General features: G+C 48.3%; 6 protein-coding genes across 9 annotated transcripts; 1 reads left to right on the forward strand and 5 right to left on the reverse strand.

Moving 5' to 3' along the window:
• Positions 1-5,581: 5,581 nt before the first annotated feature.
• On the reverse strand, positions 5,582-6,650 carry LOC112886061 (VQ motif-containing protein 4-like). Its single transcript, XM_025951818.1, has one exon. It carries the CDS (start codon positions 6,458-6,460, stop codon positions 5,726-5,728), a length of 735 nt encoding a protein of 244 aa, XP_025807603.1. The 5' UTR covers positions 6,461-6,650; the 3' UTR covers positions 5,582-5,725.
• A 4,481-nt stretch (positions 6,651-11,131) lies between these two features.
• Positions 11,132-18,284, reverse strand: LOC112885703 (homeobox protein HOX1A-like). Of its 3 annotated transcripts, none has more exons than XM_025951299.1 (9): positions 18,189-18,284; positions 15,622-16,200; positions 14,744-14,909; positions 14,513-14,636; positions 14,320-14,432; positions 13,527-14,138; positions 12,405-12,629; positions 12,208-12,297; positions 11,132-12,116 (listed from the first exon to the last, which is right to left on the reverse strand). In XM_025951299.1, the coding sequence occupies exons 2-9, from the start codon at positions 16,080-16,082 to the stop codon at positions 11,745-11,747; spliced, it is 2,163 nt and encodes a 720-aa protein (XP_025807084.1). In that variant the 5' UTR covers positions 16,083-16,200; positions 18,189-18,284; the 3' UTR covers positions 11,132-11,744. The 3 variants fall into 3 exon arrangements, with proteins under 3 accessions (XP_025807084.1, XP_025807086.1, XP_025807085.1); XM_025951300.1 differs by lacking the exon at positions 18,189-18,284 and adding an exon at positions 16,427-17,859 and having other exon boundaries at positions 11,745-12,116; XM_025951301.1 differs by lacking the exon at positions 18,189-18,284 and having other exon boundaries at positions 14,744-14,916; positions 15,622-15,861.
• Positions 18,285-19,229: 945 nt separating this feature from the next.
• On the reverse strand, positions 19,230-19,649 carry LOC112885242. Its single transcript, XM_025950889.1, has one exon. It carries the CDS (start codon positions 19,647-19,649, stop codon positions 19,230-19,232), a length of 420 nt encoding a protein of 139 aa, XP_025806674.1.
• A 5,068-nt stretch (positions 19,650-24,717) lies between these two features.
• Positions 24,718-33,378, reverse strand: LOC112884894 (alpha,alpha-trehalose-phosphate synthase [UDP-forming] 1-like). 2 transcript variants are annotated; one of them, XM_025950517.1, is made up of 18 exons: positions 33,101-33,378; positions 32,425-32,961; positions 32,215-32,312; positions 31,715-32,103; positions 30,921-31,035; positions 30,634-30,735; positions 29,574-29,724; positions 28,411-28,499; positions 28,104-28,152; positions 27,867-27,967; positions 27,597-27,784; positions 27,363-27,480; positions 26,777-26,956; positions 26,560-26,682; positions 26,398-26,485; positions 26,184-26,314; positions 25,992-26,090; positions 24,920-25,333 (listed from the first exon to the last, which is right to left on the reverse strand). In XM_025950517.1, exons 2-18 carry the CDS (start codon positions 32,915-32,917, stop codon positions 24,920-24,922), a joined length of 2,928 nt encoding a protein of 975 aa, XP_025806302.1. In that variant the 5' UTR covers positions 32,918-32,961; positions 33,101-33,378. The 2 variants fall into 2 exon arrangements, with proteins under 2 accessions (XP_025806303.1, XP_025806302.1); XM_025950518.1 differs by lacking the exon at positions 33,101-33,378 and having other exon boundaries at positions 24,718-25,333; positions 32,425-32,917.
• Positions 33,379-53,119: 19,741 nt separating this feature from the next.
• On the forward strand, positions 53,120-54,988 carry LOC112885243 (GDSL esterase/lipase At5g45670-like). Its single transcript, XM_025950890.1, has 3 exons — positions 53,120-53,366; positions 53,509-53,633; positions 53,763-54,988. The coding sequence occupies exons 1-3, from the start codon at positions 53,120-53,122 to the stop codon at positions 54,483-54,485; spliced, it is 1,095 nt and encodes a 364-aa protein (XP_025806675.1). The 3' UTR covers positions 54,486-54,988.
• Positions 54,989-55,246: 258 nt separating this feature from the next.
• Positions 55,247-59,771, reverse strand: LOC112885244. Its single transcript, XM_025950891.1, has 3 exons — positions 59,740-59,771; positions 59,226-59,646; positions 55,247-58,226 (listed from the first exon to the last, which is right to left on the reverse strand). Exons 1-3 carry the CDS (start codon positions 59,769-59,771, stop codon positions 55,440-55,442), a joined length of 3,240 nt encoding a protein of 1,079 aa, XP_025806676.1. The 3' UTR covers positions 55,247-55,439.
• Between the last annotated feature and the right edge of the window lie 9,454 nt (positions 59,772-69,225).

Consider the following 69,225-nt stretch of genomic DNA (forward strand, 5'->3'; position numbering starts at 1 on the left):
GTATAAACGTTGTCCAACCAATGATGCTGGCCCCAGTTGTGCTGAAGCTGGCCCTACAGGTGATGCTACAGATGGAAGACCTCCGGTTGCATCAACAAGTGGGAGACGTCGCCGATCGAGTGCTAGTACGTCATCAGGCATCATTTAGTTGTAATTTTATTTAAACGTTGTTTGCTCATATGTAATATTTGCTGCGTTGAGATTCTATCAGACCTAGATACGTATTTGTATTATTTGCCGCATTGACTGAAGACACAATATTTGGATTCATGTATTTGTAATATTTGTAATGTTCATTATCATATTATTTTATTTTAAATGGCTTCATGTATTGTACTATCGTAATATTTAGATTCTACGTTGCAAACGTTATCGTTTAACTATCTTCGTACGAGTTTTAGATACCGTAATCTTCTTTGGAAAATTGAATTAAAATTTTATGTGCATACATAAGAGTATGGCGAATGAATCTTATATTTGAAAAAATTCTGAATTTCAAATAGTTTCTGAAACAAATAATCTAAGAAAAAATATAACAAAAATGGGCCAGGAGCATAAGATTATAGGTTTTACAACTTTATAGGTTTTAGAACTTTGACTATATATTAGATATTAAATAATATCACATTAGAGAATAACAATAGATTTTAATTAGAAAAGGGTTATAATTAGGTTTAGTTAACATTTCAAATTTGAAAAATTCAAGACAAAAGAAGTTAAATTTACATCAAATTTGAGTTTGAAACTTTGCACAAAGGTACCTAGAGTTTATAGAATAGTCATACCAAACTTCATAAACAACGAAGCATGAAATTCTAAAGTTATGCATAAACTTTTCTTAATCTTAGTTTTAAAATAGGAGTAAAAGTATTTTGTTTCAAACTAAACTCCATTAACAAAAGTTATAGAGTTTGAAATCTACTTTCTAACAAAACTAGTTTTGCTATTTTTGGATTTTTCTGTGAATTGTTACGAATTTTGGAAGCCAGAAAACACATACACATGAAATAACAATGTACCAGGACCAGGTGGCATCCCGCCCAGTGGCCGGGCGGGAGGCATCCCGCCCAGTGGCCGGGCGGGAGGCCTCCTTCAGGGACCACTTCGCGAATGAAAAAAGTTTTCTTATTCGCGAAGAGGTCCCTGGAAATTTTTTTTGAGCATCCCGCCCTATGGTTGGGCGGGATGCTCCTTTCCGCCCTCCCAGCGGGCGGGAGGCACCCATTTCCCTAAATTTCTCCAACTGGCACCCCTTTTTCGAATTTTGTTTTTTTTTATCCCCTTTTTTAAAAAAATCCCCCCTCCCTCGGCGGTTGGTGGATCACTGGTCCCTCAGGCGGCCGTGGCGGGCCGCGTTTTGTAGTGGGCCTTGTAGGCGGCGGACGACGAGGCGCATGCACGCGCGGAACCGCGGGGGCGCTGGAATGAATGGTGGGCTGGCCCGTGCGCGGGGACGTGCCAGCCCACCTATACGAAGCGATAAAGGTGTTGCCACGGCAGCCGACTGGGCTGCGATACCGGGCCTACTATCTGTGCTGGAGCGCCGGGGCAGGCCTCGTGGGCCGCTATGCTGGGCCAGGTGGCCCGATTGACACAATGTGCGCATTTCCTTCTCCAGCATGGGTGGGTTTGGGCTGGTTTGGTTAAGGACACGGCTCTGCATTTGTGCATGTGCATGCCAAACCAAGTTATTCAGTCTACTCATCACTTGATCCAGGCTCTAAAGTGTTCAGTCTTCAGGCCGGTTTGTTCAGTCTTCACTTCAGTGTACACAGCTCTGAATTTGCATGTGTATGCCAAATCAGTCCTCTATCCTTTTTCCATTACATGATCCCATCTCTGAAGTCTGAACCCAGACGAAGCACCTCAGTCCAGCACTCCAGCTAGCTAATCATGTGAGCGGAATCCGCGTGGATTTGGAGGCACAGGCACCAGTCCGTATTCCGTATCCCAGTGCGCATCCAAAAACAAGGAAGCTTCACCTGAAGCTGCTGCCGCCGAACAGGTGTCGCCAGTTCCACACCGCGAGCGCACCAGCCAATCGCTCTAGCTCGTGCTAATCTGATCCGATCCTTAATGCGCGCCAAAGTTAGGGCACGATTCCATTCTTAAAAGGCGCGTAATCCAAGGGAAGGGCCCAAGCTAACCGACATTGTAGACTTCCAGTGCTGCTCCGCGACCGGCCGGCCGGACAGCTCGCAGTAGGAGACGACCAGTGCGGTGGCCGGGAGGACCCCCTAGACTAGTCCCCTACAACAGTTGCCACCTTCCCTGCAACTTCGTCTGGAATTGGAGGCGACGCCAAGAGACAGTAGTCATCGGTAGTATAGTCAGTAGAGTGCAGATAAACTGGTGAGCAACTGCATGCCGGCTGGCAATTTCCAACTGAAGAAGAACCGGTCTGCACTCGACAAACTACGACAGCACTCTTTCCCAATAGACAAATCCTACTCTCCATAGTGTAGGAGAGGAAGCTGAGAGATCAACCACCGGTTTCTTTCTATATTAAACCAGTCTTGGAGTTGGAGTTCAGACTTTCAGAACGCGAGCTGTGTTCTCTCTTCTGATGGAGACGGCCGTGCTGCCTGCCAGTTTGATACGCGAGAACCGTTCACCGTTGCGAACGTACTGACCCCTCACGGTCTAAACTAAAACATAGCGTAGCAGCGTGGTCTTGCAATGCACGCCCCTGATCTCGAAAGGCAAAGCGACGCACGCGTCTACGGCTTTTTCAATCCTGCTGGCCCGATAGGGAACTTGCATAGTTACCCTAAAAAATTTTACCACGGTTGGAGACCATTGGGCGATTCAACATAGTAATCGCCTGCCGATATATTTTCTGCGGCAAAAACGCCGCGACAAGATGAGACCAAATAAATTGCCTGCGTTCTCCGGGCGCGCCGCTGTCGAAACAAGAAGGGCTAGCTAGCTGGTAGTACATTTTTATACGCGGAGTTTGATATAATCTTTGCCATCTTCAGTTGACTCTGATTATTTCAATACCGACGCACGTCTGGTGGGTCTGAACTTTGAAACAATCTCTCCGCGGCTGTGCTCAGTTGACTCTGAATCTTACCAATTGAATAATTCAGACAAGTACATCGCACCTGACGCACATCACCGAACTCTTCAGCCCTACGACCGTATCAACAAAACCACATGACCACGCCCGGTACGCGAGCGGAAAGGTTCCGTAGCTTCAGCTTGACCTTGCAGCATGGTGATGGTGTAACCTGGCGCCTGGTATTTCGCCGATCGGGCGGCAGGCAATGCATTCGTTTTTGGTACGGGAATAATACATGCCAGCAGAGCAGCAAGTTGCTGGTGAACCCTGCTGGCTAAGCTAGCCCAAAGTCAATGGCACCACCACACCAAGCAGCCTTCAAGGCCACTGCCTCGGCGTCGCCAGTATCCAAGCTCCAGCATTGTACATGTCACGATCAGGTCATAATTGTAACGGTTGCCTACCGGCCTTATCTTTGGTTCTGACGTTGGTCCATGGCGCGCGTGCAGCTTTTGCTGACCTTTCGGTTCGCTGCAAGGAACGTTCAGAGAGTCTCGGCTAACCAAGCACGCACAAGGAGAAAAAAACGTACGCTCCTCCGATCCTTTGGATCCACTCGCCCAACTTGACTGATCGAGACGACGTATTGTATGGTCGATCGTCGAGGTCGCTGTCGAAGAAGAAGCCAGCCATTTTCCTGACAAATTCAGTCTCGGGCGAGCGACGGCACACACTACATGCGCTCTCGTGTTCGTCTACTTTTTCCGCGCGATTCCTGGTGACAGGGAGAGTGCGTGGCTGTGAGGCCGCGGAAGTGTACGCGGAACGGAACAGATTGCACAGGCAGTTGTTTCTTCATACAAAAAAGGAGTCAAGACGGATGGTGGACGACGGACGTGGGCGTAACTTTCTTTGCTCCTACGAAATCAGCGCGGGTTTTGATTGAGTTGATGGCAAGACATCTCACCTAGCTTAGCCTTTAAACTCAGCTTAGTGGCAGCTTCGTCCTGCTGAACGACCGGCTCACGAAAGAAACAGTCGCGCTGGCACGTTTCCAACAGCGTGTGGGGGTGTTGGAGTCCCTCTTCGCCACCAATTCATCAGTAGGTCTGTGTGTGTTTCTTCGTATGAATGTAAAGGCAACCTAGCCGCGCCCTTCGGTAGACGACACCGCACGGCGATCAGGCAGCTGCCTAGAGTGCCAGTGTACACGCAAGTCAACAGGATCGGAGCGTCTGCAAAAGATTATCGCAGAAGCTTCCACCGCTTGCAGTTTACCACGTTGACTAAACCGGCACGGACGTGAAGTTGGAAGGCAAAGTTTCTCGTCTCTTCCCTGTGAAAACGACGCCCATTAGGAAGGAATAACCCGAAGTTCTGAAACTGGGAGACGAGCGAGGTAGCGGCGGCGCCGGTCGGGATGACCGTGAAGGAGCTAGGCCGATGAAGCACGCCGGCAATCTTTCAAAAAAAAAAGAAGAAGAAGCACGCCGGCGGCGGAGGCCGGTCCACCAGCTACCGCAGGTCCACGTCCAGAGAGATCGCAGACTGCATGGGGGCTGGGACCCCATGGCAGGGAGGGCTCCGCTCCGCTCGCGGTCACGGGTCGCTGGAAAGAGACGTGGGGCGAGAACGAGGTGCGAGAGGGAGAGCGTGGTGGACTGGATGGACGTATTCCTGCCACTCCCCTCTCCTCCGTGGCGTCCATTCTACTCCGGACAGCTTGTCTGAACGGTCCACCCGGTGGGCCCCGCGGCCGTCCGTCTCGGAGGAACTGTCGCCGTCTCTTTTCTCCCTGTTTCCTTGACGCTCTCCATCTCACTTCCCTTTGGTATTATTGTGCGCGGCAACTACATAACAATTACTCTACTGGTGGAGCAGAAATTCAGAGCTCTGCATCTCAACAAATAAAAATAAATAATGAAAAAGGAAAATAATTGATAGTAAAAAAAAGGAAATTGAGAGCTACACTATCTATGTGAGAGTGAAGCTGCAGCCATTGAGAGTACACACCGCGCCGGGCGACCGCTCCAGTAAAGCGTGCGTGCCAGGTGGTTGGAGTGGCGGGCATGGGCCGCGAGCCGCCGGCGCACCACACCTCCCAAGGCCAGATGGTCAACCGGAACGTCCAACCACTGTTGGCTGATGCTGCTGGGTGGAAATGCGATTTCCGGCCGCAGATTAATGCCTTGTTGACTGACCAATTCTTTCTCACTCTCTCTTTTTCTAATGAGGAAAATACTGTTCATTGTTCAGTGAAGACATGAACACGGATTTTGCAGATTGTTCCTTGTCTTTTCCGGCTCTGTTTTGATTATCAATTTCAGAATCTTCGTCCCTGTCAGAGTCAGACTGCTAGATGAGGGATGCATCTAAAAACCGCAATAATTCCATGGAATTCCATAGAGAATTGGCCTTGTGCTCTGTACTCTAACTAGTGACGCGGGATCAGGCATGCGTCGTTTCTCCTCTGGGGAAAAAGAAGGATCTTTTCGCAAATAACTGAAGGAGACGAGAGCGTCAATGGCCGAGGAACAGAGTAAATTAGGCACGAGCAGAAACAGCGGAGCACCAGGATGAGAAGCTCAAGAGTGTGATGATTCTTTCCGTTTCTTCGCGATCGGTTCAGGACTATGAGCAAAAATTACATCATGCAAGGAGTAGTTAAACAACAAGTATCTCACGCGGGTACTAGGAATTCTCCGGCAGCGCGGTGCCCGGTCACTGCGACGACGGCGCCGCGGCGGCGGCGGCGGAGGGCGCCATCCTGGGGGACGTGACGGGGAACAGCGGCAGCAGCCGGGGCCGCTCGGCGCCCCTCGGGGACGGGTGCAGGAAGAAGCCCTTCCGCGCGATGGCCGCGCGCTCGGCGGCATCCTCCTCCTCGCCCGGCGACGCGGACGCCGGCGACCGGTTGAAGGGGTCCGACACCAGCGGCGTGACGGGGCTCCCGAGCGCCAGGGACGGGAAGTCGAGCACGCTGGGCGACAGCACCTCGGGGCCCGCCTTCCGCGGCGACGCCCCCGCGGCCGCGGCGGCCGCCATCGCCAGCGGCGCGATCATCTTGAGGTTGTTCTTGCCGATCCGGCGCTCGTAGAGCTTGAAGGCCGGCTTCTTGGGCCCTCCGGCGAGGCCGCTGGCGCCTCCGTGGTTGTGGTGGTGGTGGTGGTGGCTCTTGGCGGGCTTGTTCTGGGCCGACGACGGCGTGTCGGAGCCGGTGAGCCTCTGCACGACCTGCTTGAAGTTGGCGGTGTCGGCCTGCACGAAGGTGGTCGGGAACGGCGTGGTGTCGATGATGCGCGGCACGGGCCTGGGCGACGGCGGCACGGGCTGGGACTGCGGCTGGCGCGGCGACGGGGAGGCGGCGGAGGACGGGGAGGAGGAGGAGGTGGACGAGGACGGTGAGTTGGGGCCCCGCGCCATGGGGAGGAGTTGCTTCGCCGCAGCAACTTCCATACGCGGTGGGGGTCTCGTGCGCGCGCGCGCGCGCTGGGCGTTGGTTCCACCACGGGGAGGGAGGGAGGAGAGGGAGGGGGGGTCTGTGGGGAGGCGAGAGGGAGTGGGAATAAGAAGAGGAGGGGAGGTTAGAGGTGATGTATAGTTGGCGTGGGCCTGGGTGGATGCTGCTCTTGTTTCTCTCTTTCTCTCTCTAGGAAGCAGGCCCTTGTCTTCTCTCTCTCTCTCCACAGATTTTATTTATTTTCTTGCTGGCTTTCAGTTTCAGTTTCTCTCCCATGACCCAGTGCCTTTTTATGCACTCTATTTTTTTTTAGACCAGCTTTTCCGCACTATTCTATGTGCAGTTTCCTCTGTTTTTTTGGGTGCGGATGGATGGTGGTTTCGCAGTTTTCTGTCTGTAGATGCAGTTTTCCAGTTGACAGGGTACACCCTCCTCTACTCTATCTGGCATCTATCAGTATCGCTCCTGTTCTTTGGTACAAAGAAAGTAATGGTACCCTTGTTTGGCAGGATTTCTCTTCCAGGGTAGCTTCTCAGAACAATGACTGAAACAAACAGTGACCGTGTCAAATCTAACTCCTTGAAATTCAGAGCTACTTCTGACATTAGAAAGCGTCTCTTCTTTCTCGTGGACAATACCAATAAACCGGAAAGATTGAGAGGGAGAAGGAAAAAAAAAGGCAAGCGTGTTCCAGTAACAAGGACAAGGCTGGAACAGTGGCATCCACAGAAAGATGCCCCTGCCGAGAAAAGCAAAGAAAATGCGGCAGGCATTGACTTGGACAACCTAGCCTTGACCCCGTGCAGCCGCTGTCCCATCGCTGCCGGTGGGCCGCGGATGCTTCCTCCCCTGCCTCGTCGCCGTCGTCGCCCCTCGTACTTGCCCTCGCTGGCCTCCGCCGTATCCCCGGCGCCGCCTGACCGCGCCAGCCACTCCGCACTGGCCGCCGGTACCGTCCGCCGCCGTCCGCCGTACCAGGAGCAGTAAAAAAAGAGAGAGAGGAAATCTAGCTGCGCTCCGGTCAAAAGAACTCGCGGCACTAGCGCTCGTAGCCCGTAGGTGCATGAACGAGCGTTAGAAAGTGAGAGGCGGTGAGAAAGGCGGCCGGCCTGCCGGCGTGGTGGTGCGGGCTTTTCTGCGGCGGCGTCACGGGACTTCTGTGAAAAGGCAGGCGGGCGTGGCGCGCCGGCAGGCCCGGTGGCCTCCGCCGAGCCAATGCCTTTCGAGCTTCCGCTTGAACGGAACGGAGCGGAGCCGGGTCGTCGATAGTAGTTGGTAAAAACTTGAATTGCGCCGCTCCTCTTTGACCTGTCGCTCCACCCGAGCGCTCACTCGTGACTCTAACTTTAGCCTGTAATCTCAAGCGAAAAGGGCAGGTGGATTAAAAAAAAAACCTTGAGGATTCACAGCTTCGCACGGCACTGCAGCCTCATCTATCAGCACAGCAGTGCCGGATTTTATCCAGGTGAATTCACGGCAGGTTTTACTGCACCGTGGCAAGCCGGCACAGGGTTAGATCGAGGACCGTGGGGCAGTAAGTTCAGTTCAGAGCCGGTCAGCCACACCCTGTCTGCTCGCCCTCGTCTCTGGAAGGAGAATCCTATCCTAGTGAGTCCGACGCGAAGCTGGTAACGGCCGTATTGATGGGCATCCCAGGACAGGACACAGGCACACAGCCCTCCCCGAATTAAGCCACGGTCTTTAATTTCCGTATTAGTGCGCTAGGGAGGACAGCCCCGTACCATCGTACAGCACTCCGTAACAACAGCGTGAATACCAAGTACGTACACGTAATAGAGTGCTGTGCTAGTGCTACAACGTTCGAGCGGCGACAGTGACACTGCTCACTCTCAAGTCTTGACGCATAGAATCTTCTTCTGTTGGCAGTGTAAAATACTGAACAAGTCTTGACGCATCCACGACCAGCACGGAAAAGGGAGAGACCAGTGAACAAAACGGGAACGGCGATGCTATGCCTATGCTTGGGCGAATTCCCGGCGCACGATGGAAAGACGAGCCCGGAAAGCGGGGGCATCCTGTTCTCCCAGCCTCAGCGGTCGCGAGAGCCGCGCAAGCAGAACGGGCGCCTGCTCGGCCGGCAGGTTCAACGCACCTGGGCGCCGGTCCGTGCCGGGGCGCCCGTGGTCTGGCCTCTGGTCTGGGCAGTGTCTCCGCGCAGAAAAGGGCGCACGCCAATCGCGTGGCGGCCCGAAAGAAGGGAAGAAAGGAGGGCGGGGCGAAAATGATGGTGCTCGCCACGACCGGCATAAACTAGTAGTGTGTCCGGTTGAGAGGCGCGTCCGGCGTGTGGTCGTGTCGGCCGCTCGTCCCCGATGGGGTCGGTGTTCGCTTGCTTACCCGAGATCGAGCCGGTCAACCACCCCCCTCGTAGATGCGCATGAAAATTGGAATTCCATGGAACGCACGGCGATCTACCCGGCTAGCGCCGCGCCCGGACGCCCTGCCCCACCCGGGGCAGCCGGACGGCTTCGTGCGGCCACGTCACGGGGCACCCAGCGGAGCGGCCGGCCAGGTGACGCGCGCCCAGCCCAGCCTACTAGCGGCTCAGCGCCCGGCGGTGGCGGTGCGCGGGCCGCGGGAGAGATCGCCGAATCCCAGGCGGGGCCCGGGGTGTTCCGTTCCATCCGCTCCCGCTCCAGCGTGCGGTCGCCACCGGCACCGGACCGGGGGGCCCTCGCGCTCGCTTTCGCGGGGTTAATCATTGCCGCGGCGCGATGAGTCCCTGGGTCAAACGCTGCGTCGCACCGCGTCGCCGCTGCCTCCGGCGAGTGTGGTATGCGTGGTGGTGGTGGCTCCGACTCCGAGCCCAGCCGCGCGGATCGCTGGGTCCGTCCACTCGCACCGGTCTGCCGTTCGCGGCCAGCGAGTGGTCACGCGCGTGGCCGGTCCGGGAGGGTTTCCTTCTCCAGGCGAAGACGCGACGCGGGCCTCTCTCCTCTCGTGCGCTAGCTAGAGCTGCTAGCACCGGTTTCCTACTGGCAGTCTGGCACTGCTGCAGTGGCATTACGGCCACGGACAGTCTTGAGGTCAAACAGCAGCAGGCGCTCTCACCAAATTTGGTTCCTGCTTTCATGTGTGGCGGGTCCCAGCCGCCGGCTACGATTCTCTCACCAAACAGCATCAGGCGCTCTCACCAAATTTGGTTCCTGCTTTCAAGCAGCTCCAGCTTCCAGAAGATGTGGTAAATTGAAGGCAGGCAATACTCCTAATATGAGCCTCTTTTAGGCCGGAAAGAAAGCTAATCGTGGAACCAAATCCAACTATCCCCACATCTAACCTTGACCATGATGGTGTGCTCCTGTATTTATCTGGACCACCCCTGCTGTCCAAGCCCAGCTCACCAGTCACTCCCCGCGCCTCGCTCTGACAGCAGCTGCGCAGTGTCGGTTAGATAGCCTACCTGGCCGGCTTTCGTCAACTCCCAGTAGCTGGCGCTAGCTCCCAACCCGAGAGCCCACATCTAGCTCGTGCTCATAGCTAGACTAGCATTTGGTACCGGTAATTCCTCCTCCTTTCTTTCTTTTTTTTGAAAAGACCAGTAATTCATCCACTCCGATCGCTGAAAGTTTTTCCACGGCACTTCAGTTCTTTGGGACGGGAGCACTAACGTTGAGCGAAGTGGCACCCAAACCAGTTCAGGGATGGAACGCGTCGGAATCTGCGGACTGTATCTGCTGTGATTTTCCTTCGCTTTCCCGGGTCCTCCGGTGCAGCCCGCACGTCACGCTCGCAGCCGTGGATCTGTTGACTCGCTTGGATTCGTTCCCATTCCCGGGGCGGACCACGCGCAGGCGCAGCCGCGGAGGAAGGACCGCCAGGACCGGTCCGATGCTCCTCCGATGCGCGCGCGATCGAGCCCTCTCGGTGATGGCTACGGGCTCGTCTCCTAGCCGCGCCCCTACGACCCTGATCTCGCAACGCCCAACCGCCGCTGCTCATGGGACCGCGACACTGGCACACTGCATCTCGTCGTGGCATCGGGCATGGAGCGGAAGGGATCCGATGCCCTTGCTCAGTAAAAGCGACGCGCTACACGCGGTGCCCGTTGCTGGACGGGTCGACTGGTCTGGTGATCCGCGCGGCAGCCCGTAGTAACTGAGCAGCGAGCGCGTCCGGCCGTCGTCGTCTGAGGCTGTGTGCACGGCACGGCTCGGGTGCTTGAAGGAACTTCAGGGCATTGATGGACGCGCGCCGGCACGCGTGAAGGGCTGCCCGACCGGCGTTAAAGATGCAGAAATCCGGTGTCGAGTGGAGACGGGATTTCGTTGAGATGGGGGTGTTCCTTCCGTTGCAAAATTGACCGGGCCTTGGGATGGATGGCTTGTGGGGTTTGTCGAATAGGACTCGGCACCGTCCATGGACGAAACAACAGTAGGCCACCGAAGGAGAAAGCATCGTTACGGCATGAGGCCAGGAAAAGGTTTAGGTTACTGGCTGCATGTATTACTAGGCACCGATCAGCTGGAACAGGCGATACACGATCACCTGGCTCATCATTCAACGGAAGAAGACGTTGTAGCTGACATAGCTTGCGCTGCAAGTGAAAATCGATTGCAAATAAAAGGGGCAAGTGGAAAAGCACGACAAAGAAAGGGTAACATCCTACTACTCGAGAACGAAATACATCAAGGGCTGGGACACCGACGTTACCGGAAATTTGTTTAGCATGAAAAACGAAACGATCTTGTTCTATCAGGAGAGCCAAACAGGTACAACCCCAGGGCTCCAACAACAAAACAGAGCAAAGTCCTCAGTTCACATTACACCAAGGTTTGGTACTACATCCTATCAAAAAAAAAAAAGGTTTGGTACTACACGGCCCGTCTTACAAGTTACAAGAACATCAACAGCGATGACAGCAGCACATCTTCTCCATCCTATCATAGCAGCACCCTGCTATTGCTACGGAGCCTTGGGTTTTGCAACTGAACCCTTGCTGCAATGACAAATCAGTACAAATAAATCTGAAGGATAGCGAATCCCTAGCGAGAGCCCCAGAAATCAGAGGAAGCGCTAATTGGCTGAAGAACAGGAACCAATAGCCCCCCGAAAAAACTGAATGCTGTGCTTGTTAGTTGACTGGCATGATCTAATGAGAGCTAGCTGACATGCAATCGTCTATGTTTTTTAGGATGGCCACCAATGTAGAGCCATACAAGGCCAAAGTTCCAAGGCATATAGTGCTGCAGCAAAATCACGAGCTGACTTGGAAATTTCAGCAGCAGTTCATATTCTGGCTGTTGACTTTGGCTAGAAATTTCATCTGCCTTTTTTCTTCTTCATCATTTCCCGCTGTATTGCCTTTTGCCTTGCCTTGTCTGCAAGGTCGAGCCCTGGAACCTGATCCTCAGCAGAATCAACTTTTGACCCACTCACATCACCTCCGGAGGCACTCTTGCAACGATTCTTTCTTGATCCAACTTTTGGAGAGCCTACTTTTCCAAAGATGGTAGCATTTTTGTTTTTGCATACACTAGGTTTTTCCGTCTCCGTCTCCTCAGGTTCGTCAAGTTGCTTGCTAGCTGCCACTGGGCTATTTGTATTCTCAGGGCTATGATTATCTGGACAGATGCCTTTCCTGGAAGAAGCTGCCTTTGTGAAATGACGCCTACTTTCAAACCATCTGCTAACCTGTCACCAGAATGCACAGCGAGGGTTAAACCCAATGCTAAGATATCCATGACAAGCATACAATTAGAAAACTATGACGATGAGGAATAACCTGCTGGAATGTTAGCCCTAGTTCTTCTGCCAGGCTTTCTTTAAGAGAACGACTAGGGTATGGGTCTGTCTTAAAATGTTCATGTAGCTTCTGCAAGCAAAATGATGCGCATCAACTTAGTCGATGAAATAAAACACTGTAAAATGGTAAGCTCTGTTCAACTGATTCTGGCGAATCATGAACAAATTTCACTGTACCTGATTGATTACTGGACCAAAATGTCCTTTCCTAGTTGCACTGTTGCTGCCATTAGACGTAAGATCTCCATGTTTCTCATCAACTGAACCTTGAAGAGAATCAGGATGCAAGCTTTTTACTGCAGGAGAATCAGCTTCACTCTCTTCATTCCCTTTTGTTGGTGTGCTTTTCCCAGACCATTCTTCATCATCACTAGAATCAGACGGTGCTTCACCATAAGCCTCCTTTTGAGTCCAGCAAGAATAGGAATGTCATGATCAGAAAGCATAGGTCATATGCAAGCATGCACACAAGAGAGCATGTAACCTCTAATAGAAAAAGAAAAAGAAAAAGAAGAAGAGAGCATGTAGACCAACAATTTATAATCTCAAGCAACATTACCATAGTACATACAGTTGCTCAATGGTTACTGAGTTTAGTTGCACAAATCAGCATCAAGATTGAATGCAGCAGTACATGAGGACATATCGTGTGTTACAAGCTCTTATGGCGCTACCGTGTTACTAATCACGGGGTTGAATGCAAACTTCATAAAAAAATATGGATGGATAGAGCATGAAAATATCTACCATCATGCAAAGTTTGAGATTGAACAAAAACTTGTGCAAAGAGAAACAAAAAAGAGAAATCATCCCTTAAAACAGTTGCGGGTGCAACTGTTCAGGAGCATCTGCAACCCGCAACTATTCAGGTACTGATTTCTCTTTTTTTGTTTCTCCTTGCACAAGTTCTTGTTCAACCTCAAACATTGCATGATGACAGATACTAGTGCTCTATTCATCTATATCTTTTGATGATTGTTTCATGCAAACGGTTTCGGTGCTACTGTGTTTGGTAGCATGGTAGCACCATAAGCTGTGGTAACATAGCATGTGTTCTCTGGTAGCACATCTTGTACCATTTTATCAATTACTAAAATATGCACAGATGTCTAAGCTAAGATCAGATCCAATAATGATGTTTGTCTCCACGACTACTTAGTTTATAATTGAACTTTCAAATTTGTCTAGTTCCAGCAAGAAAGTAAAGCATTTGACTGGATGAAAAAGAAAACACTACATGTGTTATTCAAGGCTTAAAAACATCAAAAAATCAGGCACACATATAGGTTGAGGGCATACATCATACAGTTTTTTGTAGTCCAACCGGTCAGTCTGCCGTCTCCCTGAAACTGGTAAAACCACACTCTGGTCCATTTCGGTCTCCATAGGGTCATCATTGGAATTTTCTGTGTTAGCCTGAGGAGTGCTTCTTTCCATATCATCCACCTTAACATCAGGTAATGGAGGTGATGAAACTTCATCATGTCCACCAGATTTTGCAATCTCCTCGCAGAAATCATCAGAGTCAGATGTGAAGTCCGACTCATCTGAAGTTGATTTATTCTTTTGGATATCTTTATCTGAATCATTATCTGAATCAGGACCTGCTGGATCATAGTCATCATCCTCTGAATCCTCAGAAGGTAATCCCAGGTCATCGACCTTCTTTTTGTCAGTTGTCAAAGGTCCTGAACCATCAGAATTGGAAGAGGTCAAAAAATTTGAGTCGTCAGAGTCTGATCCTCCATCCTCTTCCTCTTCCTCTTCAGAAGATCCTTCTTCCTTGCTAGCCACATGCTCTTCAGACATATTGGGGTCAAAGTCATTGTCATCTGAATCATCTGATGGAAGATCAAATGCGTCATCTTGCTTAGAGCCATTTGCCAAAGCAGCAGCCTCTGGAAAGACTTTCTGCAAAAAGTAAATGTAGTACTAAGGTCAATTGTTATTTAAACTCACTGGAGGTCACGGCAGTAAATTGTTACTAATAAGTGCTGTGCTCATGAATTGTTATTTAAACCCGCTTGCTTCCTTCTTAAATGCAATGCAGTGCTCCTGCTTTATTAAAAAAAACTAATAAGGGGTATATTACCTCCCAAGAGTCGTCAATGGAGAGATCACTTCCCTGAAGTTCATTTATTATGTCTATACAGTCTATCTTGCAATCACATGCAGGGCAGAGCCAACCTTCATCTCCCTCGGGGACTACAAAGGGATGATGCTCATGAATGAATGCAGAAACAAGAATTACTTTAGATACTATGAAAGAGGAAAATGAATATTACTATCTTCAGTACGCAAAGGAGGATTTAAACAGTTCTGGTGGAACCCTCTGTCACAAGCTCCATCGCATAGAATGATATCATTACCCAATGTAACATCCTTTGAACCACAAGTAGCACAAAAAATCTGCGATATATGAAACGTTGTCACTGATTAAAATACTGTGCATAACAGAACACCATTATCAAAGAATATAGACACATCGATGGAATCAAAATAACATGATACCATACATCTTCACAAGATATCTCTCCTTCCGAATCAAATAAAGACTCATCAATCTTCCCCTTAGAGAGGAGAGAATCAAGATTCTGGAAGACTTCCCGTATTCTCAGCTTGCATCGCAAAATTTCCGCCTTGGCTCGTTCAAGCTCCTTCTCAGGTCTTATCTTATCCAAACTGCATGCTTGTTCATAAGCAACAGTTAGTTTATATTGTAATTGGAACTGCAATGAACTCAAAATCTATTGAAGAATCATAGCAGAAGCAACATCCCAAGATGGTTTCTGTTAAATGCCAAGTTCAAAGAAGCAAAAATAACAACTCCTGTGCATCTGATCAACAACTAAGCCAAATAGGCCATATAAAATTAAGTGAACCAAACACACATCATGGCTGGAAGCGAGAAGAGGCAGAAATGATATATATATAAATATGAAGGGAACATAGCCAGTGAAGGGAGGAAGATATCAGAAATGGTGGAACCATAAATTTCACTAATGATGAATCATGTGTGAATTGTGATACAAAAGCCCAATCCTTAAGGCAGGAAGATATCAGAACATGGAAATTCAGGCACAAAATGATGGGAAGCTAAGGAATGCTATGCATCCGACTAGTGTATTTTGCAAACTAAACTGTCATTGTAGTGAAACCTATTTGTTAGTTCTGGTGCACGTAACACTATTGTGGTTGGTTAACAAGTAAACTTTAAGATTTTGGCCAGCCCATAATACACAGCCTAACTATATTTGGTACCTCTGGCTACTCACAGGGAGTGAAGAATCAATACTTCAAGTAAAAACCTTTGAAACATTAAAAAGAATTAAAGAATCAAAATTCATAACACACAAGCAACTCAAATTCAAAATAACAATTTAGAGTGACAAACCTTTGATTTTTCCAGCCTTCACTAGCATAAGCTTCAATCAGGCTTTGTTCATAGTTCATTCGATTCAAAATGTATCTAACACGTTTACGAATTTGTGAAAACTCATCTGTCGAACTTTTGTTTGACTTTGAGGGTCTGCCCCTTTTTCTTCTTTTTGCTGCTGGTTGTACTGGAGTCTGTGCATGTTCAGTAGGTGTTGTCTTTGAACTTGAAGTGGAGCGAAGCATCCTGACATTATTACCAGATGACCTCAAAGTATATGTTTGACCTGTTAGTCCCTGGGAGCCTTTTTTGCCTCTGTTTGCTGCCCTTTTATAATTTTTCCTTATACCCATGGTATTTTGCACTGTTTGAGATGTATACATAACTTGATGCTCAACGGCCTCAGGGTTTTGACTAGAGCTCACACCATTTTTAATCTCACCATTGCCCTCAACAGGACAAGGAGTATTTTTGTCCATGGTATGTTCACCAAAATTTCATCAATTTACAGTAAACAAATAAAGCAGCATCAGAAAACCATCTTCCTGTCGACCACAATGAAATATAGCTGAGCCAGATTCACCAGCACCTGGCAACCTACAGCAAATAAATAAAGACGAAGAATGAATACATGGACTCAAGAGTTAAGCATCCTATTGAAGTATAAAGTCTTACAAACCCCTGGTTTGAACCAGGTTTGATTTCTTCCCCATGATTCGAAATTAGACTGAGTCGATGATCATTTTAGTTGAAAATAAACAAGCACAGCGGTCACTAGTAAGTGATTAGCTGCAAAAAACAGTCCTCAGGGAACGCACTCAACTGTTCTTGAGGCCACACGTGTGCCTCCTAGCTCCCTTTACCAATGTTTGCTTCATGCGTCGATCTTTCAACAGAGTCACCCATTTCTTCTATTAAAACTGAAAGTGGCAGCATTGCTTTGATTTCTCTAGCCACCTTATTATGTTGCACTGTACATTACTAGGTATTTAAAGCATTCAACTAGTACAAGATCATAACTCGCCTTGTACTTTTTTGTTTGTTATTTGACTTATGCATGGGCATTAAGAACATGCCACAAACCTCCACTAAAATTATACTCATATAATTAGTCTCTCAAGTATCCATGGTGGCCTATGGACAAAGCCTCAAAGGAACTACGTGATAATTAAAACAAGAGCTGCATCTTGAAAGCTACAGCAAACACTAAAAGAACTACATCCTAGAATCCTATAAGAACAAACAAGAAAGAACCCTTTTCAAAACTTAAATGAAAAACAAAAAAGAATTCAGCTGGTACTTTCTTATTAGAAACAAGAACCTCTTAGGATCTCTAGAGGAATTATATAGTACTTTCATGAGAACCGCTGTAATGTCAACAAGGATTGTCAACAAGGAATTATATAGCACTTTCATGAGAATAATGCATTGGCAACTTCTATATTGTAAACTTAAATGAGGAATGAAAATAAAAGGCAAGAAAAAGCAAGGTGCACTCAAGCCAATGCCACGTCTTGCTCCACGACAAGTCGACAACACAGAAAAAGATGTGTTAACGTCTCGATGACCTGGGCCAAGAAACAGGCAGCTCGCAGCCCATCTCTTGCTTCCACGTGTCATGGACCATGCACTTCTCAATCTCTCCCTCTGAACGTGCCATGCAATGCTGGGTGCCCGCCATTTTTATTGCAGGCGACTTTGGCATAGCATTTCCAGGGTGCATCTAATATGAAAGGGGAAAAAAACAGAGCGACCACTGTATATCCATTCTACACACGATCTTGATCTCCTATGCATACTGAGTTATCTTCAGCATGGAAATTGTAGTAACAATTTGGACATCTCATCGTAGCAGTAACAATTTGGACATGATAGGACTTGTTCTAAATGCCAGCCAATTCCACAACTAGACAACTGGTCCCAAATCTACCTGCATTGTTCAGCTCCTACACATTCCCAGGATATGCTACTAGTAGTCATCTACCTCCACGGCGTGCAGAGCTATCCATGTGGAACCCTGAATCCACAAAATTCATGCTGGAAGCTCATAGCCCCCACGCTCCAAAGGATAAGGGGAATAGGGATTGCATATTGCAATCAGCGGTGGGCTGAGCAAGTGGATTTCCTGACAACCAGCCGAACCAACAAGCTCGAAATTCCACCACACGTCCGGATCCCTAGACCAAACGAACCATCGGAACCCTAGAAACTACACCCCTCAATGTGACCTCCCACCTCCGAACGCCAGAGCACCAACCAGACCCCCCCCCCCCCCGCCCCCCTCAGAAATCCCCACGACTTCGTGCAGAAACAGAGCTCAAACCCCAAAGCCCGACCGAAATCACATCGCCCCATGCACCGACTCTAGCTCCCTCCGCAGAACAGCTAGGCCCACTGAGGAAGCCGCCCCGCCCCGTCCCCCGAGACTAAATCGCGGGACGCTGCCGCTCGAATCCAAGCTCCGAGCGTCGGGGTTCGACTACAGCTGGAGGAACGAGAGGGACGCGCGCGCGCTGGCGCGGATGGAGACGGAGACGGTAGCGGAGCCAGACGAGGAAGGGCCAGATGGGGGTCAGGGCACTCACCGGGCGAGCTGGCGACGCAACGCCGCGAAGAAGCTTTCCAGTTCCAGGCCCGGCGGCTCTCGTCTCGTCTCCCGCGAGGGGCGGGCGCGGGCGGAATAAAAAGGCGTGCGACGCGCCCGCTCGGCTCAGCCGCCGGAGGAGGCAAGATGGGCTCTCGCCTCTCGGCGCGTGTGCTTGGACGGGCCGGATGTGCCAATATGGGCTCAACATTTGGCTAGTCTATCGGGCCGAATCGGCCTCGCCCACCCGCCGAAATAGGCAGCCCATTTATCAGCACAGAATCTGACGAAGTTTCGCCAGCTCTCTATTTTTTGCACCTCTCTCTCTCTCTCTCTCTCTCTCTCTCTCTCTCTCTCTCAATTATATTGTGACAATTTTTTCGCCACCTTCGAGTTGGAAAGCTACGGCGGCTGCACATACGCGTACGATCCGCACGGTCACACGTAACCTGAGTTAGGTCGCTCCTACAACGCAGCAATATACACATGGTGGCAAGACTTTTTTAGTTTTTTTTGGCATCCTGCAGGAGTTTGTATTATTCAAGGGACTTCCAGATGTGGACATCATCTTTTGTTTTTGTTTTTACTTCGGATGTGACGCTCCTCGGACTGTTCGGTGCCGTCGCCGTCGTAGAGTGTGAGCGGGCACTTTGGGTGAGCGACGGCATCTATCGTTCGATCGATCGATGCAGATAAACCCGTCCAGAAAAGTCCAAACGCGACAAGAACGTCTCTGTCGATCTCCCTCGCTCAAACTTCTAGATCGGCCCGTGCACAAATTTGTCTCGAATTCGTCCATATTTTCCTCAAACATTGCACATGCACACGCACTCGCAAATAAAGGTACAAATTTGGGAATCTAATACTCCGTTTGAAATAGAAAAAATACGCCTCTCTGGAAATTTGGAAATTGAATAGCCGATTTGAGATGCAAAATTGTTCGGCTCGGCTAGCTTAGCTACTGATGATCTGGCTACTGTCCGCTACGGGCATCCGCACCGGAGGACAGACGGCGCATGCACGGCGTGTAGGTAGCTCATCGTCAGGTCTCGAGGAATCCGGTCATGCGGAGCACGGCCGTGCGCACAGACTGGAGGTCGCGGCCCTTGAGCGTGCGCCCCTGCCCCACGCACACGGACGAGGCCGCCCGCCCCTCCGGGCACCGCCGCCTCGCCGCCAGCACCACGTGGGGCGGCACGAACGCCGCCGCGGACTCATCGCTGTCGTAGCAGCTCCGGGCCCACGAGGGCGGGCCGCCGCCGGGCGTCGTCCCCGCGCGGATGCCCACGGGCGCCGACGAGCCTGCGGGACGACGACGCGGGTCGCCGGCGGCGCCCTGGGGCTGCTTATTGCCCGCCTCGAGCTGCTGCTGGCGGCCGTGGCAGTGGCAGTGGTCTTGGCCGTGGCGCTCGTCGAGGTCCGGCCATAGCACGTCGGCTTCCTGGAGCTCCTCCATCTCCATTGCCGCCGCCGGAGCTACGCACATCGGATCCGCACGCGGCGATCGAGTCGAGGTTGGTCGTTCTTGGGTTGCTGCTTGCGTGTGTGGATGATCTGATCGTCGCCCCGATCTGCGCGCGGCGAGGTGCGCATATATAGGGGAAGCGCGCAGGGCCGGCCGGGCTGATGGTGTGATGTGACAGTGAGCACACGAGGGAGTAACAATGACGTCACGCTGGGGTTCGAACGGCCGACCAGCCGGCGCGCGCGGAAGGTTTCTCGGCTCCGAATTCGTAACGGCGCCAGGGCTTTAGGCCGGTCGGCCGCTGCAAGTTACTACTGTTTCGAGGTGTAACCGAACTTCCTGACCGGCACACGCTGTGCTCGTGTGCACTGGAGGCATCCTCGTGTCAGTATGCGGCAACATTTGAACTGCACGCGTCCTTTCAAAAAAAGAAGAAGAACACAGAGAGAAACATTTGAAAACATCACGCAGGTTTTCTGAATGACAACATCTCTTTGACTTGTGCAGGTGCAGTCGTAGCACGCGAGTCGTCGCTGGGAGACGGTCTCACAGTAACAGATAGAAAACCTGCATAGGCTTGAATTGCATTGCATTCACGTGACAAATGCAAATGATCCTTTTTTTTAGATGACAAATGCAAATGATCCTGACTCCGTTCGGAACAAAGAGGTTTGGTAGGCAATTAGCAAGAGATAACTTTTCTAGACAGGTTATGAATTTATGATGATGATGACATAGTAAGGCCATGATAGAGTAATTAACTACTCCCTCGATCCTAAAATATAATACATTTTGGTTTCTTCTAAGTTAAATTGTTCTAAGTTTGATCAAATTTATAGAAAAAAATAATAATATTTTGAATTTCAAATGAGAATAATTAGATCCAATATGGAATATATCGTACTATTACTAATATATCGTTCTAAGCCTCCATATGAAGCCACATTGGATCCTAGGTGGACTCTAAGAAAATATAGAAATTCTCATAAAAAATAGAAATATCCGGCAATCAATCCGACAACTCTATCATAATAGCCATTGCATCTATTATTTTTTAATAAATTATCCACCTCTACCATTATGAAAATAGGCTAAAGTAACCCTTAAACATGTATCTAAAGTACCCACATCTGCTATTTAAAAAATAATCTAAAATAACCCTAATCTTCATGCAAATTACCCACATATGCCATTATAAAAATAATATCAAATAACCCCTAAGTTTTTATATAAATTATCTAGTTATATCATTATTAAAAGTAACTCCTAAATCTGAATCTAAGTTATATAATTATAACAAAATCTTAAAGTGCACCAATATAAAATTCTAAATTACTATATCTATCAGCATTAATATATTATTTATATTATTGCTTACATAAAAATACAACCCATGGTGCGTGTCATGTATAGAGGAGGTGCGTGTCATGTATGGAGGAAGATATAAGAATACCATTTTTTATGTTATTCGCATAGCTTAAACAGATGGTTCAATTAAATATATATCAAATACATATGGAGGTGTGATATAAAGTGAAAAATATTGTTAGTAACTAAATATATTACAACTAGATAATGATGAGTATGTATCTTTAGAGTATTGTAGGTTAGAATATTTAATAGATGAAAGAGAGCACGGGATAGATAATTATAATTATTAGTTATAAGTCTTATTTTTTATATTAATTCTAATTAGCCTGTGCGGGAGCTCGAGTTGATAGGCTAATTTTTATTATTTATTTATTTGATGTGTTAGATATTAATAATTTTTCTATAAATTTGATCAAATTTAGACTAATTTAAGACAAACTAAAATATCTCATATTTCAAAACGGTGGGAGTACGTTGAATAGTGGCCGCGATATCTTGAACACGCTGCAGCCCGGTCATTGTTTGGTGCTCATTCTGATGAATAAGGTTAGCTAATTAACAACGTGCACGGCACTTGTACAAAGATAAGACTGGTCAGAGTTGCAGCTTTCTGGCCGACTTTAATTAAGTTCCGAGTACTGGTATAAACTAGATAGACCAAAGTAACAGCGTGCAATATATGGACTATGATTGAGGGGTACCGATACTGTGCTTGTGCAGTTTGTCTCCGATGAAGACATCTCCGGCCAACTAGTACTCTCTCGTTTCTATTTTGATAAAACAATTTTTAAAACTGAAAAAATATATTAGTTCTATTTGAGTAGTCGTCTCAAGTCTGACACGCACAGACGTTTCGGTTCTCATACAGAATAATTTATTTAAGAAAAAATAGTGCATGTATATGATAACGTCGATAACAAGGAGGTTTCACGGAAAATCGTTTCCACTGACGAAGAGTACCTATCAAAAAAAAACCTAACGAGAAGTACACTAATTAAGCATGACCCTTTTTGTCACTTTGACAAGGTGAAATAACATATACAAGCATACACCAACATTATAAACTAGTACTGAGGAAAGAAAGGGAAGAGAGTGTTGTTGACAGAAATAGCATCGGTTGAAGAGCTAGCCATAGTATAGCCATTGAAGATGCCATGAATCACGTGGTCTATTAGTCTAGCTTGACTACCTGTTAATTAGAGGGAGGGGTCGTCAGGCCGATCCACGAATGTACGACCAAGCTCTACTCGATTTTCTTATTGAGACATATGTTCTAAAATACTCTCTTTCACACACACACACACACACGCAGAGAGCTATGGCAGCAGAGAAAATCTTCATATTGGAGGATTTTGCTCATTATACACCAGGAACTGTACCCTAACTTGCAAGACCGGAAATGACACATGCGTGTACTTAACATCATTGTCAGGCATCTCCAACGACCCTTTCTGCGATTCTCTTCAGGCCTGTTCACTATTGTGGATGGGTAGGAAGTTCAGCTTGCAAACCTGCATCATTTCCAAGTTGTTATTTCTTGCCCATCATCAAGCCAATGCATATATCGCGTCGTCGTATGTTCTTCATGCCTAATGCGTTGATACTGCGGGTCGTTACTCCAGAAAACCAGCAAATCCGCTCCAAGCATGCGGCCACTCGCCATGTGTTTGCACGCCAGGTGCATCGATCTTGAGCCAAGAAACACACGGACAGCATAAATTTCTTTCTTATCATCAGAGACTTTGTTCTTGGGTTCTTATGGGAGAGACTTTCTTCTTGGGTTTTTATGGGAGAATTTCATCAAATTTCCCCTACTTGGAACTTCAACAAATAATCTTTCAATTGATTCTCAAGCTGCAAGGAAGAAAAAGGCCAACCGCCCCTACATTTTTCAATTCGTCGCAAAGGAAAAGAGAACCTCACTGGATTCTGGATCTCGGCTTCTATCTTGCTAGCCATTACTAGTTTTCTGCAGCTTCAGAGTTCAGACACACAGCGCAAACATTTCTAGTTTTCTACACAACACCATCGAGACACAAGCGAGAGCTACGGGCAACAAAAGGGGTCTCCGGCGGATCACGACCAAAAACGTCAACAAAAACCGCACCGACGGGATGAAAGCTCGGCGCGGATGTTACCGACGACGGCGCGCCACCGCCAACACGGCCGATGACAACGGCGATGGCCGGCGACGCGCGGCGGCGGCACCTCTGGTGGCCATGGGTATATCGATCGGGGAAGACACCAGAGGCCTCCACCCTTCACGTTCACCACAAGCGGCGGCGGCCGCCGCAGCAGCTGCTGCGGCTTCCTCTACGCGGCGGCAACAACGCCACCAAAACTCCGCCGCGCCGTCTGCCCCCGCCTCGTCGTCGTCGTTGGTGTCCGGCCACAGCACGTCCGCCTCCAGGAACTCCTCCGTGGCGTCGAGCCCAACCCCGGGAGAAACCGCGGAGGACGGGCCGGAGAGGAAGAACCCGTCCGACGACCAGTCAGACTCGAACCACTGCGCGCTCGACGTCAGGCTCGAGATCGACGAGGCAGGCGGCCCGCTGAACGGTTCGCACGAGAACTCGACGGCGCCGGCATCGTGCTCGTACAGCTCGGGAAGAGCCGCCGGCAGCAGGTAGCTCCCCTCCTCCTCCTCCGGCGACGACGACGGCGGTGGCGTGTCCGTCCACGGCCACAAGACGTCGGCTTCTTGCAACTCCTCGTCCATCCGCTTCGGCAGCTGGGGAATCCAGCCACGCTAAATGGCCGAGCATTTTATGTCCGCAAGAGAACCGCGTCGACGATCGGAGGGTGCTGCTGCTTGGGCCCCCCTGACGTGTCGTACGGGGCACTCCTCTCTTCACTTAATCCCATTTCATTTCCATCCAATGAAAATATCCATGCTTGCAAACTGCGGGCAAATCATGTGCGTTTCTCCGCTTAATTATGGTGCAAGTTTGTGCTAACTCAAAAACGTCGCCGTCGCCGAAAAAAATGTCTCCGGTTTTTCAAGGAATTCATTGGACAGGCACAACCGGGAATTTGGACTTGGGGAGTTCTTTGTTTGCAAGAATCGTTCTGTAATTTAAACCCGGTTTGAGGGGACGATCGAGCCTGAATGGAGGTGTGGGGGAGGTGACGAGAGCGAGCACATAGGAAATGACAAGCTGCGTCGCTGAAATGGATAAGCAATCATGAAGGCCCGTGGCTTGTCTGACCAAGTAATGCAGGAATGTGGTTAGGGTTGGGGAGGAGCCCCACGGATGAAGGCATCCAACCCAAGCATGAGCTCCATTGATTGGGATAGCTCATTGCTTGCATGAGCTGCATTAGTATATTTCGGGAGTAGGTAGCTTTCTCTTCCTGTGCAGGTTGATTCCGTCAGGGGATGCAACCTCCCTGCCCGCAATATCAGCTGGCTCCAGTCCTTGCATCCAGACAAGTTTGCATCCTGCCCCGCCTGGGGCTCCTTGTGTAGTGTAAGCGTGCATCAGGACAAGTTTTATTTTAGAACTACTCCTACTCCGTACACTTTTTATATTCATCCAGACAAGATTTTCATGGTGAATTCTAAAAAAACGTGTAACTATAATTATAAATCTGAAGCACCATTCCAAACTCATGAGGTAGCAGAAAATTGGTGATATTTGACAGCGCAAAGTCGAAGAACGAACCAATTAAACACCGCAAAGATTGCATATCATACCAGAAGCGATGAACATCCTAAACTACTTTATCCATTCCATTTGCTCCCCTCACAGTTTTATCACGAGCATAAATTTTGTACAGGATTGTACAACACTAACGGGCTACGGGTGAACTCTGTCGCGCATATGAGAAATGAATATATATTCCCCCCAAAAGGGGTTAATACTTCTCTGGTAAGCTCGGAGCCTGCGAGCTATTTACTGCCTATCCAAGAACATGTAATCGGCATTGCCGGCCTGGAAGCCAGCTGTTGCCGTTGCCAATTCCTTGAGGAAGGAGACAACATCCTCCGAGGAGTTGAGCAGGTAACGGGCGTTGGAGCGCTTCCTTCCGACGGCGCAGGAGAAGTAGTTCTCGCCCTTCAGATCGAGGACCGAGGACCCTTCGCGCCAGTTGTGGTCGCTGCTCGTGCTGCTGTGACTTGACGAGGATGACTTCTCAGATGCAACATGCTGCGCCTTCTGTGTCCTAGACTGTGAGTTCCTGGAGTTGCTCCTGCCGTTTGAAGGCCTTCCGTTTGGCCTCCGGTCAAGGGATGCTGAGCCACCCTCTGGTTTTACTTTGGATTCAGAAGGGTACTCGGGATCGAAAAAGACATAGATGTCCTCATCCTGAAAACAAGAGGAAGCAGATGTTACCGATCGAAGTCAAAGATGGATAGAACAGGCGTTGAAATTATTCATCAAGAATCAGTATAGTAGTACATGAATGAACTTAAATAAGAATTACTACAGTACACTTGAAAGATAGATATTATTCTTTTTTAACTAACAGAAGGATATTATTCAAAGTAAGCTTTTAACAATCGGAAGGAAACATACAGAATCCATACAGAAAGCTCCTCCATTTGTTTAGACTTTCGAACTTCTATTTGAATGCATATCGAAACAGTTAGCAATTTTGGTCTCAAGCTTATCCATAGAGTTTTGAGAAGCATTACTGGACTCATTTTGTATTGTTGCATCAGCAGATTGACGAGGATGTTTCTTTTGGTACATTAACGAAACAGTATCAATCTTTTATGTGGACAAGTTTCTTCTTAAGGCATGACTTATCCTAAAAATGATTTCTAAACAGAAACAGGGTATTTTACAATTTTATCATAATTCAATCGGTAAGGAAAGATATAGTTGCCTTTGAAAGTTTGACTATGATCCAAGCATATTTCAATTTTCACATAAAAAATGAAGCATAAATACTGATTTTCATCATGCATCTGCACATAAAAAACAAATTGATTGAAGCAAGAACATGGAACTGCAAAAATACCTTTCCAAGGAAGTGTCCTACACATAGGACATAGTCAATTGGAGTAACCATGTTTTCACTGTGAACTATCTCCCCTAAGATACGATCAATTGCAGCACCCTATAGAAAGAAAACAAATGATCTGTAAAACTCAACTAGCCAAATATGGAGAAAACCATCTACCAACATGAATCATCATACTGCACCACTGACCTTTGTAACGCCAACAGACCGAACTTCAACTGATCGACTCCCCTGAACAACATCAACAGCTGCATTCGAGATCGGACCTGTCCACAAGTGCTGCAACATATCTCTTGCTTGTAGCCTTCCAAATTCAACATCTTTGCAATAGCAGGTGGAAATAAATGTTAGTGTACAAAAGCTTTTTACTTTTAAAAAAAATGCATGGAAGATCAACACCTACCAGCATACTTGTAATTCCACACAAATGATGTTTCACGATGTTCGAAGTGGGACCTTGGGGTTCTTTCTGTAAAATATTCAAAAACATGCTGGGAGAAAACAAATTGTCAGAAACTTTATATTAATTGGATACAACAGGACATTATTCATGAAGCAGGCTAACCTTTACACTGTCAACCCAGTCCATGTTCAGATGCTCAGGCATTGTCGTCATCCATTCTCCATAAGTCGGGCGTAGAAACATCCCATGCTCTGCCGCCAACCACATTTTAAATTCTCCGAAATTCTGCACATATAGAGAGATGTGTTGGTTCTGAGGTGAAACATAGTGGTCAACCGATCAAATCTAAAATAAAAGACAGGCATGCTCTGAGTATTACTTCATCGAGAACACTCCTGTCACTGCCACTGAGAACAATAACTGTAGTATTCTCATCCTCACAGAGGGCTTTCAGAGGACCCTTTAAGTCAGGATGCAACTTGAGTTCCATTTCCTTGATTTGGTCACCACCCCTTCTCCCAGAGGATTCCACTGGCTCAGTCAATGTTGAATTGAAACCCTACAACCAGTCATATGTATAAATTACAAGAATTGAAGCTGTTACTGTAAAGGTGCAATTAACATTATCCACTCATAAAGAACTTCAAAGTGCAAGGGTCCTGAAAGTCTTATGGAAAGCTGAAAGTAAAAACTTCACTGGCATTCCTGAATCAGTAAAAAGAACATTGGAGACTTGAATATGCGAAAAATTTCTCATGATGACCTAGTCTAACTGAGTGTAAGGCAACAACCAGAGTGAAGACAATGGCCGCATAAGAGCAAAAGATGTGATTGTTCAAATTGACTCAAGCACTTGCTACTGGATACAAGTGAGCAATTTCTGAATTATAACGCCCAGTTAACATGATGAAAAATTTCTCCACGATATCAATTATGATTGTATGAAAGACGAAATATGGAATTACCAATATGAGCAGACGGTTTTTAGATCGCAGATATTGCTGGATTGCTGTTTGACTAGGGAGACCGGGAGGAACTTGTCTTGTTCTCAGTTGTGCTTCAGCAACCGTGTCATTTAGTTCACTACATGAAAAATGAAAGGATGATCATCAGAAAGCCAGAGTTGCAAACAAATTTTACACCAAAGGGACTAGGGTCCACCAAATTATTAATCAAACTACTGGAAGTTAGAACCTTACCATACAAAAGTTTCAGCCCAATCTTGAGCCGTGTGAGTGGTCACATGGGCATAGTTATGCCTGTGTCTTTTCTCCCTCTCATCGGATGGCATCGTTAAAGCATGGCGTATCGAATCTGCAACTTCTGTAATATTCCAAGGGTTTACTAGGATAGCACCAGCTCCAAGTGATTGGGCAGCCCCAGCAAACTGAAATTGCAGTAATAGCAACAAATTTAGAAAATAAAATCCCAGAAAAAACAAATAATGGCATGCATAATTGATCAGTTACCTCGCTAAGTATCAGAACTCCTTTCTTAGATCCTTGGCATGCAACATACTCATAGCTCACAAGGTTCATCCCATCTCTCAGTGATGTTACAAGAGCCACATCTGAACAAAGACAGTGAAATTAACATGTATAACAAAAGGCAGGAAACCTCTGATTAAATGAACAAATCAGCTATATTAAAGGTGGAAGCAGTCCCATCTGCCTAAATGTAAGCATCAAGAGAACTGTAGTAATTACCTGTGACGGCATAAAGAGCGCACAAGGCATGGAAATCAAGAGATCGGTCCTGCAAGAAATGCATTGCTTCAGATTCTTTTAAAGAAAATGCATTCAAGCTTTCTTATGCGGGGTTGAAATCTTGATAGTTTATCTGTAATACTTCAGACATCAAAATAGATAATATCATTTCTACAAAATTAGAACCTTATGTTGGTAATTGGTGCTAATGAGCAGTGCCTACTCAGCAGAAGATTTGATATATTGCTTAGGTAAAGTTAGGTCATAATACAGCTATGGAGGCAGCAATAAAAAGCGTGAAAACTACCAGATGATGAATAGGGACAGCAGTTAAGGTTCCAAATCGACCATTTATGCGCCCAACAATTTCATGCACTTGGCTCGTAAGCTTTTGATCTGCATATCATAGTGGCTAGTTATTCAGTGACCAACAACAATTTCGTAGAACTTCAGAACAGATTAATGGCATTATCGTACAAAACCAGCAAAAACAGTTGTAAAGCAATTTATTTAATCTATTTCTCCATAAGCAAGGTCCATCATAAGAGCGTTAACACATTTGTAAAAGAACAGGTGGTACTATGGGCGTCCTATCCACGCACACTATACTCAAGCAAGTTCTGAGTACAAAGTGACTCGTGATTACAATATTACATTTCTTATCAATAATAACCAACCACAAATAAACATGTGGGTTCATCAAGTTGTATGCATATAAGATGCAAACTATAGCAACGTTCATTGAGTATATTAAATCAAAACATAATAAAAAAAATTTTGCGAGCAGCATACAACTGCTCCCTCCGGTCACATAAAGGTGTTGTTTTGGATAACCACAAGACATCTACGGAAACTAATAAGAATGTAACATTGTGGAAATGCTTTTGAGGCAAATATACTAGCAATTGCACATGTTCTAGGAAAAAAAAGTCTATTTCATTTCATAAAGGCAATAAGTTATCATATATGCATATAATGTAACAAGAAGTCCATCAAACACTAATCTAGAGCTATTGTAAGCTATTGGAAAGCCCTTTATTAAGGATGATACAGCATCCCCCAAGAGTCATTGAACATTTTAGCATACAGAATCGTTCAGAACTCTGCCGTACGCACTAACTGAACCATTGCGGCTTATGATTCAGTATGGAAAACTAGAGTGAGCCCATTACAGAATAAAGAATGCAATAGGATTATCTTTCTCATTATCCAGAAAAGTAAAAGGGCATGGATATTTTACACCCGAAACTGGAAACAAAACTTGAGAAATACCCAAATAGATAACTTAAAAAAGGATTTTTATTTAATACAGAAGATATTAAACTGTAAATTAAGGACTCATGCAAGTCAAATCATATTTCTGCATCTTATATATATATATATATATATATATATATACACACTGCGCATGCTTGAAGACTTGCACTAAGTATTGACAAATAAGGGGAGAAGACAGAAAGGGGCTCATACACTCAGGGACGTCAGTTCTTGTTGGCACAGCAATCTGCAGCAGAACAACTTTGTCATTCCAGTCTGGGTTTTCCTCAAGAAACTTTTCAAAGGCCAAAATCTTTTGTGGAATTCCCTTGATCATGTCAAGTCGATCAACACCAAGCATTACCTAGCACATTAGGAAAAAAACTATATAAGGAACAACAATATATCGTTAAATGTCAGCGAAACAGATAAAATTCAAAATTAAAGGAGTTATAGAGGTAAGTAATGAACATAAAGGAAAAACAAATTATTGATAACAAAAGGATTAGGATAAGTAGCAACTGACGAGTATTTCAAACTGCTAGACTTCCAGGGCATTCAGCAACCACAGTACTGTAGGGTGCAAGGTATGTTCAACGAATGAATAATAATGCATGGTTTAGTGATCACAACAGAAATACTACCCTGCTTATCAAATTCATCACTCTGATAAAATGCGGAGAGATATAGGACCACTCAGCTATGACCACAGATTATTGATCAGCTATTTTCAGTAGTCATTTCAATATAAAGCTTCAGGCTGATATGGCATATATTCTTCAGAGGTGAACAGTTTTTTGAGTTCTTTTAACCAGGTAGTCACCTAGAAGTAAACTCGAACAATTCGGATGTTTGTATTCTTGTGAGACATACATAACAAATCCTTATCCTGATGACAAGAAATAATTAGAGATACATTCATTTTGCACCAGTAATAGGATTACCGTTCATGCTGCCTGACAATATTACACACTCAAACGACACAAAAGTCTACTCTAGTTTTTAAAGAAATCAAAGAGATTTGAAGAAGTTAGATAACTACTTATCATGTAGGTAGCCCTGCTACAAAGCAAACATTTTTAAAGGTGGCTCACATAAAGAGAAAGACCATATTCACAGTTCAATAAATAAACAGATAGTTATGGATATTTCCATGTAAACAGAAAATCAGATGGAACCAAAATATATAGTGATGAACTTGTTTTCGTATCTGGTTTCTTATAATGAATTATAAGTTTGTCCTATTGCAAGTAAAGGACGGGTGTTTCCATACCTTTCGGCCGGCAAAACGATGAGTTAATTCATTGATGTGCCTTTTAACTGCTGGAAGCTCCAATGCTCGCTTGAAACGATCAGAGTCTATCCCAATAGGAAACTGAAGATTTCAGCCAAGTGAGTGAAAAGAATCATTCATTTCGCAAATATGTTTTGGATAACCAATAATAATCAATATGACAATGAAATATGCATAAGGAATTATCAAGAGAATGGAATAAGGTTACAATACACTTTAAGTACGTCTACAACATAGCTCAGAAAAACATTAGTCTTGATGATTACCGCTGCAACCCTGGTTAGTCTTCCTTGATCTTCCACACCCTCAGGGGTACCCTCAAGTCCAAGTATTCTAGTGCAAGCACTCACAAAATGCCTCGCATAATCATAAGTATGAAATCTGAAGAAATAAATAAGACCACCATGAAATAACTCACATAAGTGAAAACTAATAGCTTCATATGCAGAGATCTGTTCGAATGCATTTGCCTGCATTCTTTATCTTAGCTTTTCCAGAATAAATTTCTTGGAAATTTGCAGAAAAGTAAAAGTTAATAAGTAGGTTAAGGTTTTGCATCTAAAGTAAACTTCATAGGTGACTGGTCAGGTCAGTAGGAGCTTAAAAAAATCACCAATATTGTTGATCTGATACATTCCTATCATGATAGCAGTACATCACAAAAGCATCAGTCTCTAGAACCGCTTTCTCTGTTTTACAGTCAATGAACTGGCAAGCAATCCATTTCATGCCTGTCAAACTAGAACCTTCATTATCACCTGATTTCTATTCCCACTTTTTTTGCGATGTTATAATTTGGCACTAGGCTGTCAGAACCCAAAAATAATCAATTTAATTACACCCTGATCGGGGAGTAACTTTATTTCCAGACAAGCAAAATAACCAATTACTCTGAATTTTTCTGACTCACTAGGAATTATATGCACAAAAAAGCATAGTCAAAGTCATAAAGTTACTTTAAGTAAATCAAGCATAAAAAGGATACTCAGCTAAGCTTCTCAGCTTTGACAATCAAATACAACAAAAGGACAGCAGACACGAAATCGATAGGTATGCTTACCCGACTAAATCAGCACATAGCACAGAGCGAAGCAACTCTAAGCGGGATGGCAGTGTCCGGTAAATCTCTGATGACGGGAATGGTGTGTGCAGGAACCACCCGACCTTCATATTGATATCATGGTCCTTGAGGCACTTGGGGAGGAACATGAGATGGTAGTCATGGCACCAGATTACATCCCCCTCCTGGTAGTGCTGGTAGACAACATCTGCGAACATCTGGTTAGCACGCTTGTACGCGTCGAACTGTGACTCAAAATTCCTCGTTGTTGCCAGCCTGTCCTCTTGTGGTAGTCCTAGGTAGTGGAACAGTGGCCACAAGATGTTGTTGCAGTACCCATTGTAGTACTGGTGCACAATCTCCTCATCCAGGAACACTGGTATGCATCTCTGCGTTGTTCAAGCAATCCACAAAAAATGTCTCAAATTATTGGAGTGATAACAAAAGTCACTGTTCTATTGACCAAGACGACATGGAATTTCTCACGAATTGCAACCAACCTTCTCAGCAAGTGCTCTGGTGAGGGCTCGCTGGCCAACCTCGTCGGGAACGTTTACGCCCGCCCAGCCGATCCATTTCGCGTCGACGTCTTTCACGCCTTGAGCATTAGCAAAATTTCATATGAGCCAAGGCAGTTGTTAGCGCAGAACTCGAATGCATGCATCTCCCGTTCACATCGCATTTGGGAGGAGGTTAGATTTTGGAATTACCGAGGAGGGCGCTGACGAGGCCGCCGGCGCTGATCTCCAGCGACCACTGGTCCTCGCCGCGGCGGTTGGCAGATACGGGCAGGCGGTTCGCGACGACCAGGAGGCGCTGCTTCATGCCGCGGAGGCCGAGGCGGCGGAATCCGCTGCGGGAGCCAGCGAGCGGCGGTCGCGCGGCGTGCCCAGGGGCGACGCCACCGGCATCCTCCATGTTGGCAGGCGCTGCACACCCAGGCGACTGAACGCCATCCGCCACGAAGGCCCCCGCGGAAGCGGAGGCGGGCTCGGCACCGTCGGTGTCCATCGCGTCCGATGGCGCGAATAGGTGGCGGCGGCTGTGCTCCCGCTCCCGGAGCATGCGCTCGACGCGGGTCGGGGAGCCCGCGCCGCCGCCGTCGCCGGTGAAGGGCGAGGAGGTCGGCATCAGCGCCGCGTCGCCCCTTGCGCGGTTGCTGCTGCTGCTGCTGCGCTGGCCGCCCGCGGCGTCAGAGCTCATGCGCCGCCGCGGCTCCCCCGCCGCGCCCCGGCCCCGGCTCCGGCCTGCAGCATTAGGCGGACGCGCGTGGTGAGCGACGAACGACGAGGAGACGGTGCGGCGAGGCGGCAACAGGCGCACCCGAGCAGTCCCATCGCGCAGGGAGGCGGGTTTCGGAAAACGGAAGATCAAACGACGACTCACCCGATCCCGAGTCGCCGCCTCTCCGATCGATCGCCCGCCGCCACTCCCTCCTGGGAACCCGAGCCCCGCACGCACGATCCCTTCCCGGAGCCTGGCAACAGCTGTGGCGGCGCGCTCGCAATGGGGGACTGGTTCGAATCGCGAGATGGGGAGAGCGGAGGCGAGGGGTTGGGGAGGAGGAGGACTACACCGCCAGAGCTACGGCATGCAACATGCAAAAGGGGCCGCCTCGCCTCGAACTCGCACGCTTGTTTGCGAGCACGAGTGGTATGCAGGTGGGGTGGAGGGATTGGGCTTTTTATGGGAGCCTGGGAGGACGGAGGGAGTTTGGAGAATTGGAGTCCAGCTAGGCAGGCGCCTATGGAATCCGCGAACCAGACGCAAAGGATGCAGATTCATTTTGAACTTCATCACTTATGGAACAATATTGCAGTTGCGTGGATCTTGTCAGGGGTACTTGGAGAAAGAAAGAGCACCTCCCATGGCAGGACATGTTAATGGTGATCATCGGCTATGTTAGGCCCTCCAATCAAAGATACTTAACATTTTTTTCGAAACAAAGATACTTAACATTTTGAACATAATATTGTCTCCAACACGTATCTTTATCACAATTTTAGTATTCTTCCGAGATAACATTTATAATATTTAGTAAACTTATGAGACCACGAAGGTATTCTTCGAAATAGTTCTACTCGTATATTTTTCGTGTTTCTGAACACTACAATTATAATTAAAAGGTAATTGGAACACTACAACTTAAAAGTTAATAAATTATAGTTGTAGTGTTTCAAAATAGATCTACTCATATAATTTAAATTGTTGAACATCATAATGCTAATGCTTCATTTGATTTAGAACACTACAATTTGTAGTTCGATTTAGTATGAAAGTCTTCCAACAAACAATTTTGATATAAAAAAACAAATGTGTTATAATCTAGTCAATAAAAAGGTTTACACACATCTTAAAACATATTCAAACATAGGGGGCAAAAGGTTTGAACCCGAGCACTATGGGATCTTAGCATGGTTAGTGAGGACTATTAGACAATAATTCAAAATGAGGTGCCACAGACCCACAGTTAACACTTGCGTGTATGATTGAATAACCAAGGGTAGATTATAAATGTGACGGTTGTTTTTAGTGGGAGTTGGAAGGATACAACTGGTTGTGCCAGTTGCAACAACCAGTTATGTTACAGCAAGTTCACCACGCGATTAGCGTGGTGCCTACAAATGAGCCAAGATTCAATAAAGAGCATGGAGATGCTCTGCTACAATTTGTTGTTTTTTACATTTTTATCGGTCGACAGTTAGATCAAGAACTAACACATGGCATCTACACGACATGCACATCTCGTTGTTTACATACCAAAACCTCATTTCTAGCTAGCTATCCTTGTTTGTCATCCATGATTCAATCCAATATACGATGATCTATTACCGTGTCCACTCCCGAACCCCAGGGAGATTAACGTGGCTCGCGAAGGCCTTCATTGTGCCTCCCTATCCCGGCACCACCCACCGGCAACCCACCACTATCCATAGTCAACACTATGATGGTTGGCGCCTCTCTGCCCCCAGCCTCCATATTTGCCTCCTTCGTTGGACCGTCTTGCTTCCCGCACGCCTTCCTTTAATGAGGTAGAAGAGATGTTCCACAAGAGAAGATGAACACACTCGTTCAAGTTTAGACCTATGAATTGAAGCATGCCGTGACTTCGGTCAACCTAACAAGGTTATATTAGGACGTGTGTAGAAGCGACCATTTTTTTTGAACAACAATGAAAAAGACCTGTCCTCATAAAGGAAGTAAAAAAGAATAGAGGTCCACGTGTAAGTCCGGTTGGACACGACTTTTGCTGAGCCCAGCTTGCGGCCGCCCGGGCTCGCGGCCGTATCACGGCTGCCGTTCTGCCAAAAATATCATCCCACTGCCCGATGGCGACGGGGAAAAGGCCACGAAAACGATCGGAAGGGCGCGGCCCTGTAGTGGGGGCGAAGCGCCGAGAGGGTGTCTCTGGCTAGCAGCCGCGCAGGTGGCCAAGTTAAACTCGGAGCCTTGCAGTGCAGCCGTGCAGGGCGCCATGAGGCCGTGCTCCCCAAGCGAGCGCGCACGCCGTGTGCCACCAAGTGCCACACCGGCGCGTGGATCCTGACGCGCGACCCAGCTGGGCGCTACGCGAACCAAGCGTCACAGCTCTCATCCTCATCCCCCTTTCGTTCCGGAGAACACGGGTCCGTTTCGTCGTCGTCCGCCGCCTTGCGCGTCGAGAGCAAAAAAGGCTGGCCGGTAACGTAAACGAGCTAGTAACGGGCGAAGCTGCCGGCATGACGACATGTAACGGGCTCGGAAAAGACGGGGGGTGGAAAGCTACTTTGACCCCCAGGCGTTGCTGCTGTTGGCACTCGAGCTCTTTGGTGCGAGGTGCGTGCGCGTACTCATTAGCTGTTACTAACGGCCGGCTAGCTCCACCACGCCGTTCGGCAGGCAACAGGCAGGCAGCGCAGCGCAGCGGCGTCTCTGTTGCCAGCTACGGACTAGTAACACCCCCCGACCCCGAGAGACTGCAACGGCTGGATGCATGCGCGCATGGAGCGCGCGGGTGCATGGCCAGTGCAGCGTGCAGTGGTGGCGCCATGCGTGCGTGCGTGCTCCGCACCGCGCGCCACGCTCCGGGCTGGCGTGGGAACAAAAGATGGCGTCAGGGGACTCGAGTTAGGTGGGAGTAGCACAGTGTACTGTGCATGAGTGCTCTGGCTTAGCTCGCGCCTGCACAGGCAGTGCCCCGCGAGTACTCACTACTCAGGTACAGCAGGGCCTGCCACGCACACACGCAGCACCGGACAGCTGGGCGCGCGGGGGATTATTGATCGACCGATAGATGCAGATCGCTCGATCGGGGACTTAGAGAAAGGGGGGGCCATGCAGGGTGTCGCCGTGCGACGCCGCATGTCCTCTCGCGTGATGGACTTGATGATTCGCGCGACGCCGAGGTGGCGGGGCGGCGATGGTCCACGGGGGCATGAGGTTCCCGTGAGAGAAGCCAACAACGCCACCTCTTCGATTCGGCCAGCTGCTAGCTTGCGCCTTGCGGGGTAGAAAAGATGCCTCGGCGCTTCACGCTTGTATAGCTGTGCGTAGGCGTGTACCTCGTGGCTTTTGTTAGCTCGGGCAGAGCAGCCATAAAACCTATACTGCTGTTTCTTTGTTTTTCTATTGCAGACGTAATAGCGTACATCAGTTCCTCCAGTAATTGGCAAAACTGCAATAAGAAACTGCACCGGCAGTTCAAAAGATTTATTTTTCATCACTTTGGTTTCGCCGTTTGTCCTCGTGACGGTAGACATGGTTGTACGTAATCCGTCGGTATAGTCCCATATTACAGTAGTGTAGTGCACTTTCATTTTGCAGGTGACTGTTGAACATATAAGTTGGAGTCCAACATTAAAAAATTAAACCATCTTGAAGACATGCGTAGAGTGATGCAGATTTGTAAGCAGCTGATATTTTTGAGATATGAGTAACATTATAAAGTTTTCCTAATTAACAACATATATAGAAGAAGTTGTTCTCCATTTTACAATGGCAAGGAGAAGATTATAAGTTCAGTTTTTCCTCTCTGTTTTTTTAATACAGGTTTAGGTTATTAGAGTAGCAAAAAACCTTTTTTTGGAGAAAAGGAATTTTTCAGGCATCTGCGATACTATAGTATTAAAAGCTAGACACACAATTTTTAACTGATGGGATCATAATTTTCCACACACATCTTAAAGCTAAAAATAAGAATAGTACCTAAAAATTAAAGAAAAAAATGGTGCGAGAGAGATTAGAACATGTAGTCTAAATAGCTGTTGAATCACCAATATTACTTGTATTTGTTTGGCCGTTTTGTGTGACGAAAAATCTCAGAACACTTGCGCAGTTTAGTTGCATAGCACATAAAGCTGCATATGGTTTGTGTGGTGAGTAATATAAGAACAAAAATCTGGACTAAGAATTTCCTCAATTGAAAAAAAGACAAATGCGTCATGATCACCTTTAAAAATTTTCCTGGGACTGTTCATCTAGAATTTTGGTGGTAGCAAATATTACCGAGGGTTTTTCTTTTAGTGAAGGCTATGTACCTTGAACGTAACACAAAGGAATATGTTTCTTGGTCATTGTCATATCAATACCTAGATTGATATTCACAGCTAAGAAATCTTGCTATTATTGTCCAAACAAAGTACTGGTTACGCACTATGAAAATTGAGTAGTATGTAATCAACGAAACAACGCAGCACAACAAGATTTGAGCTGTCTCCAAAAGTAGGCCTAAATGCCTAATCAACTTTTACCCCCTCCGTTGAAGCAACTATACACACGATAAGGTTCGGGGTGACGATTATCTTCCTGTTCTATCATGATATCTGACAGCATCACGCGGAGATATATCTGTCTTTTTCTGAAGATAAGATCTCTACACATATATGGTTGTCGTCGTAAACGTATGATAAACCCTAGTACATGCAGGGGATGAGAAAAAAGGAAAGAACACGCATGCGGAAACAAGAGATCGGATAGGTGCGTGCAGCAGACGCGGATGCATGATGTGAACCCCTCCGGAATTCGATCTGACGCCACTGATGCAGAGAATTAGCTTGGAGATGGCACTGCTCCTCACAGGACAGCCAGAGCCCGTCACCGATGGCGTCCTCTCCCTGTGTGTGTAAACAACTGCTAGCTAGAAAATCACAGGTCGCATAATTTCTACATAACTGTCCGATAATTTGCACACACTAGAAACTTTTTTTTTTACACAAACACGTGTACTGAACACTGTATTACTGTTCTTCCAGACCCACGCAGTCGCAGGTACTGTTTCAGGGACGGGCATAAACTGTTCCAGGGCCTCGCTATGGACCAGCTAGAAATTCCATTCCGTGCCGATCGACCTCCGGTCGCTCGCCGGCGCCGAGCTTTTGTTCGACAGCACCTCTTATCCGCGCAACAAGTTGCCCGGAGGGAATATTTGCAGTGCAGCCCGTCCTCCACGGACCGGCTCCTGTTTATCCGGAAGCACCGCCCGGCCGGCCGCCGACGTGGACGCGGGCGGGAGCCCGCGCGCCGGCGCCCCGCCCCGGCGCCACAAAAATGATCCGGATTCGCCCCGCCCCGCCCCGTCGACCTCAGCGCCAGCGGTCGCGCCCATGGCCACACCACACCCCCCGCACGCCTGCGCAAGCGCAAAGCTGCCGCCCGCGGGCTCCCTGCCCCGATCAGCTCAGGCGCGCGCAGCCGCCGCGATCAGATCGCGAAGCCGCGCCCGCAGCCGGTATATTCCCCGTCCCCGTATTCGTATATTGTCCGATCGCCCTTTCCGCCTGTGATGCGCGGGGGTTTCACGGGGGCGCGCGTACGCGAGACTGCGAGAGCGTACGCGTCCTCCTTATCTGATCGCGGGGGGACGATTCGTATCAGTGCGCGCAGGGGAAAGGGACGGTCCGGATGCGTGCACGCGCGCCGGGAATCGGGTTCCCTTTTTTTTTTCCCAGCGGGCCGAGCCGGCCGGTCGACGAGGCCGTATGCCGAGGCGGCGGCAGGGCAAGTTGCGCTGGGGGCAGCGCATGGCGAGGGGAGCGTGGCCATGCGCTGCGCGCATCGGCCGGCCGGCCGGCCGGCCAGCCAGTGGCTGGGCTGGCCGCTGGCATGGGTGGCTTTCCGGGGCCGGGGGATTTCGGTGGTCGTGTCCGCCGTGGATTCCCCGGGGAGCGCGACGTGTGGGGGCGTACGGGACGTGGCCAGTGGCTGCCGCCCGTGCTGCCCTGCCCGTAGGCCGTAGTGCGGTGTGCGTGCGCTGCGACCTCACCGCCGCGTAATAGGAGCGGGGGAATATGTGCCCTCGGCCCCCCTGCTTTCTCGTCGCCCCGCTCCCTTTCGGATGAGCTCTGCATGCGGGTTTATACCCTAAAATAATCCGTTTCGCCATCGGCAAATATTCCGCCGCCCTGTTGCCTGTCTCGCAAGTGCTGCGGCTACTTGTGCCCGGCACCGGAGAGTGCCTGCCGGGCGATAGGCACTGGCAGAGCCTGCTGGATCGCCCGAATGGCAAAAATGAAAAATGCAAGTGTGCAAGAAAAAAAGGAGCCAAATGTCGACGCATCTTTGAAAGATAAAGGAGATAGCTAGCGGATAAACCCGGATGGCGACGACAGCCAGAGCCATGGATGGACGATGAGCGGCGCCACTCTCTACCTCCCTGCGCGCTGCGCAGTGGCCGTACCAATTTTTCAATTTTTTATGCCGGAAATGGCCACTTGCGGTGGCGGGAATTCTAGTTAATCGAAGAGTACAAAGGCGGGTGCACCGGGTTCGCAAGCTTTCCTCATGTGCTGGCTTTACATGGTGTTTCCATCAACGCAAAAGGCGAGCGAATTGAAGAACGAACATAATCGGATGCAACTAACAGGAGATTTTTTTTTTTCAAATGCGGTTGACGGTTGGCTCGGACGACCCAAATCCGTCTCAAAGCTCAAGTGCCGCATTCGGTTCCTGCCGAGGAGATTAAAAAAATACTGGCCGTGGGCCCAAAAGCGTGCGGAATAAGCGTGGCATGCAAGCAGTTAAATTCAGCTCATAAAGTAAATTCGTGGTGATATAAAAACGGAGCATGTTACCAGCCAGTTGAACTTTCAAACTTAGTAGCTAAAGTGGCCTATACCTCAGAAAGATCAGGCCACTTTACTGGTCAATCCTTTGTGCTCCGTATTTTAGTCAGAATATGAATAGTAAAAGTGAGAAGTTATCAAATATTTTGAAAATGCTAGTAGTACACATGCACAGACTACACAGACCAGATGCATCCTACTAGGCTCCTAGCAGAGTAGCATGAAGCGGTGTCCAAAAATTCAACTCCGGATGACCGTTTGCCCATCTGTGCTGCTGAGCGACAAATCGGCACCTGAGGCCTGCTAATAGCGGCATGACGAGGGACATGTCGAGGCATGCCCCTGCGGTGCTCCCGTCGGAACGCCACCGTTTCGCCCTGGAGCATGATGGTTCCGACGGGGTAGGCCCGAGCGAGCCGCCCCCCAAGTCAAAACCATCGACCGATCCGCCCGCCGGGGTGGTAGTGCTCGAGCCACCATGGCTCCGGGGCCTGTCGGCCGGGGCGCGCGCACATCTCCACGACCCGCGGATTTCGGGTCGCAGACAGGATCGCTGCTCGCGATCAGCCTCGATCTCGCCCATCGGTCACCCAGACAGAACGTGGAGAACGCACTCGCGCGCTCCTTGACGTAATTAGCTGCGTGTGCTCTCTCTCGTAGGAGCCGATCCACCCAGTTAATAACTCTTACTAGTATTATTATCCAGCTAACTACCTCTACTCAGCTAGAGAAAATTAACTGGCTAGTTCTAGCTAATAAGGATAGAGTAGTAAATGGTCTAAAAATTTAGAGGATCAGATTTTTTTTAAGGGTGCGTATCAGGTTTATTTAAAAAAGACCGAACTCATATTGTGCATAATTTTGAGTTACGAAAAATTAAGAGCTGAATTGGATTATGAAAGGCATTAAGATCAAGATCAATTAACACCCCTAGATAAGACTGGATCCACACAGGCTAGAAATGACTATACTAAGCTATGAGCTGCAACGACGTTGTATTGGTCGATCAAATTATGAACAGCAAAGACCTTGTATTACATTGACCGATCGAGAGCGAGAGCCAGAAGGATGCGTTGCTAATCTGCTAGCTGAGGCATAGGGGATAACTACCGGTACACTGCTCCTCTCAGCCAGCGCACTAGGCTCCAATGGGGGACGCATGGCAGCATGCGTCAGCGTCGCGGATCTTTGGCCCAATAAAGTACGTGGAACGTGCATGCGTCTAGTTACAAACAACCAATAGGCTAATTGCGAGTATCGCAGTACTCCACTGAGGAGCCGCGCGCGCGCGCTGACCCCGCCGTCAGGCCAGCAGCAGCAGCAGCAGCAGCAGCAGCGCCGCCATGCCCGTCGCCCGCACGCCAGCTAGCTGATGCTTGCGTACGTCGATCGCGCGCGCTGGGGATAACGGAGGAGGAGGAGGAGGAGAGCCCCGCCCCGCCCCGCCCCGGCCTCCCAACAAAAGGCCGCGCGCATAAGATATTCAGGATCCGGGCGAGACCACACCAGGGGCAGGGGCTTTTGGGAAAAGCCGGCCAGTGAAGTCGAGAACAAAATGTTGTAAAGCTAGCCAGCCGGGGAGAGGGCGCTACTGGCTCCCCACCCTGCCCTCGCCCCCGCGAATCAATAACGGCTTTGTGGAAAGGCCAGCAGGGGAAAGCAACAATGATGACCGGCTTTTTGCAAAAAAAAAAAGAAAAGAAAATCCTTTTAGCAGCGTCTGACTAAGCACCCGTATGCGTGTACTCGATGTCGACTGGTATAAAGTATAAACTACCTTGGCCATACAGTACTGTTCATGGCATGCATGTATATGTGTGTACACGCGCGCTTGTTTGTGTTTTCTTTCTCTCTCCCCTTTTGACCTTGGCATGCATGTGCAGCTACTGGACAAGGGTGACGAGGTCACGAAGCATGGATCGATGATCCGGCAGCAAAACCTTAGCTCCCAAGGAATTAGAGAGGTGACAAGCAACAACGATCCTCTTTTCCAAATGTGTTGCCCGTCCCCCTTTAGATTACTCGGCCAGGATTGTTATTGCAGGGAAAGGCGCGCGAGCGAGGAGGGAATTGCACACTGCTACTAGCTAATCTAAAGGGGGCAGCCAGCTTTGGAAGCATCCACAGAACCGGCCGGCCGGGGCATCAAAAAGATGGCGACCAAGGGCTACGCGATTGGATGCCCTAGGCCTTTAGTCACGTTCAGAGGCCATGTTTTTAAAGCGCTTGTTTTTTCCCTAAGCAAAAGGCGCCTCACCACCTAAGCTAAGCACGCAGCATTGTCAACGTCGTAACAAGCACGATCCCTGGGCTGGTTAACGAACCAAATCATATTTATATACATGTACTCTCTTCCAAGGTAAGACCGCGAGTAACGAATTCATGACGAGCGCATCAGTGTAGATCACCATCGATTGTTATATATATGATTAATTCAAGGCATCGGTCGGGGTCAAGTACACTACTGGCGGGGCATCAACCGTAGTGGCAGCTAGCTCGGCAAGCAAGCTTAGCTTTCTCGCTGCTGCTAGCTTAGAATATCTCTGCCGAGATGCAGAGCTGTGCTGCAGATAGATTTCAAGGTGACCGAAGCATCTGAGCGACGGTATGTTATTGTAGTGGGCAATTGGCATCTGAACACAGCATTCACCAGAGTTCTTGTACTACTGCCTACTGGTACGCATATATAAATATAAAAATATACATATAGGGGCTGAGTAAATCGTACTACTACTTGCCTGTGATGAGCTTGGACAACAGAGAAAAAAAAAACACCGAGCCGTCAGAATCAGACGGATGCACGCCACCTTGCTTTCCACGTACGCGTACAGCTTCTAACTTGACAGTAAACAAAAGTGTGCATTGTTTAATGCTTATGTACTACACGTACGACAGCAGCACATCAGTGTGGCCAGGTGTCAGCCCTAGGTTGCAAGCCACCGAAAGGAGCCAGCAGCTAGCGATCGAGTAGCGAGGCACAATATCCAGATGAAATTGCGTCGCGTGATCCGTTCCGAAAAGGGCTGCGGCACTGTCCATGAATCTCCACCGAAAAGGGGCAAGATTTCACCCGGCCTTTTTTCACCACCTCGCCGTGCCTAGGGTGAAAATATATATGCGCGAGGCTACGAGGCCGGCCGCAGGCGGCCAGCAGGCTTTATTGTTACATGATCCTTCGCACCCACACTGGCATCTCGTGAGGTGATGGATCGGTTGTTGGGTCTGCCCTTTCCGGGGTTTCAACCCGACACATGGATCTCACCCCAGATTTGCAGCGCCTTTCCATCCTTTGATTTTATCTTTTTTACCTTACTGGATGAGCTAGAAATGCTGCTGCAATGACTAGTCAAAAAAATGCCCTGCTCTTCATGCAGGCGCGCCCCCACTTGCGCCACCTCCTTGATCGGCATCCGTAGGCTAATAATTTTATCATGCTAACTAGCTTGAGAAATCTTGTTAGACTTTGTTCGGTTGCAAGGGAATTGAAGGGATTAGAGTGATTGGGAGGGACTAAATCCCCAACAAGTCGAGATCCTCCTCGATCCCTTCCAATCTCCCTCAATCCTCTTTGGAGGAATTAACCGAACAAGATTTTAGTGGGAAACATGACTGATGCTGGCTACAAGAACCTCCAGACCAGGCCACTCGTTTTACTAGCAGCTCCGGATGTGGGTCAAAAGGAACCTTCAAAACTAGATAGAAATGAATATACATCTGCAAATTAAATACAATATTCGCCGTGATCAGCCTCTCTGAAAACAAAATAATATGTAATTGTTACCAACAGTATAATAGAAAATCGATGGATGTGCGTCCAGGTCCAGTACATCCAGCTGCCTAGCTGCTTTTGTTGCTGGGATCCAACTGGTGAGAACATTGCCCTAACGACTCTACCGGAAAAAAGACTAACGATTCCAAAGCTGAGTGCGGCTTAGCCAATCAAAAGATGAGGGGAATAACTGCCGAGAATGTAAGTGGCTGCTGTTATTTCCTTGACATGTTAGCTGTTTCCCTCCTTTAATTTCCTTGTTTGGGCAAACACTATGCTGGATAGGCAGTTCTCGTCGCCATTTCTTGAACGGGTGCCAATCATTATACACATTGTTATTCTACCCTATAGCTCATAGATTGGCAGAAAAAGTCCATTTTACTCCCCTTGACAATTCACTTTATCCACTTAACCCTTTAAATAAAATTTAGGCTCAACCTATTACCTCAAACTATTTCAATTGGTCCAATCTACCCCCTAATAAGATTTCTCTTTTTTATGTCTCCACTTACAAGTGAAATTTGAACTTTAAATTTTGCAATGTTACCTATAATATGATGCTCTATGCTAGAAAAATACATTATAATTTTTTTCATGACTATTTTTCATGCAGAATTGTATTTTTGTGATAAATTTCGTGTTAAATGTTTCCAAATTATGAAAATAATCGTGTTTTAATATATTTTTTAACATATGACATCATGTTCTCTATCCACTCACAAAATTTGAACTTAAAATTCAATTCATACACGGAGAAACAAAAAAGAGAAATATTATTAGAGAGTAGATTGGACTAATTGGAATTGTTGGGGGAATAAATTGAGCCTAAATTTTGCTCAGGAGGTTAAGCGGATAAAGTGAATTGTTGAAGGGAGTAAAATGGACTTTTTCCTAGATTGGCAATGGTTGCATCAAGTTTGCATCACGATATTTATTGGTGAAGTGATGGATATCGAAAACAAAAGCATAATCATGGATATAAATATCACCATCGGTAAGCTAATAACCATAAAAGTGCACTAGAAATGCAAGAGTCAGATTTAACCGTGATGTCTCTTTGCTGAGAGAACTACTTCCAAAGTCCGGCCCCTCGTTTTGTTACACTTGAACGTTATCATGAGAAATAAATTTTCAAGTACACCTATACAAAAAACTTTGTGATTTCCATATACATGTGTTCATAAAACTATCTCATTTGTATTTTTAAATTATCGCAAAAAAATATTTTCACAAGTAGAAGCTACATGAAATAGTTATGCAGTTTCTATAACGAAAACGAAAATGAATGTATACTTGTCATTTACAAAAAAGACTATTGCTAGAACAACATAACTTTTTGCAGTATACATGTGTTATAATTTTTGTTCTTCTTAAAACAAAGACAACATAAAAGCCCTGAAAGGAACATAAAAGCACTATGATAGTGGAATGTCACGGACGCACCATCCACAGTCCATACCAACTGGATCATATCATTCATATCCCGTTGAGTACTTACCGCATCTATATATTACCATCGTCGAAAATAACAGACGTACATCTACATGCTCTTCTTACTATCTTTTGCAGCATCTTCCATAAGACACAACACGTAGCATTCGATCCATAACTAAATGTCCACTAAGCATCGCTACACATATGCCAGTAACATCGTTAGTGACATTAAGTCAGTCAAAATTATCAAGTTATCAAAAATAATTCAAATACAAACCTTGAAATTTATGTTCTCTCAAAATATTTTAAATCTTTCACGGATTCCCTTCAACCCCGTACCTCTGGCTAGGCGAAAGCACCAGCAATAAAGAGCACACAGGCAAAAGCCCACGGGTTTCTCACAGCTTCCCCGGGGGGCGGCGATCGACCGGCCCGACCGGCGGGCCCACTCCGCATGATGCCATCGCTTCGCTCTCCTTCCCTCCCCGGGCGTGACGTCACGCGGCGCCACACGGGCGCGCGCAACCGGAAAGCGCCGCACCCAGCTCGCATGTGCCCTGCAATCTACGGAGGAACCAAATCCTCCTCGGGAGCCGCGCCGGCCCCCCACCGCCCCCACCTGCCAGGCCATCCGGGCCCACGCCACTGTCATGCACCCAGCCGCGCCGCCCCCGCCCAGCAGCATGCTTTTCTCTCCGGTCGATCTCGCGAGATCTTACCCGCCGGCCGCGAGCACACGCCCACGCCTGCGCGCGCGGCCGCAGCGGGCACGGCTTTCCCTGCGCCCTCGCAGTCGCAGGCGAGGCAGCGCACGCTAGCATACAAGCCGCGGCATGCCATGCCCCAGCAGCGGGCGATCGAACCGGCCGGCCGGTTGTCACAGCGGCGAGATCTCCTCGCGATCGAATCTAGCGCGCTCCTTTTCTGGGGGCCTCGGCCAACTTGCAAAAGGAAACGAGGGTGGTGTGTCGTCGCAGCTGCCGGTACACCTCACGTTCAGTGTAGCCCTTCTTTTCTCCTGCCTGCACGTACTGCCTCTTTAGATTATCGTCTTCGATCGATCTAGTAGCTTTTTCCGCGAGGAGGCTTCGTTTTCTTTTTTTTTCACCTTCAGAAAGTTTTGTGCCACAGAGATTTGTTTTTTGGGGAACGCGTCATTGTTAGGAATCGAACACGTGATCTCGGACAGTGCGCACTGCACAGAGGTGTATGTGCATGGTGTATGGCTGGAGGGGCGTGTGGTTTGGTGGTCTGGTGGTGTCAGCCCGCCGGCCATGCAAGTTGTTCGGGGGGCAGTGGGCCAACGGCGCCGCGCCACGTACCGCGTGCGGCGACGTGCGTGGCAGATGACCGATGTGCCGGACATGATGGGCGTAGCTAGCTAGCTAGATCGCGGGATCGGCCGCTCGAACGATCTGTCGGGGGATTTATTTCTAGGGCGGGCTCCGTTTGTCCCGGCTCGCTCCTCGCGGTGGAATGGAAATGAGTAGAGCCAGCGACCGCGTCCGCACGCAAACGTGTGGCTGCGTCCCAGGGAATGTGGCGCGGCCTCGGCTCCGGAACCGCGAGGCGATGGCGACGGCGACGGCGACGGCGGCGGCTTTGACGTCCGGAAAGGCCTCGTGCGACCCAGCGCGCGAGCACTGCCTGGCGCGGCGGCGCCGCGTGTGGCTGGGTGGCAAGCGAGCGCGCGCTGCGCGTCTCACTGGCACGGCTAGCTGACCGGCCGGCACTGTCCTCCGGGAAATATAGCGTAGCCGTCGTGTGGTCTCCGGGCTGTCGGGCGGCAGGTCACGTTGCTGCTAGGCGCCGCCCGGGCTACAGCTTTGCTCGCCAGCAGGCGGGGGAGACTGGCAGAGTGGCAGTGGGAGGGAAATCGCCCGGCCCGAGAGGGAGAGAGGTGCAGGACTGCAGGAGCACGTGGTGGCCGTGGGTCTACGACGTACGCGTCGGTCGGTGGAAGGAAGGAAGGAAGTCGCGCGTGGGCCTGCAGTCCACTGAACAAAAGGAAACGATTAGTGGGTACGGAATTACGTATGGGCCACATTTCATGGGCTCGACATCAATCTCTCTCTCACTCTCTCTCTCTCTCTCTTGACGTATCCGGAAGCCACCACATAGGAAACGTGCGTAATGCGGATCGTGCCAAATATTTTGTTCGGATCTGCTTGGATCGTGTCTTCCATTCTCTCTCCCACCTTTGGGCGGCTGGGATTCTTTTTGTTTATATCTTTATAAAGATGATTTGTTTCTGAGAGAGCATCGTGAATGGACCGTGTGACCGTCGTGGTGAAAGTGACGGAGTCCACCTGATGGTGCGGAGGCCTAGTAGCAATAAATTAGCGAACAAGGCCGGACAGCCTATCAATTGAAAAACGGATCATTGGGCTTCTCGAGATAGACTCGGTGGACTGGGCCAGACAGCCCAGGCATGGAACAAACTCGAGCTGCCCCGTGACCGGAATTCCTGTACATCTTCCGGAAGATTTGAGTCTAGACATCTTCCACTATTTGTTCGGGCTGCCTTATATCAACGAGTGAGACTGCGAGAGTGATCCGAACCGGAAAGCTCCTTGCGGAGCAGGCGCACCGCTGCATGGGTGGAGGGACAGGTGTCGCCATAGGAGAGGAGGGAGGCGGATGGGATGCTAAACAAACTTCAAATTTTAAAGGATCTTTTCTCTCGAACCATGCACCCAATTTGAAATCCGTTTGAATCATAGTATTCTTTGGAATTAATGCAACAATATGAGATCCAATATGTTATTTCAATTTTTTTATTTTAACATTTCAATATTTCAAAATATACCATTCAACATTTGTAATATACTTTTCCATTTTTTAAAAAATGTTGAATTTATCTTTTATGTGTTGAATTCATTTATTTTAAAAATATGGATTTAGTTTGACAAAATGCCGAATATAATATTATAAACCTCAGGGTAGAAAAAACGAAACGAAACATAGGTATGTTTGGAGAAGTTAAAAGTTAAATGCTAAATTTTAGCATATATTAATATTTATGTACTTTAACCTATTAGTATTTTATTAATATTTCTGTTTAAATAAGCTAGTGCTAAAGTTTAGCACTTCAACCTATTAACATCTGCAGCCAAACGGGGTCTAAAACGCAAAGCTCCATAGCTTTCTGCGGGTCCCTTTGGTTGGGCGTTGTGCGGCCGATTCGCGTCTAGAACGCGAAAATCCGAACCAAACGGATTGCACAGGCGCAATGATTTTCGTAACGCACCCGCGTTCGCTAGTTGACAGCGAGAATCGCCCCAGACCCCGATTTCACTGCGTTTCGGGTGAAATTACCCGCGATGCCACCGCCTATGTGCGTACCGGTTCGCGTTTCTTTCTTCCCGAGCTCGTTCCCGTGCCTCAGCGCAGCTAGGGTTCCCCGCCGCCCCGCCCCCCCTGCCCCGCCGCCCCGACCCCCATGCTCCGCCGCCCCGGCCTCTCCCCGCTCGCCCCGCCCCCCTGCCCCGCCGCCCCGGCCTCTCCCCGGTCGCCCCGCCCCGCGCCCCCTGCCCCGCCGCCCCGCCCCCTCTGCCCCGCCGCCCCGACCCCCCTGCCCCGCCGCCCCGGCCTCTCCCCGCTCGCCGAGCGTCTCCAGCGACACCAATCGGGAAGCTCGTCTTCGCAAGGTAATCGATTCTGTGGCTGTCTCGGTACATTTGTATGAGATCCGGCCCGCTCGGCTCGATCGTGCTCCCCTGATGCGTGAGATTTGAAGGTAGGTGCATCCTTCCTCGTTCGTTCTAGCGCGTGTCGTGATTGCCTCGTAATCGAAAGCTTGTGGATGCTTGTTTTTTTTTCATGGCCTTGTCTAGTGGTGCCATGTAAATTCTCTGTATTTCGGGTGTTTGCGTTGCTTCCGATTGGAATAAGTTGCGTATGCGACTCCTTCCAGAGGGGTGATTTTGTTCTGCGTTGTTGTATATGTGCAGAAACATAGGTTGGTTGGGCGGCTTTGTAGTTTTGGTACTTCTGTAAGCATTGATTTGGATTGTTTGCGAAGCTACAGAACTCTATAGAATCCTGCTGCCCTTGGATTTTGATGCTAAAATCAACTTTTCTGATTTGTGGGTGATATGGTTGGGGGACCGCTAGTTTTGTTGAATTGTGCTTGGCATTGTAGTTCATATTCTGCTATTATCCCCATAATTAGCTGGCTTGTAGTCGTGCCTCCATGGCCTGACAGTGCTTGTTGGATTCTGTCCTTCGAGTGTGTACATTCCGTCCATTAATGTTTGTTTGCTTGGCTCAAGGATAACTGAATAAGCAGTTCTCTGGGTGGTTTGGTGGATGCTGATTGTTTATCAAAATCAAATCATGGCACATTGCAGCTAAAGCATAGTAACCAGTGAGTTGACTGGGTATGGTGAGGGGCGGCTTTTCCTGTGGATGAGTTTTTGTAGATGTCCAACCTGTACCAGGTGGCTCTGGAAAAATGGTGTGGGAGTGTCCACTTTCAAATGTCTTGAGCTTACTTACGACTCACATTTTTGTGGGCCTACTTTTGAGCTAACCTCATTAGTTGACATCAGAATTGATGTGATGATTGTATTATGGCATGACTCCAATCTATAGATGTTTAAGGCCCCGTTTGGATTAGATTTTGGATTTTGACAATCCAGGATTATGAATGGATTTACCTTTGTGGTTGCTAGTTGGCCAGGATCTGCACATGATACTAGAATTCTCAATCATGCTTTGACAAACTTTGGTCATCGATTTCCAAAGCCACCTGCAGGTATTGATGCTAGTTTCATATGCATTTTAGATTTTTTATATGTCTAGTATATACTAACATGTTGTTTATCAATTTTATAGGCAAGTATAATCTAGTGAATTCCGGTTATCCGAACCGTACCGGATACCTAGCTCCATACAAAGGTAGCACGTACCATCTTCCGGAGTTTCATCTTCGTAGGCATCGTGCACCACAAGGGAAGTATGAGATGTTCAATTACTTACATTCATCACTCCGTAATGTCATTGAGCGTGCATTTGGTGTCCTTAAACAAAAGTGGCGCATATTGAAAAAATTACCAAGTTTCTCACCTGAAATACAAGCGCAGATCATTATCGCTTGCATGGCATTGCACAATTTCATTCGTGATAGTGCACTAAGAGATGATGATTTTGAGAAATGTGATGAAAATGAAGACTACATGCCTGTGGATGAGGACGAGGATGGTAATGAAGGGCAACAAGTAGTTCAAGTTCAAGATGATGATGTTGTTCTTGAGGAGGAGAATGAGATTTCCATGAATACCATTCGTGACAACATAGCGAATGCTTTGGTTATATAATCATGATTGTAGTCCACTTTGTATCTTTCATGTGAAACTGCGTGAACTAATTAATTATATTGTCAACTATCTATATTTTATATTAACTATATAATAGCATTCTCTAATTGAACTAATTATATGGGTACATTTATTTTATTAACTATTTTTAAAATATATTATTAAATATACCTTATTTTAATTAATAAGAATATATATTAATACTTCACTGCTAATGAATACATATGAACATTAAAACTAAACTCAGGGACATAATAGGGGTATAACAGACAATTGTACCAAAAATCCACAGCTGGCAGCAGTTTCAGCTAAACGCCTTTCAGCTTTCCCATAGCCGACAGCTCACAGCTGATTTTCCACAGCTAACAGCAGAAATCAGATTCTCAGGACTCCACAGCTCAACCAAACGGACCCTGGGTTTGCACGCATGCGCTTCTCCTGCTGTTATCTGATGGGCCGTGTGCTGCTGGGCTTCGTGGGCTGTGCGATGCCTTGAGTTTCCATCTCATGGAAGATACATAGGAGCCCTGTGACGGCCCCCTGTCTGCATTTGCAGTTGTGCACTTGTGCTCGTGTGCACAGCAGCTCCTTCCTGCTCCCCAGAGGAAAACAGAAAACTACCGCTCCCACCGCTTCAAATTACACGCTCATCATTTTGCTGCGACGAACTATCAACCAGGCTAATAATTCTTCGTACACAACTAGAGAAACGACCTTTCGTCACATAAAGTTAGTACCGGTCATTTTTTTTCCGGTACCAAAGATAGTGTAAAGCTATTTTTAGTACTGTCTCTAAGCTTTCGAAACCATTTTCGAAATCATTTCAGTACTGAACCAAAACACCAACCGGTACTAAATATCATCTTTTAAATATCACCTTTTACTACTGGGTGGTATTTTAGCCTACTACTAAACGATCCTCCACGAATTATTTAAAAAAAAAGCATCTTCTACAATTGAGTGATGGGTAGGTGGGATAGTAAGCTACGCATGAGGTTGTGGGTTCGAATTCTCGCGGCCACACCCGTGCATTTATGCGTGAAAAATTCACATGACTTGTGAGGTAGGGTGACTTGTGATGCGTGTGTGGACCTCCCGGGGGTGATCGATTTTTTTCATCTTTTTTAGGTGGCACGTTTAGAACCGGACGCTCTAGACAGTACCAGCTGCTGTAGTCGATACTAACCGCACCATTAGACCGGTAATATAAGCATTCTATAAGACTGTGGTACCACCACCTCTTCAGATGGCACGTCGGTGCCGGTGCACACCATCATCACCTTATCACCAGAAGGACCCATCGGTGTACTGACTACTACCGAGTTTGGAGGCCACACGGCCTGCTGGCTGTCAATCGGGATGGACTAGCTCCCATTGCCGTCGGTTACTCGGGCATCGAACCCTGTCGAGCGTTACTCCTTGCCCGTCAAGCCCCGGCCTCGCCATCACTCCGCTGCAGTGGAAACGAACGAGGGAGGCGATCTCTCTACAAGGGCGGCGCATTGAATTCCCGCTGCTGTGCATCAGCTAATGGCAGGTCAGAACACAGAACCTGTCAACCTGACGTGGGGAACGAAGCGGGAAGCTAGCTCTACGGGCTAGGGGCCAGCTAGGGTGGGGAGCTCGATCGCCGGCCGGGAGCGTCGTCGCCGTGCCCACGCGGCGGTGGCGGCCAGATTCGGCAACCGCAGCGCATGTGCAGTGTCCTGGACGCCGGCGTGCGTACGTCGATCCCGGCCATGGCAGCGGGGGTTTCCTTGCCAGATCGACGAGACGAACGATCGGTCCCGTCCCCTCCCGTTTCGTCGCGCCACCTTTTTCCAGAGCTCCCGAGCGCCGCGTTCACAGTCTGTCTGTCGGCCGGGCCGGAAGCCCACGCGATTGCATGCCGGCGCCGATGATTGATGTCTGAGGAGGCTAGCTAGGCCCGGACACGCGTGTGTGTGTGGGAGATGGATCGGTCGATCCCCGCGGGTAAGATCGCGGGACGAAATGTCGGCGAGTTAATAGCGGTGAAACCTGGCTGGACCGACGAGCGACCTCGGCACCGAGCAGCATTCAGGTCTCAGGAGTTCTGGCGGTGTGTGCGCCGCGTTACTGTGGTAAAGTGCCGTCAAGTTCAGTTGAACTGAAAAGGGGGCCTGTACGGCTGTACCTGGGCTGGGCCGGGCTCAGCTCCTCCATGCCTGTACGCAAGGGGGTACCGGACGTCCTGCTGCCGTCCCCGCTGTCCGATCGGGGATGTACTGCACAGCTGTTGGTACAGCTACGCGCCGTACGGCACGCAGTACCGTCCGCCATCGACTGCCCGTACACTACGGCCCAGTAATTTGCCAGTGGGGTTCAACCGGTCACGGTACGGCGTCAAAATCTCGGTGTAACTTGAAACCGCCACCTGCATTGCTTCGGCATCTCCTTCTGATCTGATCTTCAGTGTGAAGTGTGAATTCAGCGAGAGCAAGCTCCTGTGCTGGAGACTCGAGTGCGCTTCACACTGGCTAACCCGGCCGGCCCAATGCCACCCAGTCCGCCCGTGTGCGCACAACCGCGCGGAAATAAATGCGGGCCCACAGCCCGGACCTAACGAGGGACTTGAAAAGGCCCAGCTAATCTCCACCCTGTCCAATCACACAAATCCGGGACCACTGGGGGCAAATGAAAAACGATCGAATTTCCTCGAAAATAACAATTGTAATTGATGGCATGCAGGATCCGGGTGGTGGTATAAAGCCGGCGTGCCTCGCGGCTTTGCGATGCGTCGCCGTCGATCGATCTCGTCGCGAATCCAACCAGCTGCTGCCAAGCTCGCGCTGCCGCCTACCACAGTTCAGTGAGGAGAGGAATGGGGCGGCGCGCGTGGCAGATGGCCGCGGCGGCAATCCTGGCCGTGCTCGGCGCGGCGGCGCGGCCGGCCGGGGCGGCGCCGCAGGTGCCGTGCTACTTCATCTTCGGGGACTCGCTGGTGGACAACGGCAACAACAACTTCATCGTGTCGATGGCGCGGGCCAACTACCCGCCCTACGGGATCGACTTCGCCGGCGGGCCCTCCGGCCGCTTCAGCAACGGGCTCACCACCGTCGACGTCCTCGGTAAGCAGCGCTAGGCTGGGCGCACCATGTGTTCTCGTGGCTGGCAGCAACCGTGCTCCGATCCGTAGCTAACTAGTGACGGGTAGTACGCCCATCAAGTACTTGCTTATTTACTCTTCGCGTCCCCGCCCGGCCCGTGCAGCCAAGCTTCTGGGCTTCGACGATTACATCCCCCCGTTCGCCGGTGCAAGCAGCCAGCAGCTCCTCACCGGCGTCAACTTCGCCTCCGCCGCCGCCGGCATCCGGGAGGAGACCGGCCAGCAGCTGGTATAAATACGCACGGCATCGCTAAGCTTCAGATAGATTCTTACCGCGTGCGTGCGTGCGTGCGTACGCATGCATTGTTCCCGATCGAGCGTGAACTGACGAGAAATAAAAAAAATGGAACGCAAACAGGGCGGTCGGATCAGCTTCAGCGGGCAGGTGCAGAACTACCAGTCGGCGGTGCAGGAGCTGGTGAGCATCCTGGGCGACGAGGACTCGGCGGCGACGCACCTGAGCCGGTGCATCTTCACGGTGGGCATGGGCAGCAACGACTACCTGAACAACTACTTCATGCCGGCCTTCTACAGCACGGGCAGCCGCTACACCCCGGAGCAGTACGCCGACACGCTGGCCGCCGACTACGCGCGGCTTCTGCAGGCCATGTACAGCTACGGCGCCCGGAAGGTGGCGCTGATCGGCGTGGGGCAGGTCGGGTGCAGCCCCAACGAGCTGGCGCAGCGGAGCCCCAGCGGCGTCGCCTGCGTCGAGGAGATCAACGCCGCCGTCCGGATCTTCAACCGGCGGCTCGTCGGCCTCGTCGACCGCTTCAACGCGCTCCCCGGCGCGCACTTCACCTACGTCAACGTGTACGGCATCTTCGAGGACATCCTCCGCACCCCCGGCGCGCACGGGCTCCGGGTCACCAACGCCGGGTGCTGCGGGGTGGGCAGGAACAACGGGCAGGTGACGTGCCTCCCGTTCCAGATGCCCTGCGCCAACCGCCACGAGTACCTCTTCTGGGACGCCTTCCACCCGACGGAGGCGGCCAACGTCCTCGTCGGCCAGAGGACCTACAGCGCCAGGCTCGCCTCCGACGTCCACCCCGTCGACATCCGGACACTCGCAAGGCTCTAGAGCTGCGGGGCGGCCGCGTCAGCAGAGCGTATCATAGGCTTCGGTTTCTTGGACCTGTGAATTGTGTGTGACAGATATACCATCGTGTGGGCGTGACCCAAAAGGGTTCTTCTTGGGTGCACAACATATAGGCGATACTGAGTCTGAACTGCAATTTTATGGCATCATTTTCAAAGTGTGTAACTAAGCAGCAGCTTGGCATCTTGCCATTTTGGAAACCATGTACGGTTTGGAGTAAGCATCAGTTGTACTTGGCTACTTGCATCATTGGGAACGAACGTTCACAAGCCCGCGGGCAGCATTCACTTGGGGAAATTTCGAGACCGGCTCGTGACGCGCGAAAACGACAGCGCGACAGCTCGACATGTGCCCGGGACACGGCTGTACTGTACCGGCAAGAAGCTCGTGCGATCGTGCGAGGCGCGTCCACGGGCGGCATGGCCGCCGCCTTGGCGGGTTGGGGTTGGGCCGTCGCCTCGACGGACAGGCCCCTGCAGATCCGCCTCACCGCCGGTACGTGCCGCTCCGACCTCCGATCCGCCGCCGCCGAGACCGCTCCGTCCCCAGAGGCCCTCCTCCCTCCGCAACGGCCACCGGCGCCCCCGTTGCGGCGGCACCCGGCACGACCAGGGACGTGACCGGGCAGCTCAGTACGATGATGCCATGCCACAGAGCACAGATTATTGCTCTGCTGCAAGAGCATGCTGGAGAAGGTTCGCTTTTGGTTCGGCAAAAAGTGAAGCAAAACTCAAGGGTTGCACTTTGCAGCAACACGGCAATGCTTCACGAAAATGGCCCTCACGCCAAACCAGCAGCTTCCAACCAAGATCACTGAATGTTCAGGTCTGGGCAGAGTATGAACGAAGTCGCCTGCCTCGTGGCATGCCACCCCCAAATTTATACAGGTACTTCACTTACAGCCAAGACCCATTAGAACTTCTGGGCGCCTCGCGTCTAGGACGACGTACCTAGTGTACAAGCGTCCTTCTCCGGGGCCAGTAATGGTGTGACTGGATGCACAGGCCAGGGACTTTCTTGGTACACGCCGCCCGCACTCGGCTGCACTACATGCTTCGCTCCAGGTTTCAGCTTCAGAGGCCTGTGCGCATTGGCAGGAGATGACCATGTGGCATGTAATTCTCTGTTTCCAAGTCGGAGATCTGCTTCAGGGTCGTCGCCGGCACAGATAGGCGCGTCTCGGGCTTGTGAATCTGTTCTGTATCCACGGAACTCCAAACCCTTTCCTGGGAATGATAACATGTTTAGCTCCTTCACAGCAGCTGTGCAAGGTTTCTTTGGCAATGTCAGGAACACGTCATCCTTTTCTGCAGGTCTCTTAAATTTACTCCTGGTATCTTCCAATCCCTCAGGATTTGATCCCATCATAGTCCATCTCATGCTCTGGTCCTCAAATATCCCATTGCCAGGAGCACGAGGATTGCTCACTGGATAGGGAACTGGAACTGGTGGGCGAAAGGTGGTAATAGATCCATGAGGCGGTGCATAATCAGCGTTGCAAGCTTGGGAAGGAATGACCGAAGGGGGCAATGGTCGGAGGGAGGTGAATTTTGTTCGAGTTGCCAAACCAGTAGCATTCTGAACAGGATAACTTGACGCAAACGATGATACTGGGCGCCTCTGTGTCATTCTGTTAAACTGTTGAGGAAGATAACTAGGCACCTGTCTTTGTTCCATGAAGTCTCTGACGTCGTTCCTTCTATTTAAAGATGACTCCGGTGCAAGAGTCTGAGTGTGCCTGCGGTGCATAGAACCAGATAGCGTGTCTTCAGCGTTACTCTGAACTTGCTTTGCCATAACTGGCTGACGATGTCCTATCTCACTTTCATTGCACCAGCCCCCTGAACGAGCATACCGATTATTTGCTGTTACTAGTTCAGGTTGCTGGTTGTAACTATTTGTTCTGAAACTACTAGTATCAAGCACAAAACTTGGTACAGCTGCTGGAACAAAAGAAAAATGTGATGGGTTTCCAGTGGACTGTCTCTCTCCATCTGAAATCCTACATGCAGAAGGGGGATCGACCGCTCCTCCATGGAACAGTTGTGGAAAAAAGTTAAGCCGTGTTCCCTGAAAGAACTGATCTTCAGCTCGGGTTTTTTTACTGGAACGTGGAGTTTCGTTATCCAGATCTCTACATTGTATGGCGCTAGTTCCAAGTGTAACTGTTTTCCCCATAAGGCGCATTGTTGTTTCAGCATTGTGTTGGGTGTTCTGTCCACTGTTCTGGCTTAGCCAAAGGCTTTGCATCCCATGTAGCCGCTGCTGTGTATTATGATGCATTATGCATCCAGAGCAAAAACATTCCACCGAAAGCTCCTGTTGGTTGGTGCATGGATACTTGTTGCTGGGAATTCTATAGTAATGAATTTTTGCTCTTTCAGAACTTGGCAACTGTCTGAAATCCAACCCATACGCTGTTGAGGCTGCCGGAGTAAAACGAGTATCTGCATGAAACACAGACTGATCTACTGAATAAATTTGTCGAGCATGATGGTTGGGTCTCAGATCGTCATGATCGATGCCAGTACTAGGAGTGAAAACGGTTGGGATAGCTGAGGGACCCAAAGAACTCTCCCCCATGTACTGCCTCTTAAAAATGTCAACAGAATTAGGGGTGCCACCAGGATGAACCTTAACGAATTCACCTCGTGAATTAATAGGAAGGCCAAGATAGTCATCACCAAAGTGCATGTTCCTGCCTGCTGATACACAATCCTTGCCTTGTCCACCTGCTGGTTTATGTGATCCTATTGAAGAGCTTATGCTTCTCATCACGTCTTTACCAGATCTAAGAAGCTCAGGATGAACTGTGCCCAAGTGATAATTAGCAACCGACCTCTCCTGCAATGTGCTTCTGCTCTTTTCACGTAAACAAGAACTGGAAGGTTGTGACTCTGGACTCCTATCACCTGATATCGCCTTGGCTGTCAAACTAGCAGGAGCGTATGATGCTTGTGATACCATATGGTTTCGTTCTCCAAGACACTCAACATCAGAACTTAAGCCATCATCGCTGTCTAGATGAGAGTTCACACCGTTGAAGTTTTGAAAGGGCACCTTACGGGATAAGCATGCCAAACTAATGGAGTTCAGACAATTACTGCTGTTAGAAGTTTCAATGCAGTGATTCAGATCCACTGAAGTGCCCAATATAGTCCTATCTTTCGGTTTGGTGAGTGGGACAGCATGGTGAACACCAGCTGATACTACATTTTCAGATAAAGAGCTGGTATTCTCCACAGCACCTGATATAGCATCTGCTTGTTGACAGACCAACTGTGGCTTATCTGTATTGCGGTGATCATGACCTTCCCGAGTGGATCGCTGGGATGTCTGTACTGATTGTCGTTGCTCTGTGTTAACTTCAGGCAGATGGGCAGTCCATCTGAATACCTCAGTGCCATCAGAAAAGGTAACATGCTTTGATTTGTAAGAACTCGAGTTACACCTAATATCTGTGTTATCCAGTACTGTGCTGAACCCTGCTTTTGACTGCTTCTTACAAATGCTTTGAGCTTGAATACTGTTTGTTATATCCTTTTTGTGTCTTTCCAAAACTGACTTTCTGTTTCCCTTCTTACTTTTTCTGCCCAGTAAAACCGAAACCTCTTGACTTCCCTTTTTCTTGCTAAGAGAATTCTTGGGCTTCTTCTTTCTTATGGAATGTTGAAACAACTGATAAACGCTAATTGAGGTAGCTTTTACTCCACTGCTTTTCTCCTGAAAATGAGAAAAAACACATGTATCACATCTCTTGAAGTATACGAGAAACATTAACTAGACAATTTCTAGTCCATAGTGTATTTCTAGGTATCATTTAGACCTATCAAGAAAGTGGAGGCTTCTATTACTTTCACCGTTCTATACAGTATATAGCCACATTACTCGGGAACATTAGAGGTATTGTGTCGACTGTGAGTATTCCCAGTCAGTCAACCAAACTATGTCAGCACTTTGCAAAATCTTATGCATGCACAAGTGTATCTATAACATTCAGCAGGCATGAATAAAGCATAGGAAATATAGCTTTGAATAAAACAGTCTAACTCAAACCACAGGAAAATCAATGATGAAGGGTGATAATACACATGAGACCAGTAGACACCACAGGTGAAGACTAAAGGGAAAACAAGACAAGTAACCAGAAATTCCAAGTGCAGCTAGAAGGTGCTGGGAAAATTTTCTCACACCTAAGCTGCTTACAACAAAAAACCGGAAACAGCCAACAGTTGTAGTTTCAGTTACATCTGATTGCTATACATCCACAAATTATACCCTTGCAATAGTTGTTATGTTATTTGATCTACCTACTATCTAATGAAGATAAAGCACACACCTACATTTTGGCTGGTCAGCAGCAATTCACCAAAAGCAGGAATGGATGAAAACAAGAGTAGAAAAAAAGGAAGAATAGTTTCAAAGAGAAAATCCACTTCAAACCCATAAGTTTTGGCAGTGAAACCTCAGTAAGAGCTTCTCATCAAGTGATTAATGGCGGACCCATTTTCTACTGTCTGCGCAATTACTCTTCTAGTAGCCACTGCATATAACTAACTGTCCAGAACCCCACTAGTAGCATACTATGAACTCTCAAGGAGCTGGCAAGCTGTCCATCGTCAGCTGAACAATAAGATCCGCTTCGAATGATAAGCGACAAGCATTCTATTGTGCCCGGGTCGGGACCCAAGAAATGCAAAGCAAATCGATGCAATGTGCTACCTTTTCTCTCACATCGATCCCGGTTGGGGGCGCCTTCTTCTTCTTCTTCTTGCTCCCATTGCTCGCCTTAACCCTGACAGCAAGCATCACCTTATCCTTCCCGCTCCCCTTCCCGTCTAGCTTCCTCTTGGCGGCCTTCCCCTTCCCGCACCCCTGGCCCCGTGCCACCCTCGGCACGGCGGCGAAGAGCTCGGCGACGGAGCGCTTCCGTCGCTTGGCCGCCATCCTCCTCTCCACCTCCCCCTCCTCGTCCTCCACCGCCGCCGCCGCCACGTCCTCCCACCACCTGAACCGCCGCACCTTCACCGGCGGCAGCGCCCCCGCGCCCCCGCGGAACGGCCAACCCCCGCCCTCCGTCCGCGCCCGCGCCGCGTATTCCCTGCATCCGCCGCAGCGGCGAAACGAAAAACAAGGCAGGAGGTGAGGTCAGGCACGCGCATCAGCAGCAGCAGCAGCGCCGTCATTGGTTGGCGGCGCAATGCGGCTGGGCCACCGGAGCAACGCAACGCAGTACCGGATTGAGAACGGCGCGCCGGCGGCCGCCATCCCGGGAGGCGGGAGGGCGGGCGAGCGCGCGAGGCGAGGGGGTGCCTGGCCTGCTCACTTCGCTTCCCCGTGGGCCGTGGCTCGGTTTCCCGCGTCGCGGCACCGATGGCGACGAGACGACGAGAGAGTTGAGAGTGCGTGTGAGAGAGAGGAAAGCGACGGGAGGAGTGACAGTGACGGAGGCGCGCGGCGTGGGGGCCCTCAGCTCGTGCTGCCCAGGTCTCAGGAGGTTTTCGCCGTGATCCTTTCACTGCTAGAGTGCTGGGGCGCGGAGGCGTCACGCGCTCGATTATTGCGACGGCACAGTGGGCGTTGCGTCAGGCGGGTGGCTGGCCCGCCGCCCGGCCGCCGAGGGCTCGCGTGGGCGAGTGGGCGTGGGGCACCTGCGGCGGACCTGCCGCCGCCTGCCGGGCCGGGTGCCTGGCAAGCGCCGCTGCTTCCGCATGGCTTTACGCCGTGTGGGGGCCGCCGGGCCGGCAGCGGATAGAACCAGGAAGGCATGCTACAAAACACGAGTCGGTGTCGAACGCACGGGAACTTGGCATGCGTCCAAGTGCGAGCGTGCCGCATCCCGCAGGCGCCGGTCTGGGCACGACGAACCGAGAATGCAGGAGGATGCGGCATTCTCATCCCAGACGGATGGGCGACGAGTGCGTGGGAGTCGCAGGCGAGAGATCTGAGAATAGACATGCCTGAGTTACAGATTCAGGAGTTTAATTCCAAGCTATAAGAGACTTTTCAGTTGCTCAAACATACATAATAATGAGCATATGAAATTTTTACTACAACTCAGACATATAATAATTATGCTACCATAAAAATTTCACCATAATTGGACCACAGAAGAAACTGTAGCTATAAATTAATATATATCTAAAATTATAATAATTTTTTATTAAATTATATCATATCATATGTTCACTGCATAGGTTTACTCATGTGCAGTCCAATAAAATTGGAATTTTCATTTTATAACTTCTTCATTTACTATAATTTTTCAAAAATTTAGCCAAAATAAACATAAAAGAAAAGGAGAAAAATCACTGAGAGAAAACAGTCAAGGAGGTTTTGTGTCCGGTATCGTGAGTTCGAGAGGTTATATGTCCGGTATCGTGAGTTCGAGGAGTCCAGACGTACGGTTTCATTGTCCGGTATCGTGAGTTCGAGGAGTCCAGACGTACGGTTTCATTGTCTAGGGATGAAACGCGAGGTTTCTGTCTAACTTCTGTTAGCTAATTATCTTTAAGGCCCAGCAGGCCCAAGTAATATTCTTCTTCTTCTTCTTTCTCGTCCAGCCGTTGTCTTCGGCCGCCCCTCATCCTCCTCCCCAGCTAGCGGCTACCTCGCCGCCCGCCCACCCACCGCCCGCCTACCCATCACTCAGTCACCGGCCTTCAACCCCGCCCTTCTTCTTCCACCACCATTGCCCACCGGATATCCGGTCTCTTTGCCACCGGCCGAACCTTCACCACCGTCGGGCAGCCACCACCGTCAACTCCTTCTCGAAGACCGGAATCCATTGGAGCTCCAAAAATTCAAAATCCTAGCATCCACCGCCTCGCCACGCCAGCGGCGGCCACTCCCCCACCTCCCAACCCTCGCCAGCAACCGCTCCACCCCCTCCTCCTCCCCTAAATTGCAATCCTCCGGCCGGTGCACGCGTGAGCAGCGCGAGATGTAAGACGGTTGGTTGAGACACGGAGGAGGATAAATCTCAAACAGTGGAAGAGTGGAAGAAAATACCTACCAAAAGATATATAGGATCCACGGCAAAAACGGACTCGTCCCAAAAAAAGGTAAAAAGAATTTTTTTCCGAAATGGATAGTGAGCCTGTTTTGTTTGGCCCATGTTGTAAAATCATGCATGATTGGGTTGCCTCCCCGTTGTAGCAGCGCGCTGCTAAGGCCCATGTGCGGCCCAACGTCTAGCCCCTCCTACGCCGCGCCGCCGAACCCCGCGAGCGGCCCACCAACGATGCGTGTGCGCCCTCCCCTGCGCCCAACAACGGACTTTTTTAAAAAAAGTTTTAAAAAATAAAATTCGAAAAAGGGGTGCCGATCGACAGGCGGGAGGTATGGGGCCGGGGACCTCCCGCCCGTCCAGCGGGCGGGAGGGAGGTTCCAAAACTATTTCCAGAGGCCCGTGAGGTAGTGCGGAGGGGCATCTCGCCCGTTGGGCGGGCGGGAGGTCCCCCTGCTATATAAGCCCCCACCTGCCCCTAAATTCCTATTTTATTCAGCAAAAATCAGAAAAAAAAGAAAGAGAGGAGAGGAAGAGAGAAGAGGAAGCGGCGAAGCCCTGTTCACACGTCGGTTTGGAGGTATATTCTCATTCTAGTCATATAATTACTTGGAAATAACTATAATCTAGGAAATATTTCTTAGGATAGTTATGTTTTAAATAGTTTTTAGTATTTTTAATTATTTTTAGTATAATTTATATTCTGAATAGTTTAGAATCTGAAAAATATAATCTGGGAATCGCTGAAACTTAGGGTCGTTGTGTATTAATATGTAGTATAACTAGTTCATTAATGATTGACAGATATGTCTTCTGAGAAGGGTATTTTCAGTATATATTACGGAGAAGGAAATGTGATTTATAGGCCGGATATGGTAGATTTAAGTGAATTCAACTGTGCGGTCAGAGGAATTACCAGACCGCACGAGAGGATATTTGAATTCCTATACAACTGGTTAATGACGGGATTAAGGATTAATCAGGAGACACACACTGTGAGTGTTCAGTGCGTCATAAATCGTACCACTCATGCTTTGATCTGGGAGCTGATGCCACTTGCACGCAACGAGAATTGGTTAACTTATCTGCAAAATACAAGTCATTGGCAATGGCCACTGGTACTCCTTGTCAGTGTGCACCAGAACCCTTTGATAAACATTAAAGCTGCTCCGGGGGATGCAAATGTTGATGAAGAAGTTGAGGAGCCAAACATTAAGGCAGGTGGCACTGCAGCACCTCAATACGTGGCTGATGAGGGGGAGAACATACCCTTTATTGTTGAACAGCTGCAAGACAAAAAACGTGAATTGGATGAAGCAATGAATGCCGATTCGTCTGATGATGACAAGGATGTGCCTGAAGAATGGGTAAGCAGTGACTTCAGGCATCTTGTCGTAGATGAAGGATCCAGCGTGCCTTGGGATTGCAGCGAGAACGAAGTTGTCCAGGGTGCGAGGTACCACTCAATTGATGAGGTGAAGGAAGCTGTTAAGTGTTGGTCTCTCTTTCTTACGCGAGAGTTCAAAACAGTCGAGTGCAAATCTCGTAAGTACGATGTGGTATGTGTGAATGAGGGATGTCCGTGGTGGGTGCATGCCTATGAGGGCAAATGGAAAGGTTATTGGAAATGCTCAATTGTCACTCAGCACACTTGTCATTTGCCGGGCGTGCAGAAATCCCATCGCAACCTTACGTCGCAATACATCGCAAATGAGATGTACGGGATGATAGTAGACAACATATCATTTGAACCAAAGTCTATTATCAGGCATATATAGGAGAAGTACAAGTATACCATCTCATACAGTAAGACGTGGAGTGCAAAACAGAAGGTGTTGGAGATGAGGTTTGGGACGTTCGAGGCTGCATATGATAATATTTCTCGATTGCTGGCCGTCCTTTGTCAGAGAAATTCTGGAAGGTATTATGACCTGAAAAGTTTAGACAGAGGAGAAGGTCCGCCCTTCATGTTGCAGTGGGTATTTTTCAGTTTGGGTCCATGCATTAACGCATTCCAACACTGCCGGCCTATCCTGTGCATCGATGGGACCTTTCTCACCGGAAAGTATAGATTGCAAATGCTGACAGCTATTGTAGTGGATGGAAACAATTAATTGCTTCCTGTTGCTTTTGTTTTTGTTGAGAGTGAGAACACAGATAGTTGGTACTGGTTTCTGGAACGGGTTAAGTTTGCAGTCGTTCGGGATAGGGAAGATATCTGCCTGATTCATGATCGTCACGCCGGCATACTAAGGGCAATACTAGATTTGCAGGAGGGATGTGTGGAGACCGGAGAGCCGCTCAAGTGGCGTGATGTTCACAGTAGGTGGTGCATGAGATACATTGGTGCAAACTTTTTCAGGCAATTCAAGAACAAGCATCTTATGGATATGTTTAAGAGGCTATGAAAGGAAACAAATCAACAAAAATTTAACAAGCAGTGGTAGAAACTTGATGAACTGACCGGAAAGAAAAGAAGCGAGGACGCAGCAAAAACTAGAACTGCACAGGACGAAGCAGAGGCTTTGTGTCCTTTGCCAACAGATATTGCACGTACTCGCAGAAAGTCTGGATCAGCGGTGAAAATCTTTTCTGAATAGATTGAGAATGAACCGAAGGAGAAGTGAGCGTTGCTTTACGATACCGATGGTGTAAGGTACGGCATAATGAGCACCAACTTCGCCGAGGTTTACAATTGGGTGATGCGAGGTGTTCGTGGGCTTCCACTGGTTGCAATTGTGGAATTCATCGTCCGCGGGTGTACCGATTACTTTAGGGATCGGTTCACTAAAAATTAGGCATATATGCAAGATGCTGACAGATATTTTGGGAGAATGATGACTAATTATATGACCAAGAAGGCAGCTAGCGCCCAGCTACACCACGTACGGCAATGTGGTACACAGGAGCTCAAGTTTGAGGTAGCCCCCGAAGACAGAGCACGACGTGGCATGAGACATCAAACTCCTGTAAAGGAGTGCATCCTCAAGTTTGATGGAACTTGTTGCTCATGCATGAGGCCAAAATTGCTGCACATACCTTATTCTAATGTAATGGCTGCTTGTGCGGATATTGGACATCCTGTCGATATATATGTTTCCCATTACTTCAGAAAGGAGACAATTGGCAGCACCTGACAGTATGAGATCTATGGATTCCGTATGGTTGGATCGTTCACTGAGACAGCGAATCCTGTGATATATATTCCAGACCCGAGAACAGCTCGGGTTAAGAGAGGGCGCCGTCAGACACGACGTATTCGTAATGACATGGATGAGTCAGAGCTCCATCCGAAGATACAGCGCTGCAGTGCATGTAATCCGAGTGGACACACGTATAAACGTTGTCCAAACAATGATGCTGGGTCCAGTTCTGCTGAAGCTGGCCCTACAGGTGATGCTACGGATGGAAGACCTCCGGTTGCATCAAGGAGTGGGTGACATCGCCGATCGAGTGCTACTACGACATCAGGCATCGTTTAGTTATAATTTTAATGGTTTGATGTATCCTACTATCGTAATATTTGGATTCTACGTTGCAAAATATTATCGCTTCACCATCTTCATACGAGTTTTAGATACCTTAATCTTCTTCGTAAAATTGAACTAATTTTTATGTATACAAAAGAGTATGGCGAATAAATCTTGTATTTGAAAAAAGTATGAATTTTAAATAGTTTATAAAATATAAATTCTAACAAAAAATAACAAAAAATAAGTAGGTGGGCACCTCCCACCCGTTGGGCGGGCGGGATGCTTCAGGGGTCTCTTCGCGAATAAGAAAAGTTTTTTATTCGTGAAGAGGCCCTCGGGAGGGGCCTCTTAATAGTTTTGGAACCTCCCGCCCGCTGGATGGGCGGGAGGTCCCCGGCCCCATGCCTTCCGCCCGTTGATTGGGCGGGAGGTGCCCATTTTCCGAATTTTTACCAATTGGCACCCTTTTTCGAATTTTATTTTTTAAACTTTTTTTAAAAAAACTCCCCAACAACGGGCCATCAACTTATACCTTGGTAGCGCCAGCTCAATTCAGAGTCTTCCAGAAGTCCATCAGTGGAGTGTGGTCATCTTGCATTCGCACCACAATACCATATGTTTCGGAATCAAATGAGGCGGCTACTCATATCGCAAGTACTTTGCTACATGTCAGTGATTTTATAGATTGTTTCATACAGATCAATATAAAATTTTTAATAATGTGGAGAAAAAGAGGGAGAAAAGAGAATAAGGTGGTCGCAACAACCGTCCCTAAAATTAAGAATTATGAGATTGTTTACTTACCACCGTACGAGTTGATATTGTCATACTAATTACAATATTTCTTTTTTATTTCACAACTAAAAATATGGTAGTCTGAAGATGACGTATTATTACGTAAAACTGGCTATTAGACGATTCTGTCCTGAGCCGGACGGCCACCTTCAGCAGTTCATCGTCTCCTGCCCAGGGGATGGCAACAGATTGGATAACCTACGGGTGGAATAAAAATCCATCATCGATAAGACCGCGTATTTCATCCCACCCGCCTTCGACTTGATCCGTTGGTAAAATATCACACCCATGCCCGCAGGTCAACTTCAGATTTCGAGTCACCCTTAGGCACATTAGCAACACAATAATCACTATAATAATATAAATCAAGTAATAATATTTTAGCGCACGAATGATCACCTATGCAATAAATACCAACGGCTATAAGTCGTATTAATCACAACTCATGGTATGTAAGGAAATGCTTACATCGTTATAGATCGCTTGGCTGGGTCGTATGTATCTTTAGGCTCAAATTTGTAGGAGGAAATATCAAATGGACTTTTATTACACACTACGTGAAAACACATTTTAGGTAACATGGTATTGGTAACAAGCATTTGATGCCTATTACAAGAATAGTTAAAGATAATGTCTATTGTTTAAGCCTGTTACTAATAAGTCCTACCCGACCTGGCAACACTGACATTCGTTACCATTAACTTGTTATTGTCGTTATTGGTAACGGACATTGAAAATCCGTTACCAATATGACGCATATTGGTAATGGACGTTGATGATATCCGTTACCAATGTGGTGCACATTGGTAACGGATGCCCGTTGCAAATATGGTGCACATAAATTCTTTTTATTTTTTTATATTTCTCTGGAACTACAAGCACATAAGTGATGACATAAAAAACCAGACCAATCGGATTTAAGATGTGACCTATATAAATTTAAAAAGATTAAAAAATTTTAATATAAAAGATCTACATCTCTCTTTCAACTACAAGTGATTGTGTGGTGCAGTGGTCAGGGGAGACTCACGTGATCCAAGAAGTCCTAGTTTGAATCCTAGATAAGGCAAAAATTATGTTTGCGGGGTTAAAATTTTGTCTTTTGAGGAAAAAAAGCTAGTCAAGCCGGGTGCTGCTTTTGGGTATATAATTTTTTGCTATCATTTGGTATTTGTAAGATATGATTTTTAATATATTATTGGTAACAGGCATCAATATAGTGTTTGTTATCAATGACTATCATTGGTGACAGATATCAGCAATGCCCGTTACCAATGAATATTATTATAACGAATATCAACGTAGTACCCGTTAACAATGACTGAGTCATTAGTAAGGTAATAAAGAAACGTTGGCCATAACTATCTCTGCCTGTTACTAATGAGCTTTTTTCAGTATGTGATAAGAAAGATCCACACCCGTAGGTGCGATTTGGCACCTGCACGCACACCCTGACAGGTGCCCGCATCCACGGATCCAACTACCATCGCTGACACACGCACTCATGCCACGCTAAGGATTTCATTGCAATTAAATGAGACGCCACCTCACCGCTTCCAACTCGTTCAGAATATTTGTGTTTCCATTTTTAAATGTTTTTATCAACTTTCATTAATCACTTAGATACAAATTTTAAATGATACGCTAGCATATGAAACCGTGAACTGAAACTTTATTTTCGAAGACTAGTTTCATCCATCAATTAAAATACTAAAAACGGCTTGCCACTTTTAAAAACCGAGCAACGAAATATTACACTGGGATTGACCTCACCATCCTCCCAGTTCTCTTTTGTGGCACGCCCCACGTTCAGCCCAAGTCCCCGACAGATGCTGCCGCATGCGTGGTCCGAGGAACACCAGCCGCCTTCAACTAGGAAGCGGCTTTCGCGGGCGCTATTCCAAGCAGCGCGCGTGACTGGCATACCGGTCACCACAGGAAGAATACCGATGGCCGGCCCACGTTCGCACCTTCCGAGAAGATGTACAAAAGGAAGATTTAAAGTAAATAAATTTATAATTTTCAACTGAAATGTTCGAATCAAATTTGAATTGCACCATTGAATTTTTTATGATAAAAATCTTCAAAAAAAGATCCCACTTGACTATATTTAAACAACTTTTAAGGTGAAATATTTTTTTCTAAAGGGGAATAATTTTATTATGAAGTTGGAACAGTTTTATTTTGATTGTTCCAGCTTCACAATAAATTTGTTCCATCTTAAATTTCGTTCCAATATAATTAAGTGTAATCTTATTTTGAAGATCTTGTTGTTAGAAACGCAACGAGGTAATCAGAATTTAATTTGAATAGTTGATTTGAAAACTACGAATTTTTTTAACTCAGAATTTTTTTACACGGAACCCTATACCCCAGGAATCATGAGCCAGCGAGTGAGAAGATTTCCGCGATGCTTCGTCTCGAGGTCGCGCGCACGACATCGATTATTTGCGCCTTTCGCAACTTACGCGGAGCGAGGCGCCTTTCGCCGACCGGGCCGTGCTGAGCCGCTGACCATGCGCGTGGCATGACCCCACGCTCACGCCGCCTGCGTCCAGACCTTTTCACGATCACAAGTGGAGATGAACTGGGCACGCGGTCGCAGCGGCGGTGCCCACGTCCGAGAAAGAAAGAATCAGGTGAAGGAGCTTACAAGTTACATACTTTCAAAAAAAAAACATACTACTGTACTAGGAGCCCGTTTAGCTGGGCTCTTCCTGAGAGGATCCTCTGCAGGAGCTGTTTGGAGGAGCCCCAACAAAAATGCTCCGGCATCTCTCTTTTACTAAAAATAACTCCTCATGCTAGCTCCTTTGGAGAAGCTGGAGCCTGTAGAAGTATTGCCAAACAAGAGTACAAGACCGTACGAGTGCCGCTGCCGCTTTGCTCAACAATAATGTCGAGGCATCGCACATGCCTGACAGCCACAGGCACAGGAAGAAGGATTTCTCCAGAGGGTCGTAGGAGAGCTAGCAGCAGAGCCAGTGAGATCGCTGGAAGCGAGAAAAACAAGAAACCTTTCGAGCAGAGGAGAAGATCAACTCCAGTTGAAAAGATGATAAAAAAAGGATAAAAGGAGCGTCGGAAATGTTCCCGTATTTGATCGTGCGCACCTTTCGCCAGCATTTTCGTTTTCTCCGGGAAAGAGATGCGCCTCCTTTCACATGTTCGAAAGTTACCGAGGGCTAGGGAGCCTCGGTTCAGCATCCGGGAAAGCAAACCTGATACAACCACAGCCACAGTAAAAAAAAAAGACTATAAAGCGTGCCTCCAGAAGATCCTATCTGCTGTTTCAAATCTGATATTCTACGGTGGCCTTTCCCTCTCTTTTTTTTTTTTGAAATTTTCCCTCTAAAATTGGATCTCCCTGTTTCAACATAAGAGTACAAGATACTATCTGCTGTTCCTACCAGAAGCAAGTCCCCTCGTAAATAAATGATGTTAA

Source organism: Panicum hallii, chromosome 3, assembly GCF_002211085.1.
Source record: "Panicum hallii strain FIL2 chromosome 3, PHallii_v3.1, whole genome shotgun sequence".
Classification (NCBI taxonomy): domain Eukaryota; kingdom Viridiplantae; phylum Streptophyta; class Magnoliopsida; order Poales; family Poaceae; genus Panicum; species Panicum hallii.

Excerpts from the sequence above, each read along its gene's own strand:
- LOC112886061 (XM_025951818.1), bottom strand. The coding sequence starts at position 6,460 with ATGGAAGTTGCTGCGGCGAAGCAACTCCTCCCCATGGCGCGGGGCCCC.
- LOC112885243 (XM_025950890.1), top strand. The coding sequence starts at position 53,120 with ATGGGGCGGCGCGCGTGGCAGATGGCCGCGGCGGCAATCCTGGCCGTG. Across the intron at positions 53,367-53,508 it reads CACCACCGTCGACGTCCTCG|CCAAGCTTCTGGGCTTCGAC; the intron begins GTAAGCAGCGCT and ends CGGCCCGTGCAG. Across the intron at positions 53,634-53,762 it reads AGGAGACCGGCCAGCAGCTG|GGCGGTCGGATCAGCTTCAG; the intron begins GTATAAATACGC and ends GAACGCAAACAG.
- LOC112885242 (XM_025950889.1), bottom strand. The coding sequence starts at position 19,649 with ATGGAGATGGAGGAGCTCCAGGAAGCCGACGTGCTATGGCCGGACCTC.
- LOC112885703 (XM_025951299.1), bottom strand. The coding sequence starts at position 16,082 with ATGGACAAAAATACTCCTTGTCCTGTTGAGGGCAATGGTGAGATTAAA. Across the intron at positions 14,139-14,319 it reads CCATTGACGACTCTTGGGAG|AAAGTCTTTCCAGAGGCTGC; the intron begins GTAATATACCCC and ends TACTTTTTGCAG. Across the intron at positions 12,298-12,404 it reads TTGGTCCAGTAATCAATCAG|AAGCTACATGAACATTTTAA; the intron begins GTACAGTGAAAT and ends TTTTGCTTGCAG.
- LOC112884894 (XM_025950518.1), bottom strand. The coding sequence starts at position 32,917 with ATGAGCTCTGACGCCGCGGGCGGCCAGCGCAGCAGCAGCAGCAGCAAC. Across the intron at positions 28,153-28,410 it reads CTGTCCCTATTCATCATCTG|GACCGATCTCTTGATTTCCA; the intron begins GTAGTTTTCACG and ends CATTTCTTGCAG. Across the intron at positions 26,486-26,559 it reads ACTGGGTTGACAGTGTAAAG|CATGTTTTTGAATATTTTAC; the intron begins GTTAGCCTGCTT and ends GTTTTCTCCCAG.
- LOC112885244 (XM_025950891.1), bottom strand. The coding sequence starts at position 59,771 with ATGGCGGCCGCCGGCGCGCCGTTCTCAATCCG. Across the intron at positions 59,647-59,739 it reads GGCGCGCCGTTCTCAATCCG|CCTCCTGCCTTGTTTTTCGT; the intron begins GTACTGCGTTGC and ends TGCCTGACCTCA. Across the intron at positions 58,227-59,225 it reads GGATCGATGTGAGAGAAAAG|GAGAAAAGCAGTGGAGTAAA; the intron begins GTAGCACATTGC and ends TCTCATTTTCAG.